The sequence below is a fragment of the Mytilus galloprovincialis genome, chromosome 13 (assembly GCF_965363235.1).
Source record: "Mytilus galloprovincialis chromosome 13, xbMytGall1.hap1.1, whole genome shotgun sequence".
NCBI classification, from domain to species: Eukaryota; Metazoa; Mollusca; class Bivalvia; order Mytilida; family Mytilidae; genus Mytilus; species Mytilus galloprovincialis.
Window position 1 is genome coordinate 15638220 of NC_134850.1, and position 72089 is coordinate 15710308.

The 72089-nt window shown below is 33.1% G+C and overlaps 4 protein-coding genes across 4 annotated transcripts in view; 2 read left to right on the forward strand and 2 right to left on the reverse strand.

The window, feature by feature from the left end:
* The first annotated feature begins 2437 nt into the window (after positions 1-2437).
* On the forward strand, positions 2438-19024 carry LOC143057889 (allantoinase, mitochondrial-like). Its single transcript, XM_076231347.1, has 11 exons — positions 2438-2591; positions 4220-4371; positions 5377-5491; positions 7458-7604; positions 8439-8490; positions 11352-11445; positions 15716-15902; positions 16407-16545; positions 17927-18099; positions 18317-18349; positions 18792-19024. The coding sequence occupies exons 1-11, from the start codon at positions 2448-2450 to the stop codon at positions 18939-18941; spliced, it is 1386 nt and encodes a 461-aa protein (XP_076087462.1). The 5' UTR covers positions 2438-2447; the 3' UTR covers positions 18942-19024.
* A 1140-nt stretch (positions 19025-20164) lies between these two features.
* On the reverse strand, positions 20165-25292 carry LOC143057890 (heat shock 70 kDa protein 12B-like). The gene is made up of 5 exons (XM_076231349.1): positions 25205-25292; positions 23493-23813; positions 22705-22923; positions 21621-21774; positions 20165-21262 (listed from the first exon to the last, which is right to left on the reverse strand). Exons 2-5 carry the CDS (start codon positions 23793-23795, stop codon positions 20211-20213), a joined length of 1728 nt encoding a protein of 575 aa, XP_076087464.1. The 5' UTR covers positions 23796-23813; positions 25205-25292; the 3' UTR covers positions 20165-20210.
* An 11922-nt stretch (positions 25293-37214) lies between these two features.
* On the forward strand, positions 37215-56116 carry LOC143056989 (transmembrane protein 26-like). The gene is made up of 4 exons (XM_076230211.1): positions 37215-37517; positions 44511-44682; positions 53441-53647; positions 54986-56116. The coding sequence occupies exons 1-4, from the start codon at positions 37327-37329 to the stop codon at positions 55547-55549; spliced, it is 1134 nt and encodes a 377-aa protein (XP_076086326.1). The 5' UTR covers positions 37215-37326; the 3' UTR covers positions 55550-56116.
* A 5160-nt stretch (positions 56117-61276) lies between these two features.
* LOC143056058 (uncharacterized) overlaps positions 61277-72089 on the reverse strand; it is an 11012-nt gene continuing 199 nt past the window's right edge. Inside the window, exons 1-8 of the mRNA XM_076229136.1 lie at positions 71683-72089; positions 69472-69757; positions 67989-68153; positions 66636-66809; positions 65021-65173; positions 64446-64557; positions 62176-62297; positions 61277-61902 (exon numbers count right to left, since the gene is read on the reverse strand). The exon at positions 71683-72089 is cut by the window's right edge and continues 199 nt beyond it. Of these exons, the coding sequence (XP_076085251.1) occupies positions 61597-61902; positions 62176-62297; positions 64446-64557; positions 65021-65173; positions 66636-66809; positions 67989-68153; positions 69472-69757; positions 71683-72089 (1725 nt within the window). The 3' untranslated portion in view covers positions 61277-61596. The remainder of the gene's footprint in view (positions 61903-62175; positions 62298-64445; positions 64558-65020; positions 65174-66635; positions 66810-67988; positions 68154-69471; positions 69758-71682) is intronic.

The following is a 72089-nucleotide window of genomic DNA, read 5'->3' on the forward strand; positions in this document are numbered from 1 at the left end:
ATAAGCCAAAATTTACTGAGGATGTAACGAACAATTTGTTAAAAGAATTTTGTCGATATCTTTTTTTGTTACAAAGGAGATGAACTTACTTGATAAACAGTGAATAGGGAGATAACTCTTACAAAGAAAATGGTTCGGCTTAGCAGGGTGAAATTTAAAAGCGCATAAACTATATGATACAATACAAGAAATATCTGAGCGACATATTGTGAAACAAAAATTTCAGAAGTTGGCGAAAAAAAAAATGATAAGACTTAATAAGGGTTTAATAAACAATGTCGTAATCAAATAGCTAAGTATCAAAATGATTGTTCACATAACATTTAGCAAATTTTATAATGAACGCACCGAAACAATATATATCTGGTATGCTCGCAACGCACGCATTGAAGACTTTCTTTATTGATAACAATGAAACTAATTTGTGACAAAGATGAATCATACTGTCCTCGTTCAGATTGATTCCACAAAATCTGACCTGTACTTTTGAATCTCCTTTTTTTTATACAAATTAGACCGTTGGTTTTCCTGTTTGAATGGTTTAACACTAGTAATGTTTTTGTTCCTATATAGCGTGCTGTTCGTTGTAAGCCAAGGCTCCGTGTTTAAGGCCCTCCTTTGATCTATAATGGTTTACTTTAAACAAATTATTACTTTGATGGAAAGTTGTCTTATTTGAACTCATACACCATCTTCTTATATCTATAAATCTTTAAAATGTCCCCTCATAAATAACTGCTTTCCACTTCCTCCAACTGAACGATCTAAATTGATAAATATAGAAAAGATATATACACATTTCTAACGTCAAAAGACATTTACATCTTATTTATTTGTGTTCTTAACAATTTTTGTTAGTACTCATCATGCTCATTGAAGAAATGAATTTATAACAAGCGATACGGATTGTTATTTTGCACTAAGAAATGTTCGCGTATTTATACGATCGATTACTAGTCAAAAACGAAAGTCAAATCTCTGTGGCAACAATACATCGGAATGCCCTCACGGTCATCGATGTAAAAGAGCGTTCACGCGGCGAGCTAGCGCTGATAATGTTCATAGAGATATCGATTTACCAACGGGAAAAGACTTTGATATCCAAAAAGAACTGTTTCCCTTCTCAATATTTTTTTACTATGTTAATAATAAATACATTTTCTGTTTAACAAGATTTTTGATTTTCGTTGTATCTGAAGTTGTCCAATTTATAGTCTGAGGCTACCTCAGTTGGTATCTTCAAAGTTCGGGACATCAGCATTTGTACATTTTAATTTGTTTGGATTACTAGTATTTATTTTTCCATTTAAATATTCATTGTAATTTGGACCTGTATTGGATTGTTTGAATGAATGTTTCTTTTAAGTAATGATATTTTTTGTCTATTTCGATATTACCAACTTCAAGGTGGATAGGCTATAGCAGTGTGACCAGTATATTATAATCTAATAGGTCGGTAGACTATTTGTAACCGCATTTAAATTCCGCCATTGCATCATCACTTCAAATAGAATTAGTCGGTTAAACCATGTGATTGAAAACAATAGACTGAACGTGTTGTTAACACTTTCAACTGACAACTAGGGTCAAGCAACATTTTCGAAATGATAAGTTTATGTAAGCGTTGATTTTGTTTCAGTTACGAAATGTTAGTGATATTGATCCTAAAACATTAAACCGGTCATGATCTAAGTTTGTGAATTATGTTTGCAGTTTTCTTGACATGCATTGTGACGTGTCATCGTATTCATTTTATATTAGAAAACTATAGCAGATATATTAAAAAAGTATCGCATTCATACATTTTTGATATTAAAAAATCATCGCTACTATGATATAAGACAAATATCGCATTTATATACATGTAATAAAATATAGCAGTATCTTTGACTTATAGGTGATTTTGGCTTAGCAAACAATTGAATTCATCTCTATTGCATTCCACGATGGTAAATCGTGCATTTATGTTTCATTTATTCAACAATTCAATTTTCTCGTTTAAATACATCTTGCTTTTTATTACATAAAATAATTCATGGAAATTATACACCAGACGTATGTCGTGTTAAATGTCACCCTGTTTTAAGAAAAGAGTCATTACTTTATGCCGAGAAATTTGCCTTTTTTCGTACAAATGCTAACATTCGTCTGAAATTTCCCACAATGCAACTCGTTGATATAAGACAATATTGCTCGTTGATATAAGAAAAGTTTTTATCGAATCGCTTCTTCCATAGACTGAGAATGGTTATCAGTAAAATTGGCTGTTTTGTTTTAATTTCATGGTTATTCGATCCCGTGTCCATTCCGAAAACATTTTGATGGCCTGTTACTGTTTAAAAATGTATTATAACGGATCTTTAAATTTCTCCTATAATCATTCCTGCAGTGATTCGATCGATAGCTAAAAATAGATTAACACGTTTGCACAGATTGAAAAAGTAATAATGTCAACAAGAAAAGCGTTTGTAAGCAGACGGGTTTTTCTGGAAAATGAAATAATTCCTGCTTGCATAATTGTGGACGATGGAAAAGTTACTAGCATACAACCTGGAGATGGGTCTAAAATATCGAAATCGGACGTGCCTGAGGTATATTATATAAATATATATGTGTGTGCATGTGCTTGTGTTGTAAATGTAACACATATTTCATATTGACAGTTCACTGTTGTAAGTGTGTAGTGTCAGTTTAGATCTCAACAATGTATTTAATATTTAGGTTATGTTTCTATTAATGTGAATTTTATTATTTTGGATGATATTTTTTTTTATCGTTTTATAAATATTTGATTTTAGAATGTCCTATTTAACATTGTCCTTGAATAAGACCAGGTATTATTAAATGTTACGAACCTGTTAAGCGGAAAAAGGTTTATCTCTGGTATTTATTTGTTCTTGTCTTGCATTTATTCTGTCGATCATGAACGTTTGATATCTACTTTATTAGTTTTTATACGCTCGTTTACGTCCACGTAAATATGGTGTACCGTTGTCCGTCTGTCCGTCTGTCCTTCGATAACATGTCGGACATGAACTCGAACATGCTTTAACAAATTTGGATAAATCCTTGGTGAATTATTTATATCTATTGACGTGAGGTTTCATTCGTATTTTATTAATTTTAAATTTTACTTTTCTGAGTTATGGGGTTAAATTCATTAAAAAACGGGGAGTTCCAGTTTTCGGACAATAACTCAAATATGCTTTCACCAACTTGCAAGAAATATTGATGAGTTGCTTATATCTATGGACATGAGCTCCCTTTCGATTTTTATAAATTTTTAGATTTTTCGTTTCCAAGTTCTATGGTTTTATTTATAAAAAAAAGGAATTTTCCAGTTTTCGGAGGATAACTCAAAAATGCTTTCAACAGTTCTCATGGAACTTTGCTGAATTTTTCATATATATTGATTTAGGCTTTCTTTAGAATTTCATAAATTTTATATTTAACATTTCCGAGTTATTGGGTTTTATTCATAAAAAGGGGGGATTTTCCAAGTTTTCGGACAATAACTCGAAATGCATTCAGCAATTCTCATGAAACTTTGATTTTCATAAATTTCAAATGTGACATTGAGAAGTAATTGAATTTTATTCTTCGAAAATGTGACTGGCGTATCATGCGCTCATGGTGCATCTGTTTATTACCTAAATCATACTCAAATGATAGTTTTAAATGATAACAAATAAATGTATACTTTTCCTTGACAAATGCTTGATGATCGTTTTACCTCATAATGAAAATATTCCAAATGAACTTTCATTTTTTAGTAATAGTTATTATTTAGTTTAAAAAAAATCTTGAATAACTTACTTTTAATTCTTAATAGTAGTTGTGCAGAGAAATGAAATCGTAAGACACCTTTATGTACTATCATATATTGGTGTCTATGAAAAACAGATGGGGCCATATACTCCATATAACTTCTTTGGGGTTGTTGTAGTATTCTAACGTATTACCGAACGTGTTACTAATCACTAATTGGATAAAGATAACGAGAACATGAAGTTTTGGTTGAACATTCGTAAACAAAAACAAAATGTCTATGACATTCCCTTTTCAATGCATCTGCGTAAAACACCTTAAAATATTTAGTGTATGCCATGTTCATAATGTTCCGCTTCGTGTCCAGAATATGCATGTAATATGTGTTGCTGGTCAGTAAATAATAAAAACTTTTCATCATCTGTTACTTCAAATAAGGTTTCATTTGTAGATCATCAATGTCGGTGACCAGTTGATAATGCCTGGTGTTGTCGACTGCCATGTCCACGTGAATGAGCCAGGAAGGACGGCGTGGGAGGGTTATTTGACAGCCACAAAGGCAGCAGCGGCAGGAGGTGTTACCACAATTGTAGATATGCCGCTGTACGTATATCGATTTTCATTAACAATAAATTTAAAGCAACGAAAATATAAGTAAACAATATTCATAAAATTGAGAATGGAAATCGGGAATGTGTCATCAACAACGTGAACCCGACCAAAGAGAAGACAACAGCTGAAGCCCACCAATGGGTCTTCCATGTAGAGAGAAACTCCCGCACCTGGAGGCGTGGTTCAGCTGGCCCCTAAACAAAAATGTATACTAGTTCAGTTATAATGGACGTCATACTAAACTCCGAAATATACACAAGAAACTAAACTTAAAAATCATAAAAGACTAACAAAGGCAAGAGGCTCTGTTTCTGCTACTTAGTCGACAGGGTTAAAATTTCGCCTCATTAACCGCAATAGATAATTATATTAAAAAAGAAGATGTGCTATGATTGCCAATGATACCAATCTTCAAAAGAGACCAAATGACACAAACATTGATAATAATATGTTACTTAACGGCCTTCAACAATCAGCAAAACCCACACTGCATACATGTAGTAAGCTATAAAAGGCCCCGAAATGACAAGCGTAAAACAATTCAAACGAGAAAAATTACGGCCTAATTTATGTACAAAATAATAAACGAAAATCAAATATATAACACAGCAACAAACAGAAACTACTGAATAACTGGCTTTTGACTTGGGACATAGACACACAGAATGAGGCGGGTTAAACATGTTAGTAGGCACCCAAATCCTCCTCATAACCATGGGACAATGGTGAAATAATACTTAGTCCATAGGTTTACCTGTTCAAAAGAAGGGCCCAGGCCGGGTTAAACACAGTTCACATGCCAACGCGTAAGGCCAAATAAAAAAGTATGTGTGGTTCCAGTTACATCTGAAAAAAAGTTAGGGTAGGTAGGTAGGGATTTTTTTTTTTTTTACATTATAAGGTATTGTTCAATTGCTCCTCAATTTATATGATCAAAATGAAAGAAGCGAACAAAATTGAATTAAATGGTCGATATATTTAACAACTATTTTGCAGAAACTCTATTCCCTCAACTGTGACATTACCTGCCTTCACAACGAAATTATCCGAGGCTGCTGGGAAGTGTTACGTAGATGTCGGTTTCTGGGGCGGTATTGTTCCAGGAAATCAGGTATGTGTACGTTAATAATATAGGTTTTTAATAATATACGTTCGATGTGAGACAATGCTCCGTGTTGAAGACCGTACTTTGACCTTTAATGGTTTACTTTTATAAATTTTGACTTGGATGGAGAGTTGTTTCATTGGCACTCATACCACATCTTCTTATGTCTATGTTTGTCACTCGAACTCATCAAAATCAAATGTAATGTATAAAAAAACATATATCTGCCAACAGTGGCGTAGCTAGGTCATGTTTACGTGTACGCCCGGAGGTCGGCCAAAAATTCTGAGGGTTGCAATCGGGTCCATTTCATAGCACCTGCTGGTAGTTAAGTAGGTTCTAGGGTGGCGAGATATTGAGAAAGAGGTACCATTGCTTTCATTAAAAACTCAGCAATACCAACATTCTTAAGAATCTAAAACTTTGTTTATGTTTTAATTCATTCATTGTGTTAATTTGGAATCTTATGGTCATTGGTTTAAAAAAAAATGTCAAAAGCAGTTACTTTAAAATATGTTCATTTTCAATGTTATCAAATTAAAGTTACCGTGGCGTAAAGCAATCAATCGACAAAAATACCTTTTCATGTGCAAATGTGTTATTTAATGAAAATAAAAATGTATACTAACTGTTCAGAATTGTTAAGGTGCACTATTAGAATTCGTTTAGGGGTCTGTGAAACCCTGGTCCACGCCTGGGATTGCTTTACGACAAAGCTGGATCCGGCCTTCATCAGTCATTCAGAGGATTAAAAAAAAATGCTATCGATATTTTTTCGTGAATTGGTCAAGTTTTATGACAATCTATGACAATCTATGAAGATTTATAAATTTATCATGTAATAAGAAATCGAGACGATCTGTTAATTGCGGAATAATAAGTCTATCTGTCAATATAATACTAAGAAATGAAAGAAAAAAAATACTTTCAAAATTTTGCTTTAGACAATAATAAAAAAAAAGCTTCTGTCCAAACTTTCATGAAATTCAATAAAAGTTTGACAAAGGATGTGTTAAAACTAACCCCACACTGTATCCAATTATTAACTACTAAAAGAAATTCCTATCATTCGTGAAATACGGGGTAAATACACAATATTTCATCATTATGCTCTGGATACTCATATGGTCTGGAAACATTTTCGGTTTCAGCTTCCATAAAATTGCATGAAGGGTTGAGAAAGTTATTGATATATTTTTTTTTACCCCATACTTAACCTTTTTATTGACGAAGCCGACGTTTTTGAATCGCTATATCGGTCTCGCTTTTGCGACACAAATGTCAAAGGCTCGAAAAAATGCAAACCACATATCGAATTTAAGTTGATAATCAATTGCTATAAAGATAAGCAAAGCGATTAGAATTCACATATTTCAGACTTTGACAGAAAATGACCCAAAATATAATATGATACCATTTGATTAAAAAAATGGAAATAGTTATCAAAGGTACCAGGATTTCGTCTACATAAATTTCGAAATTTCGTTACTTACAGTCGAAACTGCAAGTTATTTAGTTAGATTAAATTTTTTTTTTTTTTTTTTTTATCAAAAGGAAAGTGTACGCCCGGGCGTTTTGACGTAAACGTAGCTACGCGCCTGGCTTTAATGAAACTTTAATATATCTTAAAAAAAGGTTACTAATCTATTTGAATTGAAGTTTTACAGAAAATACTGCTCTTCTATCCTAATATATTAATCCAACTGTACAATTAATTTTCTGATTTTTTGTCACTCAGTGCTCTACAACTTTGTACTTTTTGGGTATTTTAACTTTTTGATTTGATTCAATCGATTTTTGTGGATGAAACACACGTCTGTCACACAAAATTATAAGCCAAGTGAGATTTTAAGTACAAATGCAGAATGCTGGTAACATATATAGTTGGGTATAAATGTTTTCTAATATACATAGTTGTGTAAACATGAATCAATTGAACATTTGTTAAATAGAACTTTACTCACTTTTTCAGAATGAGTTAGTACCAATGCTGAATGCTGGTGTGATGGGATTTAAATGTTTTCTGATACACAGTGGTGTGGACGAATTTCCCCATGTTGATAGATCTGATTTAGAACAAGCATTTCCAATTCTCCAGGGAACATCTGCAGTCGTTTTGGTATGTTACAGTACATTAATAATGTCCACTGAAGGATTAGAGCGTACGCCCCTTTTCGGCTGGAAAACAAGTGTTGTTTTGCATAAAATGGTCACAAGTAATTGAGCCTCTTTACTGTCGGTCGTTTTATTACCACAATCGACCCCCACGAACCCCCGGAGTCATCCCTGGTGTCGCCCCTGTTGTAATGGACCACGTATGCATTTAAAAAAAATACACAGCAAGAAATAGCATGAGGACTTATGTGCTTAAATTAGTGTAACATTAACCCAAGTTAAATCCTGTAGCACGTCAGATTACATATATCTAACCTTACAATGTTTGTTATTTGAGACTTTTGCTTGTGTTCTATTGAACAATTAGTTGGTTGTACCTAGTTGATGCCATGTGTGACTGAGTCCAAATTTGTGTTTTTTTGTCATTGTTCTAACAGGATTATTTGATTGTTTGTTGGTTGCAAAACGTCCAGCAAAAACTATATTCTATACATGTTTAGGACGAAAACCAACACAATATAGAAGGTCCTGTAATACAGGCCGTGAGGGATGTTGCCTTGCAATAAATCAAATATTGACCTCTTGAAGAGTTTTTGCAAGGGTTCGCAATGTGCTATAGAACGTCCTCATTTTAACCAAACGTGTGTGCGTACTTGTACATCCCACACAGCCGAACGGACGCCCCACTTTTACACAAGGGTTTTACCGCCGATCGGATGCAGACCATATTTCTATTCCCTTAGTATAGTCACCCTTTGCATGGTGATGTTGCGTGAGGATATAGCATATACATGTTTTTTAGGATGAATTAAATGTTAGCATATTTTGTATTGAACAGTTCCATGCGGAGGTTGACTGTGGATGTGGCTCAAGCACCTACATAGAAAAAGGTAAAGTTTTCATTGTTTCATTTGCCTGTTTATCATACTAGAATGCTTGTCTTACAGGCAGGCATATCTTTATTATTGTTATTTAAATAACAACGAAACAGAAATGATAATTTACATGATAATTTATCATATTTTGCACGTGTTAAGATAGATTTATCATTAACTGGGGAAGGGTGGGGTTACACGAGTTCATTTTACAAACCCCCTGTAATACAAAGAACCACTATAAATGGATAAAAAGAACAGATAATCCATTGAGTTAGCTACACAGGCATTTGTTTTTTAAATATTCAATATGTATATCTTTTAATTTGAAATTGTTTTATATAAAAAAAAGATGTGGTATGATTGCCAATAAGACAACTCTCCACAAGAGAACAAATGACACAGAAATTAACAACTATAGGTCACCGTACGGCCTTCAACAATGAACAAAGCCCATACGACCGCATAGTCAGCTATACAAAGCCCCGAAATGACAAATATAAAACAATTTAAACGAAAAAGTGAACGGTATAATTAATGCACAAAAAATGAACGAAAACAAATACTATATAGTAAGCAACACATCAACAACCGACAACCACTTAATTACAGGCTCCTGACTGGGGACAGGTACCGTCATACAGAATATGGCGGGGCTAAACATGTTAGCGGGATCACAACCCTCCACCTAACATGGGACATAGGTGTCACAGTATAACATAAGAACGAACTACAGTTGAGATCACTTCTAACCTCTCATCAAATCTGTCAGAACTGTTGTAGGACAGTATGTAGAACTGCTATCCTGACATCATTTAGATAGTACTAGCTAGAACAGTTCTAACCTAGAACTGATTTGGTCAGTTCTACCTAGAACTGATTTAGACATTTCTACCTAGAACTGATTTAGACATTTCTACCTAGAACTGATTTAGACATTTCTACCTAGAACTGATCGTGAAAGTTCTACCATAGAACAGTTTTAGACAGTTCTACGACAAGAACAGTTCTACGCCTAAAACAGTTCTACGAATAGAACAGTTATACAATTAGAACTTATTTGGTAAGCTCTACGGCTAGAATTGGTTTAGTCATTTCTATCCATAGAACAGTTTTAAGAACTCTTTGTCTTAAATAAGAATAAGTCAAAAGAATATAATATGTATTAAAAACGATAATAGTAACACTGAATGGTGACCAGTGAGATGTCCTTACTGCAGTGACGCCATTTAGAACTGTTCTACAATCATGACAGGTTTGGTCAGTTCTACGGCTAGAACAGGTTTAGACGGTTATAATGACAGTCCTACGATTAGAACTGAGTTAGTTAGTTCTGCTGACAGTTCTACGGTAAGAACTGATTTGGTCAGTTCTGTTGACAGTTCTACGACTATAATTGATTTGGACAGTTCTACCTAGAACAGTTTTAGACAGTTCTACCCTAGAACTGATCCTGAGAGTTCTACCTACTGCTGATTTGGTCAGTTCTACCTAGAACAGATTCTGACAGTTCTACTCAGAACAGATCTAGAGTAGTTCTATGGCAGTTTAGAACAGTTCTATGACAGCTTATTCTGACAGTTCTGATGAGAGGTTAGAAGTGATACATCTACATCTACATCTACGACATAGCAAAGTCGTCACTCGAAAAGGGTACTTTGACCCATCACTCAAGTATAAAATTTTACTTTGACGTCTTCCAACATGACAAAAAATTTGTAAATAACATTTAATAAAAATAGTTCCAAATTGTGCTCATAATTTATGTACAGGTGCTGGTTAAAAACATCATCTATCTTTTATTTGTGTTGGTTAGCCACTACAGAGGAGCTTGGTGAGTTTGGTCTTGAATTCCTCACTGCTCTCAATCTCTAATAGCTCGTCTGGTAGTTTATTCCAGTCTCTGATGGTCCGAGGAAAAAAATGCAGTACTTGTAAATATCTTTGTTTGGCCTGATTTGTACATATCTTTTAGTAATCGGCTGATGGAGTCTTCTTGGTTTTTAAAATGTGCGATGGAATTGGAATAGCAACCTGTTCATTGATGGCTTTATGAAAGAGTGTTATGCGTGCTATTTTTCTTTTGGTTTCTAAAGGTGTCGGGTTCAATTTTTCTAGAAGAGTTGTAACTGTTCCAGACTATTGAGTAGTTGCTTTTGATTAAGCGTGCTGCACGGCGCTGGACCATCTCAATCTGGTATATATGTTTTTGTAGGTGAGGGTCCCATGCGCTGCAAGCGTATTCAAGGTGAGGTTGGACAAGGGCAAGATATGCTTGTTTCTTGACTTCCTCTGGACAGGATCCAACATTTCTTCGTATAAAGCCTAGTGCTCTGTTTCCTTTAGTGACAACTTTATTAACTTGTCCCATAACATTGTGTTGGTAAGTTCAGCTCCTAGGTATGGGGTTGATGATACTGATTCTAGGATATGTCCATTGATGTTGTAGTTGTAGTTGTAGTTGACGGCTTGTCTCTTTTTGGTTATTGTAAGGACATAACATTTTGACGGATTGAAAAACATTTGCCAAGTTTTGGTCCACTTTACCATTTTGTCAAGATCTTCTTGTAGATGTTTGCAATCGTCTTTTGTTGATATTGCTAGGTAAAGTAAGCTATCATCTGCGAACAGGCGAATATTTGATGTTATGTTGTTCCCTATGTCATTTATGTATAGGCGGAACAGCAATGGTCCTAAAACTGTTCCCTGTGGTACGCCGGATGTAACTTTAGCAGTACTGATATCCACTTTATAAAAATCAGTTGAAAAAGGCTTTACTCATTAGATGGATACAAATAACATACATCTTAAAAAAAAAAAAGGGCGGACGTTACCGGGTATTTGCACTCTTTTATGCATCTGTATTTTTTTTCCAGAACCTAGAAAATACGAGACCTTTTTAGAATCCCGACCCGACCAAATGGAACTTGAAGCCATCAAACTTGTGTGTGAATTATGCTTAAAATATAGGTAAGTCGATTAGAACTAATACTAAATGTTATTTTTGGAAGAAAAGAGAGAGATTTATTATTTTATTGATATTATTTTATTAAATGTTATTAATTTATTCATGTATGACAGGTGCTAAGCTCAAACAGTTACTTGATTTATAATCAAAAGAGAACTTTTGGCATGGATGGTCTTTACACCAGTTCCTTTATACAATTTCTGTTTATAAATGGCTATTTACCCAATTAAGACCACATTTTTTTATTTGCATGTCCCATTCCAGAATTATGTAGCCAAATGCCCGGCTGTTAACTACCAGAACACATGAGTTCACTCCCGTTTTTGGAAAATGACGCAGTCATTGTTCCATAACTGGCGACCTGAACTTCATTACATTTCTCTGCCTACCGCGCTTGGTTTCGTATTTACTATTTTCTATACAAACTGGAATTTCCTTGTGTTATCATTATGCATGAGAGGTCATTGTGTAGTAATCAGCCAGGAACCAGTTTACAAACTAACTGGTTTCTGCTTGTATTCCACTACACTCAAACAAAGTGTTGTAGTTTGACGGGAACCAGTTTAGAATTTGTAAACTACAAAACGTAATCGGTTATTGTTCATTCCGTTTTGGTGTTTCATACCGACTTTTATGGTTTGAATAAGCTTAAGACCCTTCAAACATTAATGTGATAGGTATATTAAAGACTGTTTTACAAAAGGATGGAACTGTTTTGCTTTCAAAGTCGTACTATAGTGATATCTGTTATGTACGGATTTCCACTTTCACCGGTTAATTTCTTCTTTTACACGTGCTTTTGAAACTTCCTGTTTAAACATCGCAAGTTTTAAAATTGTTTTTTGAGTGAATTTAACTTATTTTAACAATCATGAAGCGTTCCAGAATCATTTTCAAGCAGTTTCTTCTTCTCTTTGATGATGGAAAATAGGTTTTTCTCAAGAAAATACCGCAAACGATCGCAGAGGAATTGAAACGTACAAGTCATGTCGGCACCTGGTTAAATTGGCATCTAGTCAAATCGGCACCTATTTGACGTCAATTCGGCATCCAATAATATTTGTTATAATATTTTCTATTCAATTAATTAATAACTGTTACCAAGTACATAGTGAATATGTTGTTGTGTTCAAAGGTAAACAACGAAGCCCTTACCCAAGCTGTTGTTTTAACAATTAGACAATTATTAAAATAAAATGGAAAACTATGAGTCCCTTTCAATAAATCAAACTTTCATGCCAAATAATAAGCAAATTTAAGGTGTTTTTTTCAGTAAAGTTTAAAAAGCATTAAACAAACAATCCTGTAAAATGCTCAACTGGTTTAAATAATGCATAAACATATCCAATATCTCATGTATTAGTCCAAATAATTATGACGTTTGGCAAGGCTATTTTATTTTTTTTCTGTGATGTCTTCCTATGAAGTTCGTAGGAAGGCGTCCCAGAAAAAAATTAACATAGCCTTGCGGTCATAGAAAGGTGTCCCAGAATAAAATTAAAAAAGCCTTGCCAGACGTAATAATTATTTTGACTACTCATATATATATCATTAAAAATACACCAAAAAAGTCATTAAGTTGAGAAAAATAAATATATACAAAATGTACATGAACACCCAAAAATGTGAAAGTTAGTATTTAACTCTTTTTGCTTAAATACTGAAAAAAATTCTGGCAACCCCTTACTTATTTTTTACTCTTTTTGCTTAAAATACTGTTAAAATTTATATTTAACATGGGTGACGAATTGACTAAATCAGGTGTCGATTTAACCAGGTGCTGATTTGTCCAGGTGCCGGTTTGACTAGAATTCTTTGACAAATGTTTGAAATTACCTGAGTTTCATTAGACCTTTGATAACAGTAACAAAAAGATTATTTACTTAATATTTTGTGGGAGAAGGGGGTTCAGACTATGTGGTATCAGGTCTGTTCGCGCCCAATACACTTTCGCACCCTACACGTTCGCACCTCGCACGTTCGCACCCAAGGTCCGTTTGCACTCTACTCATTCGCGCCCAATTTTAATTCAAATTCAAGTTGAATAATTGAAAAATCATGATTGTTGTTTTAAATTGCTTTGGTGTAAATACTGAATGTATTTATAGCTTGGTATGAGTAAAACATTGAAGATTTTTAAGGAAAAACACAAAAGATAATTGTTTTTAACAGCTTGGTCCCTTTGATCTGAAACAACGAAACAATAAAATATAGGAACCAAAATATAGCAATCCACTATTATAACCAAAACATGATAAAATCTATTCAACACACAGAAAAAAACGGGCATAGGACATTTGAGCGAAAAAGAAAAAAGCACATAGGGTCATTTGAGCGCCGACTTCATAGGACATTTGAGCGCCGGGATATTAACCTTACCTGAGTTTTCAGACAGGACATTTGAGCGAAATTTTCCCTGATAATTTTACACGAATTAAGATTTTTTTTTAAAAGTAAGAAAAAAAAGTAAGATTTAGTTATAAATATTTTTTATTTTATTTCACACCCGAGTAATTCGACCGGTTCTGGCTGGTTTATGTAAGTGAAATCCTAAGTTGATCTCTATTTACCAATCAATTCTGTTCAAGAGAAGGAACAGAATCTCCGGGATTTGCATTCGAAATACTGCCAGCAGGAAATTACGAGGGATTTTTATGTCAGAAGCCTGGGATATAAGTTCCAAGCCCGAACAGACTTGTAAATAATGCCGTTGCCGAGTTTTATGTTTTATGACAGTGCTTTGTTTTTAGTGCTTTGTTTACAATTAAAAGATGTTTTAATCTTTTTGTTGGTAAACTCCTGTTTTATGACTGTGCTTTGTTTTTAGTGCTTTGTTTTTTACAATTAAAATATGTTTTAATCTTTTTGTTGGTAAACTCCTCATTTAATGAACTATATTCGTAAGAAAATGTGGTATGATTGCCAATAAGACAATTCTCTATCCAAGACTTGTTTTCGCTCAAATGTCCTACGCTTATTCTTATTTTCGCTCAAATGTCCTAAAATTTAGGCGCTCAAATGTCCTATACTTTGGCGCTCAAACGTCCTTTTTTTTTCGCTCAAATGTCCTGTCAATGCGCTCAAATGTCCATTGCCGGAAAAAAACATAGTCAGAATCTCACTTCATTTTGAAAGAAGTCAATGAAACAAAGTTATAGCAATACACTAACAAAACATGATTAAGAGTTATTCAACACAAAATAAAACGTTGACAAAATACCACTTTATTTAGAAAGGATTATTATAATTTTTAACAATACGCTATCTAAAACATGATTAAGATTTATTCAACACAAAAAAAAATGCTGTCTCACTTTATTTTGAGACAAGGACAACAATTATACTTATAAGAAAACACTTGCTTACAGAGTTATTAAACACAAAACCAATTAAGATTGGGTGCAAACATGTAGGGTGTGAAAGTGAAAGGGGCGAACATGAGTGGGCGCGAACGGACCCGGATTCAGCCTATGTACCAGTGAGAAATATACAAGCCTTTCTACGGTATTTATTTGTACAATTCAGGTAGTCTTGACCTATTCATTTGTCTTAAAAAAACAGCCAGTTGTCACCTTCACTTTACACACACACACACATATACGAATATCAATTATATGCTTACGAGACATGTTGCATTGTTAAACTAAATATGTGAAAATCAAGACTTGCATAAAAACTATCCCAATATTTGAGACAGTGGCGTCATTTTTCTTCAGAGCTTTCAGCTCTTTGATTAGTGTGTTTGTATTCCCCAATCTAAAGTATGTTTAGTTTAAACATATTTATTTATAGTGGATTGGGGAACAAGTTTTGCAACTTATATTAATCCCTTTCCACTTTTTGGGTGCGAGTACTGCCTTGTAGCGGCATTAGCCTGCTCTTTTTCGAAATCTACAGTATTTTACGTGCAAGAGATATGGCTCTCTCTAAACACGGGCCAGCCATTTATCGTCCCCTTCCGACGGACTATCATCGTCTTCTCAAGACCATACTCGCAAATGGTGTCAAGGGAGAGCCGAAAATTCAGTCCCTGAAATTTTCATCCCGGATCGGGAATCGAACAAGGAACCTTTGTGATAGTAGTTCGATGCACTTTTTTTTTTTTATCTTTATCCCTTTGTGTTAGTAGTTCGATGCACTAACCACTACACCACGGCTCTCTCACGGTTATAGTGAGTTGTGTAGGTTAATGTGGACTGTGTTCCCCTTGCATTCTTCAACTCATAATTTTGTATTCACATTTTTGTTATCGTCATGCTCTTTTCATTACAGAGTAAGATGTCATATCGTGCACTTATCCACAGCCAAAGCCCTTCCAATAATTATTGAAGCTAGGAAAGCAGGTGCTCCTCTCACAGTGGAGACTTGTCACCATTATTTATCACTAGAGGCAGAAACGATACCAGATGGCGCTACACAGTATAAATGTTGCCCACCAATCAGGGGCAAGAGCAACCAGGTAAGCTCTTTTTATCAATAGACGACAGATACTAGATGTAGACATCTGAAGCTTATGAAAAAATGTTATTAGCTACCCCAAGGGCAGAGGGTTTGCGATTGAAGTATACATTTCAGTATTGTGCTTGTACAGATTATTTATTTTCGTTCTTGTACAAGACTAGTTACTGCATTGTTCTGGATAGAATGTTCTTAAGGCACGGTTGTTGATGTTTTCTCTAGTTAAATCCAGGCACGTTTGTTTCAATCCAAGACCAAATATTAATTTCCAACCCTCTCCCAAGAATAAAAATATCAAGTAGTCTACGTAGTTTCAATCACTAGTCTGTCAACACTAATTGACTAGTATTACCTTTTTCTTGTCGAAGGTCGGTGGTTCTTTAGAGCACTCCGTCTACCCCTTCCAATAAACCTTGGTCGACGTGTTAAAATGTGACGTTAAACACAATCCATCAATAATGTGAGATACATATTAATTTTAAAGATATTGTATTTTGTTTTTCAGGATTTATTATGGGAGGCATTAAAGGATGGACACATTGATATGGTTGTGTCAGACCACTCTCCGTGTACTGCTGATCTGAAAGTCTTAGACACAGGTGACTTCCTGTGTGCCTGGGGTGGCATTGCGTCTGTTCAATTAGGTATGTTCCAACAGAAAGTTATCATTTTACAGGCTATCGAAATTGCAGATGCTATAGACAATAGAGATCAAAATCTGATGTTAAATGAAACAATCGAATCCGGGACAAATTTTAATATCATTTAAACACAAATACAATTGCATCTGCCGTAGTGATAGCCAGTCATAGTAAATACAAAGAAATGGAAGCATTTGATGGAATTTTGCCACAGCTTGTGTTTGCAGGTAAACCAAGGATTACAGACACTCAGGAATTTATGTCTGCTTTTTAGACATTTTTGAAATTTATTTGTCTATAATTTGGTTAAAAAATTCAGAACCTTAAGTTTATTCGTACTTGCTTTTGGAAGTGAATCTGTAACCCATTGTATACTTAAGGTAAACAATGAGTTAATTGAAAAAACCTTCTTAAATACCTTCTATTTTTCGCATGGAGGAAAACTGTCCATTCAATGGACTTTATGGGTTAGCATATTTGTTGGGGGGCCTGCTGAAGGACGCCTCCGGGTGCGGGATTTTCTCGCTGCATTAAAGACCCATTGGCGGCCTTCGACTGTTGTCTGCTATATGGTCGGGTTGTTGTCTCTTCGAAACATTCCTCATTTCAATTCTCAATTTTAGCTAAGTGAAGAGTTAATTCGGTTCAATTAGCAGTGATAAAAACAGAAACAAAAGTGAATACATTCTGTCCTTAATAGCAATTGCTCTGCGCTAATAAAATCTATTTATAGATACGGGACCGGTAATTTGTCTGTTCAATCTTTGATTTTGTCATCAACTTTATGAATTAATCAACTTTACGCACATGAAAATCTTAGAAAAGAGTATAATATATTTGATAGATACTATACAGACGACAGTCATACTTTTTTCGTCTGAAGCAGACAAGACTAATTTTATGATCAGTTTTATATGCATTTAAAGTATATAAACTATGTATGACTAAGAAGCGCAGGGGAAAGGGGGGATGATCTCAAATTTAAAAAAAATGTTTGGGGGCAAAACTTTGTTCATTTTTGAAAATAAAAAGCTTCAAAGATTGAAGACACTGATTTAATCTAGACCATTAGATGATACAAAAGTGTTTTTTCTTTGCTTGTGTCTTTCAGAAGCTCTCCCTCTCTTTTGTGTCTACTGCTATGCCACTGGTACTAACATTTTTATCTGAGACAAGTTTCAAGGAATAATGACATGGTTTTTTGAAATGTTAATTCATATTTAAGCTAAAATACCAACTAATAAAATTGAGAAAATGTGCTAAAAAACAACAACCCGACCAAAGAATTTGGATACCATCCAGACATGCTTATTTGTATTAGTGTCAAAAAAATTATACTTTTGAATGGTAAAATTGTGGTTTACTGTTACACTATCTGTTCCAGGTCTATCTTTATTTTGGACAAACTGCCTTCGACATGACATGACCCTAGTAGACTTAGTGCAGTTACTATGCAGAAAAACGGCAGAAATGGCTAATCTAGGACACAGGAAAGGGGCCATAAAGGAGGGATATGATGCTGATTTCGTTGTTTGGGATCCTGATTCAACGTTTAAGGTAAATTTGAATGTTACTTGCTGAACAATGGTTTAAATATTTGGAATATAGTCTGTCTTTTGGAATATAGTTTTTCTTTTTCAATATATCCTTTTTAAAGTCTTGATGTTAGGAGGAAATTCTTCAATTTTCATTCAATGATGAAATTTAGACAATGTAATTTTTCCTAAATCACTGGACAGCTGATTCATTATTTCTTTCTATTTGTTTTTTACAGGTGACTGAGAAGAATATTCATTTCAAGAATAAGGTATTATATTATTAGAGAAAAAACATTTATGAAGAAGCAATATAGATTCCATAACTGCAACAAATGTGTAACGATATTTTTCCAATCGAGACAGTTAAATTTTAATATTCAGAGCGCGTTTTCACTATTTGAACCTTCAATTGAACAACAACACACACACATACACACACACACAACTAAAAATACAGATTTTAAAATCTCATATGTTGGTTTGAACTGACATCAGATTGAAAATATGCGTTTTCAGAGGCTGCACAACAATGGCTAGTTCAATTGTTTGATAAGTGAAGGCAAACATTAGTCTTATTATTTAACCAGAGCTTTGGAAGGCAAACGCATAAATATTTAAGAGTCACAACATCAAAGAATTCCTACATGAAGTTAAAATTATTCAAAAGAAAATTAAATTACAAAACTGACATAGTCCAAAATTAATTTTCAGATAACGCCATATATGGGCAAAGAACTAAAAGGCGTCGTGCAATCGACTATTGTACAAGGAGTGACAGTTTATGATAGAGGAGATTTTTCTGAGGCACCTCGAGGTCACTTTATGCTGAACGAAAAAAATAAAAGCCAATCAGCTCTCTAACCAGGACCTTTTTGGAGGAATTTATTAAAAAATCTCATATTGTGAACGATATTTATTTTGTTATAAATAAATTTTGAAATACACAGTTTGTTATGACTGACACGAAAGTAATGAATCAAAGACTAATTATTTCTGTGTACAAACATCTTTAAAATATATCCGGATTATAGTTCTAAACTAATGACTCATGACCCATGACGGGTGCCACACGAGGAGCAAGATGCGAGTGTTCACTCGAGCCCCTTAGTTAAACTCCGCAATTTTGTTTTGTTTTATTGCACAGTTTCTAGTTTTCTATGTTTGTTCGTCTTGTTAATTTTGTTCTTATTTTCGCGTCCTGTTCTGTTTCTTTAAAAACCAAGTTTCTCTTGAGTTTTGCCATATTTAAAAAAAAGTAGTCTTTATTATAGCAAAGGAATTATTCCCTTAGTTTGTGCCCATAAACTGATTATTTGATCGACTAAATAAACTTATCATTCAAGCAGATGTCATACACATTTTTGTAGGAGTATATATGAGCAAATGCTTACTGGCTCCAAATTTAGAACAGAAACAAAATTATTGATTTGGCCATTATGACAAAAGTGTGTCAAAAATCATATCTGATATTCTTCCTCAGTCATAATAACCTTCCATCTTTACCTAACTGAACAAAGAAATAACACGACGGGTGCCGTATACGGTGCAGGAAATGCTTACCCTTCCGGAGCACCTGATTTCAATCCCGGTTTTTAGTGAAGTTCGTGTTGTTTCTTATTTATTATTTCTAACTTCTTTTTGGTTTTATGAGTCGTTGTTTACTCCTTGGTTTTGATTGTTATTGTCTTATATATCTTTCTGCGAACCGATACATGTACTATGTGGGCTCCAACATAGATATATTCAACTGTAGACCAAATCAAGGCATATTTATACACCACAAGGTTGTACTCGTCTTGAATATGCTTGTTCTATTTTCGGGATCAATTTTCAAGATTTCAAGATTTTATTCATAACACGACATGTAATTATTCACCGATATTTTCATTAAACTTACTTGAAAAATAGTTATTTTTAAGTTTGTTAATTAATTTGGTTTATACTGCATTTAATTTTTAATTTTCATAAATTTTCAAGACCGGTCTCTTCCCTTATAATTTCATTTTTAGACAAATTTTATCCTCTAAGCACATTTTTATTTTGGATAGCATTTACAATAGATTGGAGAAGATCAAAGTCGATGCTGATTTTTTAAAATGATTTAATTGACAGTTTTTGATTTTTTCGGTTTTACAAAAGTTTAATGCGTGTTCTGCATGAGGATCCAAATTTTACCTCTCGAGCAGATACGGTTAATTCCGTCTTACCAAAATTATAATTGACTATCACTGTACGGTTTTCCTCAGAAGGATGTGGTATATCTACTACGACTTCGCCGAACTTGGAGCACCCCTCCTCGTCTACGTATTTTGGGTTTTCTTTGGTGCTTACGTACAGTGTTATCGGCATTGCAGTTTGAAACGGATACATAGTAAAGTATGATCTCTGAATTTCTGAACCTATCACAGCTTGTGTATGTTGATGTATAATAAAGTCAAAAACTTCACATTTTTCTTTTCCTTGCATAATTTCTTTCCGAGATGCGTCATGAACGAATGGATCAAAATCTACGTATGAATCTGTTCCGTAAGAATACCGGATGACACGACTCGCTATGAACTCTGGGTGATGCCCATACAGAACAGCTCCTTTCAGCACCGATATTCCGGCATCTTCGGGAACAATAACTCTTTTCTGTGGAAATGCTTGTTTCAATGCGCTCTGAATAAGCTTGCATTCGGAAAAGCCTCCGACCATTACAATCAAAGGTATGTCAGTCGCCTTCAATTGCGTGTTCATCTCTTTCACTAAAGCTGTGATTTTTTCTATTGGTTTTGCAAACAATGATTTTATAAGGTCGGCATCAATTCTTATTTTGTCTCCTCTGATAAGAATTTTGTTTTTGAACGAGGACTTCTGAATAAGTTCTTCTAACTCACACCTCTTCTGCTTTTTACAAATTGAGTTAATGGTAGAGAGTGGTATACAAAAGTTTACTTTCCCAGTTGAAGAAGAGTCGATTTTTCGTTTTACTGTTTCAAATTCTCGGGTAAGATCCAAATATGATGACGGATCGTCCTTTTTAAGCTTGTTGATCATTGCAAACCCTGAGATTTTGTCAAACAGCCTGATGAAAGCGGCATCAACGGAAGTTCCACCACAATCTTCGCCATTTGCACGACATAGTTCCTTTATACTTCCGTCTTTGTGTTTCTCGTGAACTGTTAAATCCGCAGTGCCTCCTTAAAAATAAAACCAATAATGCATTAAGTTATTATTTTTAATCATGATAATGAAAAAAAAAGTATGCACAAAAGCCAGGGAATCCTCCTTTCAAAAATGCTTCTATTTGTTTAATTAAAAGAAGCAAAAAGATTGAAAAACACTACATGTAGAAGAGGGTCGTGGAAGGAGGACCCTCAATACTAAATTTTACATTTTTTATGACATATGTTTTCTCCATTCTTTATATTTTTGATCTCCATGATTCTCTGTTTTTGCCTTCTGTTTTAAGCCCCCTTTTCCGTAGGATTGGTTAATTATACTCTATTCTGTAAACCCCAACCAGCCCCTGACAGAACCAATGACAAATGTTCTAACCTCCGAGATCAACAATCATGTATATCACCCCATCATCACCGAGGTTTACAGAGTTGTCTTTCCCTGTCAATTTCTCGTTGGGTAAATACTGGCAGTATATAGAAGCAGCTTCTGGTTCAAGAGCAATTAGTAAGTTTCCACCTTGTATATCTGCCTATAAAAAAAGAAATAAAAAAGGATATTTTATTCTTTCAAAGTGCATACGAGAAGCTGAAGAATCTATTAAGATTTCAATTCAATTAAATATTTTACTGCCATCAAAATGGGTTTTGCTCATTATTACAAGCCGTACGGTGGCCTATAATTGTTACCTTCTATGTAATTTTGGTCTCAGCTGGAAAGATGTCTCATTGACATTCAAGAAAAAAACCATGACAGCAATGTTCCAGTACATGAGAAATTATTCAATTATCCTGACCACTCAAATGCCTAAAAGAGACAATTGATGACATGAATCTTTAAACACAGAATATTAAAAGGAGAGGAGGGTTCAATCTTAATGAGACAGCATCCCAACTTTGATGACGTGTATCTTTAAACACAAATCTATGTGACTACAATCAAACGACAATAAAACCAAAAGACATATATCAGGAAACATATAGTCTACATTAATATGCATGCAGGTGTCTATAAAATATGTTAAAATATGTGTTTGTATAAAAAAAAATCGTGAAAGAAACCGGGCTCATAATTTTGTACGCCGTCGCTCGTTTTGAATACAAAAGACTCATCAGTGAGGCTCGATTAAACAAAAGTTAAAAGACCTGTTCAGGTTCGAAAGAAAGGTTTTGGGGAATGACCATTTAACTTCAAGAGGTCCCAATAGGGGTGCAATATTTTTTTCCGAAAAAAATATTAAGGTCAAGCAGATGACAAAAAAAAAAAAAAATTCTGAATCCAGATTTCCCCATACCTTATCGTTTTCAACTATGAAAATAAAACGATTGATGGAGTCGAAAAACTGATTAAAAGGGCGACTCAGATAAAAAAAAACCAACATGCCCCCATCCTCTCTTTGAAGTTAAATGGTTGCTCCCATATATTATTGGAATATCATTATATCTAAATTATATCGACTTACCACTTCAGCACTGGTTCTCATAAATTGTTTTGCTTTATCTGACCATATAGCAGGGACTGTGAGAACCCATTGGATTTCTGACCATTCTATGGATGCCCCTTCTGTTTTCAGCAAGTCAAAAAAATGATCGGAAAGAGCTTTTATAGATTTTCCGAAAACTTCTGTGGCCAACATTTTCTTGCCAACAATATCAGCAATTTCCATCTCACAATTCACATCCTAAATAAGAAAATATTTAAATTTTGAAAATAATCAAGATTTTATTTATTTACCAAAATATAAAGTAACGGCACCGTGATGAAGGCCATACCTTGACCTATAATATATGACACTCATACCACATCTTCCTTTATCTTGATTTGTTATGGATTCTTTAACAGTTATTTAACGTGCTGTCGCAAATATTTCATGTGTCGACAGAAACAAATAAATACAGTAGTTAGGCTGGTGGGATGAATGCGGGATATTCAATTTCACAGCATTTCCGTTGTTGAATGAACTAACCAGTGAAGGTAACTGGTAAATGACGCCAGTACAAATATAAATAGTTCAAGACCGGTGGTATGAATTCTTATATTTATTGCCAAATAATAAGAAATTTAACTGTTATTCATATTAAATGTCAGTAAATCAGGTAAAGCAGATATATAAGTCAAATTGATTCAACTGATTTCCCCGCCAAGATCAACAAAAAAAAAACAAGTAAAGACTCCTCCAATGTGTATCTTTCAATCGTATTTAAACTGAACATGTACAACAAGATACTTAGTATTGATAAATTTATATACCTTATTTTCATAAAGCCTCATTTTGAACTTGTCAAAGTAGTAATAATTTTTATGCTTGTTGTCAAGAACAAGTTCTGCGTACGCATCTTCTGCTTCGTATCCAAATGCCACAGTTTCTTTGTTCTTTCCCAATAAAAGACACGTTGGAGTTTTTAAAGAAAGAAGTTGTTTTTTCCCAGAGTTCCAAGCTTGGTTGGCGTGGATTTTCAGAGGCTCTCGGAAGAAGTCGGATCTGGTCGAAAAAGCGTACCCAGAGTATGTTGTCCCAAAATCAATAGCAACGACCATTAACGGGTTGGCCATCACATCAAAGTTCAATGACTGTAAGAATAATACAATGTTATTAATTTTATGTCGCAATAAACAACTAGAAGTAAACATTAACCCTACTGTGATCGATGTAAAGTAAATCTAAAACAATACATGCATGTCGGCCATTATTCCGATTTTTGGTGGGGTTCGTGTTGCTTAGAATTTTTTGTTGTTTTGTCTTTTCATCGTTCTTCGGTTTTTGACCCGGCATGGCTTTTTATCTGTTTTGTTTAGGGAAGTGAGTTTTGAATGTCCCATTTTATTTTACCGAACGAGTTATTGAGCGAATGGTAAAAGTTTCGTTTGTTATGCCCTACAGTGAACCCGCGCGGTTTTCGCATTAGAAATGATGTTTAAGAACTATACACTTAAATCAGCTTTAATATTTGTGGTCATCAGCGACATCTGCTGAAGAAGGGTTCTGATTATGCTTAAACTTATGTCAGAGATTGCTTTAATATTACCAACTTTTTACTCCGAATATATAATTTTTTGACTGGATACGGTTTACATTTGCTAGAGGTATAGGGGGAGTGTTGAGATCTCATAAACATGTTTAACCCGCCGCAATTTTGCGCCTGTCCTAAGTCAGGAGCCTCTGGTCTTTGATAGTCTTGTTTTATTTTTAATTTTAGTTTCGTTTGTACAATTTGGAGTTTAGTATGGCGTTCATTATCACTGAACTAATATATATATTTGTTTAGGGGCCAGCTGAAGGACGCCTCCGGGTGCGGGAATTTCTCGTTGCATTGAAGACCTGTTGGTGACCTTCTGCTGTTGTCTGTTCTATGGTCGGGAGTTTGTCTCTTTGATACATTCCCCATTTCCATTCTCAACTTTACTTTGTTGTATGACATTATGGTACTCAGTCATGTCAGAGCAAGTAAAAAAAACATGAAATATAGCTTGCAATCGCTGCAATTTGGTGAAAAATTTACTGTATCCGATGATTTTGTTGTGTATAGAAAAATTAAAACAATTAATTTCACCAAACCTGCACCGATTGTACGCTTGAATTTACTTTTTTAAAACATGCAGTGTCTATTATGTAAAGGACATTAAAAAAAAGCTGAAAAAACAATGTTTTTGAAAAATCACAACAGTGTATAAAATTATAAATTCTGATCCTGGTGAGTCAAGTTTTTTATTTTGTTCGATTAGGAAATATTTAACCCGCCTATCAACAAGTCCTTCCACTTCTACTCCCCAAAAAATATGACACTCCTTTTTTCTTTGAGAATCCCCGGGGTTTTAAAGCTTTCGTAAAGAGAAAAATATCTCCACAAACCTAGTAAGCTCGACGTGATTATTCGTGATATCATTATTGTGTTTAACTAAAATATTACAATTATAAGTTTTCATAACATGAATTTATGATTGAAAAATTATAAAATACTTACACTTAGGAACCACCAAACGTTAAATCACTTTCTATCTATAACGGTTTTGTAAACACAATTTGGTGATAAAAAAATCCTTTTGTTTTTGTTCAATGGGTCTTTTAAAAGTTAAGGTCTGATATAACAAGTCTGAATTAAATTTCTTTTGTTTCGTTCGACCATGGAAGTATTATATTAAATTCCCATTTATATTATTGAAGCGTTGAAAAAAAAATAAACAAAAACAAATTATTAGATAATAAATAAATAAACAAGTGAATTAATGGTCTAATTGATAGTTGTCTCATTGTGAATCATACCACATATCATTATTGTTATTGGGTGTGTGAAGGGAAAAAGGGGGGGGGGGTCAATCCTCAGCTACAAAACTTAATATGTAGTTCCAGTAGATACACCCTCCTTTTTAGCTCACCTGGCCCAAAGGGCCAAGTGAGCTTTTCTCAGCACTTGGCGTCCGGCGTCCGGCGTCCGGCGTCCGTCGTCTGTCGTCCGTCGTCCGTCGTCGTCTGGCGTCGTTAACTTTTACAAAAATCTTCTCCTCTGAAACTACTGGGCCAAATTTAAACAAACTTGGCCACAATCATCATTGGGGTATCTAGTTTAAAAAATGTGTCTGGTGACCCGGTCAACCAACCAAGATGGCCGCCATGGCTAAAAATAGAACATAGGGGTAAAATGCAGTTTTTGGCTTATAACTCAAAAACCAAAGCATTTAGAGCAAATCTGACATGGGGTAAAATTGTTCATCAGGTCAAGATCTATCTGCCCTGAAATTTTCAGATGAATCGGACAACCCGTTGTTGGGTTGCTGCCCCTGAATTGGTAATTTTAAGGAAATTTTACTGTTTTTGGTTATTATCTTGAATATTATTATAGATAGAGATAAACTGTAAACAGCAATAATGTTCAGCAAAGTAAGATTTACAAATAAGTCAACCTGACCCAAATGGTCAGTTGACCCCTTTAGGAGTTATTGCCCTTTATAGTCAATTTTTAACCATTTTTCGTAAATCTTAGTTATCTTTTAGAAAAATCTTCTCCTCTGAAACTACTGGGCCAAATTAAACCAAACTTGGCCACAATCATCATTGGGGTATCTAGTTTAAAAATTGTGTCCGGTGACCCGGCCAACCAACCAAGATGGCCACCACGGCTAAAAATAGAACATAGGGGTAAAATGCAGTTTTTGGCTTATAACTCAAAAACTAAAGCATTTAGAGCAAATCTGACATGGGGGTAAAGATGTTTATAGGGTCAAGATCTATCTGCCCTGAAATTTTCAGATGAATCGGACAACCTGATGTTGGGTTGCTGCCCCTGAATTGGTAATTTTAAGGAAATTTTGCTGTTCTTGGTTATTATCTTGAACATTATTATAGATAGAGATAAACTGTAAACAGCAATAATGTTAAGCAAAGTAAGATTAACAAATAAGTCTACATGACTGAAATGGTCAGTTGACCCCTTTAGGAGTTATTGCCCTTTATAGTCAATTTTTAACCATTTTTCGTAAATCTTAGTAATCTTTTACAAAAATCTTCTCCTCTGAAACTACTTGGCCAAATTAATCCAAACTTGGCCACAATCATCTTTTGGGTTAGTAGTTTGAAAAATGTGTCCAGTGACCCGGCCATCCAACCAAGATGGCCGCCATGGCTGAAAATAGAACATGGGGTAAAATGCAGTTTTTGGCTTATAACTCAAAACCCAAACCATTTAGAGCAAATCTGACATGGGGTAAAATTGTTTATCAGGTCAACATTTATCTGCTCTGAAATTTTTAGATGAATCGGACAACCCGTTGTTGGGTTGCTGACCCTGAATTGTTGTAGTTTTAAGGAAATTTTGCTGTTTTTGGTCATTATCTTGAATATTATTATTGATAGAGATAAACTGTAAACAACAATAATGTTCAGCAAAGTAAGATTTACAAATAAGTCAACATGACCGAAATGGTCAATTGACCCCCTTAGGAGTTATTGTTCTTTATAGTAAATTTTTAACAATTTTCATAAAATTTGTAAATTTTTACTAACATTTTCCACTGAAACTAATGGGCCAAGTTCATTATAGATAGAGATAATTTTAAGCAGCAAGAATGTTCAGTAAAGTAAGATGTACAAACACATCACCATCACCAAAACACAATTTTGTCATGAATCCATCTGCTTCCTTTAATATTCACATAGACCAAGGTGAGCGACACAGGCTCTTTAGAGCCTCTAGTTTGAGAAATTATCATGGACGACAAAATTATTTCATGTCTACCTGTGCGAATTTCAAACGCGCAATTTTACACCAGTACTGAAAACCCTCCTTCCTTGATGGGTGCATTTTACATAGACAAATAAAATCGTATAATATAATCTAAATGAGGATGTTAACTTGATGTATGCCTTTTTGTGCTTCTTCATTACATTTGTTGTTTTTATAGTGATTAAGATGAAAACACAATGTTGACTGCTGTACCCCTATTTTTGACATTTTTATCTATTGTGTCTGTTTGTTTTGTTCACGCATCGGTGACAATGTAATGGAATTTGATGCGACTGTCGTACAAGTGAGAGGTTTAGCTAGCTATAAAACCAGGTTCAATCCACCATTTTTTACATTTGAAAATGCCTGTACCAAGTCAGGAATATGACAGTTCTTGTCCATTCGTTTTTGATGCGTTTTGTTATTTGATTTTGCCATGTGATTATGGACTTTCCGAATTGATTTTCCTCTGAGTTCAGTATTTTTGTGATTTTACTTTTCAATGCATATTGTGCCAGTGATAAACGATCATAAAAACTAATTACATCTTAATTTAAATTGAATGAGGTGTCATGAAAAAGAAGTTCCTTCATAATATAGGTTCCAATTGGATGACATATTCTGTAATATCATTTCCACTGGAGCAAAGATCACAGTATTTGTTCATTCGGAATAAAAGATATTTATCTCAACAGGAACAACTGATAGTTTGACATTGTTTATTACGAAGTTTCATGTTGAACTTTTGTTAGGTGGAACAAATAAAAAAAAACACAGCTTAAAAAACTTTTAAAACATTCTTTTTCCGTAAGGTAAACAACTTCAAATAGTAAAATAGGAATAATTTATGTTTCGGGCTAAATTTCAAAGTTTTAAGTCCAAATCTCATTCCCATCCTTTACAAGATGCACAATGAAAGGGGTTAACAAAAAAGAGAATAATAGGAAAAGAGTACAAAATTAAGTGCCAAATATAAAAGAAGATTGACAAAATAAACTAAATATGAGGAAAAATTTGTAAGGGTTCCGCGGAACCCAGTGTCTCGCCTACTCTTGCTGTTAATCACACACTCATCAAAAATGATGAAAAAAATCAATAAAATTATTCCTCTGGATACTATCTTTTGATTGTCAGAAGCTTTTGTCCAAGTTTGGTAAAAATCCAGGCTAGTTTAAGAATCTTAAAAATGTTTTAAATACTTTAACTGCAGACTGTATGTAATGTCAACTGGAAGAAAAACTAAGTCCATATATAAGTAAAATACGGGAAAAATGGAATTTATTTTTACAAAATTTACTTCTGGATACTATCTTCTGATCATAAACAAGCTTCTGGCCAAGTTTCTTACAATTCCAGGATAGTTTAAGAAAGTTATTAAAATTTTAAAAACTTTAACCACAGAGTGAATGTAATGTTTCCTGGCAGAAAAAAACTAAGTCCATTTATAAGTAAAATACGGAAAAAATGGAATTTTATTTTTACAAAATTCACTTCTGGATACTATCTTATGAACATTAACAAGCTTCTGTCCAAGTTTCGTACTATTCAAGGATAGTTTAAGAAAGTTATTAAAATTTCAAAAACTTTAACCACAGAGTGAATATTTGTGGACGCCGCCGACGACGCCGACGGAATGTAGGATCGCTTTGTCTCGCTTTTTCGACTAAAGTCGAAGGCTCGACGAAAATGAAAGTAATCAAATAAAATAAAAAATCCCGAAATGACCATCCATTCAAGACCCTCATTGCTGACAGCCTCACTATGAAGCACTGACCTTAAACGCTCCCGGAATAATGGATGACTTTATAACGAGGTTTTACATCAGTATGTGAAAATAAAATGTTTGATGTTACATTTCAATAGAGAATTAATCAAACAATAATTAGCAGTAAAAAACAGATATCAGCAGTGAAACATGGTAAAAATCTTAACCACTTCGTAAATTAATTTAATATAAATTTTATTTTTTGACTGATCGTTGATTCAGATGAAAAAGTTGAGGAATATTGGAATGATTTTTAGATTCGAACAGATTTTATGATTTTGGGTGCATTCGGTGCGGAATAATTAAAACAAAACCTTTACTGGGCTTCCAATACGATTACTTTTGGCTTCATAAAAGGATGTAATAATAATATAAAATTAGTCTATTTTTTAATTAACTAGAACAGATTTCGCATCGTAATTACTAGTTTTTTTCAGAAAAAAAAACCCCAAACCGATTATCAAAATGAAAACAAAACTTGCTGAGTTAAGACTACAATTTCCATTTTTTCGTACTAAATTTATATGTTGTTTTGAAAATTGCAATGATACTGAATGTCGTTAGTTCCTTGGAGGTGACAATACAATCACAATATCGTACTTATAGTTGTAAAAGTATTAAAGGGGTAAAAATTGGAAGAAAAACAAATAAGAAGTCTAGCAAAAACTAAAGAGGGTGTGCAGTTTGTTTGCTTTACATCATGTGGAGTGCTGACCGCAATTTTCTTGTAGTCTCCGGGACCCGGAAATTAACCAACAAGTTTATTAGACTTTTCCGATTTAGATCTTGCTATACATATGGAATGGACACTGAAAACCGTGTTTTTGCCGCTAGAGGTCTTGCCTAGTTTATATATAGGACTCAGAAGCGCGATGGTTCACGCTGAAGTGCGTTGGTTAACACGCTGAATTGCGATGGTGACCTTGTGACGCTAACTTGTTGTTAGATACGCTGAAGTGCGTTGGTGGGTAAGCTGAAGTGCGATGGTCTGAATTTGACGTCTATAGTACTAACTAAGCAGGACACATTCAAATACACTATTGACTTGTACTTTTCATGGCACAGCTAAGAAATTGCCCACAACACTCATTTATCTATTTATCTGATATCATCAGAGTTTTTAAGAAATAAAAACCATTGAGTAAATTTATGCTTGACGCTTTTTCTGTAAAAAAACCCTTGAGAATTAGATGCTTCTTTGCTGAGCATCAGGAATTTTAGGAGTGCACAAAGTTTGGACCATTCGGGTTTATTTTTGCCTAACCAATTGCAGAAGATGAATTCTGTATATACGCACAATATAATTTTTAAGATTGCGTGTTTTCTTACAAAGCAGGTTTCATCTCAAGAATTAACAAAATTACAGCTGATAATTAGTTTTATTTTATTATTAAGTTGTCCACATAAAATTATGTGATGTATACTTGAAGAAAAGTAAAAATCTATATTAATATCAATACATTTTATTTGTCTTACTAAACGCTTTCGGCATGCATAATAAATGCTTCCGCAAACACTGGTAAGCTCATCTGCAGACCAAGTTCATCTTTTAGTCGCCTTTGCTCCCATGGTTTGTTTGACATTTGTGTAAAAGCCCCACATCTAATGCTTATATATATTGTTTTTTACAGTTTCGTTGACACAGACCATTTTCATATGAATAAAATGTATGCATATATATATATATATCTATCTAAAAATGAGGGTACTTTTTATATGGCCTTTCAAATACCGTTTCGATCCCTAACATCACTGAAGAGACATTTATTGTCGAAATCCGGATCTGGTGTACTAAAAAAAATATTGACACCGTATGTTTGTGGCATAACATCGTGGCCACAAGTTAAATTTGTTTTCTGTTTAGTATTAAATCTATATTAAGATCCATTTTGTTACATTTGTGATCAATTTTATTTGGCAATCGCCAATGGCAGTCAGCAGGGTTAAAGAACATCAGTTGTTCGACGTGTTAGTCAAATGCGTTTTGTTTAAATATACTTTTTCACTTTTTTGGTCTTTTGGAAAATGTTGTTTGTGCTGTATTTAGACCCTTCTACAACGAAGAAAGTGAAGAAGTAATATTTAATATATATATATATTTTTCCAAAGAGGAAGAGCCTTTCCCCCTGAAAAATTTAGCAATGTTTGGATTCAATCTGTTAATTTTGGTTTGAGACTCCCTTTAATGCAAAACATTACAAAAAAACATATAACATTTGCAATTTTGTATCGGATAACATCAACATTTGGTGTTAGATATAAACATTTCTATTTTATAAAAGTATGTTAAATAGTTGAAACCGAAGTCTCAGATAAAGACCTTTTAATTGCAAAGCCAGAATACTTTGAAAACGTTTTGATTTTTAGCCTGTCATTGATAAAAAAAAAAAACAGAAGAAATTGGCGCTACACATTAGTCCTTGGATAGAGTGACACTAAAATACGAAACTAAATTTTAAATAAGTCAACACATTTGTCTTGTATTCTGAATGCGGTTTTCTGACAATGCCTATTCATAACAAGTTTTGTTTGCTTTCGATATTGTCAAAATTGATAACATTGATTGAAATTTATATCATACTCAATTGACGTATCGTTCTTTATATCAATAAGTAATTTGTTTAATTGGTTTGTTATTATTTGGCATTGACAAGCAACGTTTGTTTCACACCCAATAACACATTTCCCAGAACTCCCTCGAGACACGTGACTATATGGTTACTGGACAGGAATATACGTTACAGACAGGATATATTACAATGAATAATGTCATTGAAATCTAAGAAGAATAAGTACATTTCATTGTAATGTATGTCCATTCTATTTATTGAATTAAAATTGATAGGAATATAATTCTTTATACACATATACTGTATTATACGTTTCAACATTAATGAACAAATTCACAACAAAGGGTTGTTGAACCTGTGGCCATGCATTTTGATTGATTGATTGTTGGTTACTTAACGTCCAGTGGCAAATATTTCATGCATATTCAGGACGAGAACAAGTTCACAATAAATACTATAGGTAGGTCTTGAAATAATAGAGGCCATCTGAGATGATGGTCGGGGATATTTCGACTGCCACTGGAAAATTATGGTATATTGGATAGGGACAGAAATTTTGCCTTGCAACAGGCCACCTAAGGACCCCTCAAAGAGTTGTTGCAAGGGTTCTTAACGTGCAAAGAGCGTGGCACTCTCTTTACACGAGGCATCGGATTTAACGTCCCCAATCTGACCGGACGTGACTGCGAACTTGATACATCCCGCACAGCCAAACGGTCGCCCCACTTCGGCAAGCGTTTTACTGCCGGTCGGAAGAAGACCAAATGACCACATTTCTATTCCCCAGTCACCCTTGGGGGTCATTTTGGGGTATTTCCATATGAGCGTAGTCCAGGTGGTAAGACATTGGCATTTTAAGGAATTACAGGGCCGTAACTACATTGAGGCAAATGAGGCAAATGCCTCATGTAAAAAAATTCAAAAAAAAAAAAAAAAGAAATGAAACAAAAGGTTTTTCTCATATCAAATTGTTTTCACGGAAAGTGTCTTGCAAGAAGCAAGTTGTCTTCACTCTCTGGAGTATCCCCTGGATGTTTTTCGTTATTGTTTCTATTTTCCTTTTAGTTTTCATAGTTGATGGTCTATTGTTTCATTTTTTGTTTGTACTTCTGTGTTGGTTCCGGGTTTGTCTTTTGTTCATTTATTGTCCTACTATAGTCTGAGCGTTGATTTTCATTTGTAAACGTGGTTTTGCAATGTTGCATGTCCATCGATGTCCAGAATTGTGCGAGAAAAATATTTTAAGATAAAATTGAGAAAGGAAATGGTGAATATGTCAAAGCGACAACCATCCGACCATAGAGCAAACAACAGCCGAAGGCAACCAATGGGTCTTCAATGTAGCGAGAATTCCCGCACCCGTAGGTGTCCTTCAGTTGGCCCCTAAAATATGCATAATAGTACAGTGATAATGGACGTCATACTAAACTCCGAATTATACACAAGAAACTAAAATTTAAAATCATACAAGACTAACAAAGGCCAGAGGCTCCTGACTTGGGACAGGCGCAAAATTGCGGCGGGGTTAAACATGTTTATGAGATCTCAACCCTCCCCCTATACCTCTAGCCAATGTAGAAAAGTAAAAGAATAACAATACGCACATTAAAATTCAGTTTAAGAGAAGTCCGAGTTCGATGTCAAAAGATGTAACAAAAGAAAATAAATAAAATGACAATAATACATAAATAACAACAGACTACTAGCAGTTAACTGACATGCCAGCTCCAGACCTCAATTAAACTGATTGAAAGATTATGTCTTCATCATATGAATATCAGGTACAATCCCTCCCGTTAGGGGTTTAGTATCATACTATCATAAAATATATGAGAAGAACATAACCCGTGTCATGCCAACAACTGTTCCTGCATGCTCTTCATCTTGATAGTTGCCGAATGGTCTTCAACAATACTTTTAAAGAATTATTAATACCGTAAAAGATCGTAAAACAAGGTGAAGATGGTCCCTAGTGTGGGCTTAAGCAGTACTAGTACTTAAATTATAATACTGCAATGTCACTATATTTAAATCTAGTCATAAAAAATCACCAAAGTCTAATCACAATACAAGAACAGACAGACAGATACTGTATTAATAATTATGAGAATTACGATTTTTGCTTTATCCTACATATCGGTCTTTTAATGTTGTCTCTAATACCTAAAAGTCTAAAATTACAATGAATCTTAGTTTTTGCTTTGGGACCTGATTGTCGAAAAGCGTTATTTTTTTTCTCAGAGCTGAATAATGTATTTAACTTGCCCTGAACTAATTAAACTCACGTCATACAAACCATATGTTTGGACTTATTAGAAATGTTTAGCCATTTGAGTCATCGGTCATTAAGAAAAAAGAGTTTATATATTTAACAATAAAAGCCAGAAAGTAAAAAAAAGAAAAGAATAAATCAACTTTTAACTTGTATTTTGAAATCTGATTGTTTTCATTCAAAATATAAATTCTTCTCACTAAAGTTTCACAAATAGTGCTTTGGCAGTTGAAAGGCCTTAACAAAACAGAAAACACCTTTTGACATCCATGCAGAAACTTTAAACACTCTTTTCTTATCATACCAAAAACAAGATTTGAAAAAATAAAAATCTTATGAAGACATATGACACCTTTTACTGTGATTTGAGCTCTGAAATAAACGTTAAACTTTATACAATCAACGTAGAAAACAGTAGCAGATCAATATATATCGTAAAGAGGTGGTCACTGACTGTCTAGAGGGGGGTCACTGACTGTCTAGAGGGGGTCTGATATCATACAGTCATGCTTCAGTGAATCCCGAAAATAAGAACAAAATTTTCCCCACAAAGGGGAGGCTGGACCTCCCCTCTTAATTCGCCTCTGTAAAAGAATAAACCGAAACTCATTATTTATCCTGGTTTTGGGGTGAGCTTTATTCCAATACAGCTGATTATCGTGAACTTGAAATTCAAAACTTATGTCATTTGCAACAATAACAAATAACGGTTGGTCAGCAAGAATGCAAATCAAATTTGATTGATTACTAACGATTGTAAAATACAAACTATCAGCTCAGTATCTGCAAGAAATTTGAAATAGGATACGAAAACTGTTATTTTAATGAAATTAGCTGTCTTACACTCATACATAGGTCATAAGTAGGTCAATCAAAACGAAACTGAAAATAGAATCTACAATGACCTATAGTCGATGAAAATGTATGTTTCTTATTAAATAAGAAGTAGTAGTAGTTTGAATGATATAACGATCTCATAAATCCATCAAGAAGATGTTTCTCTAGGAAAATAAATACCCCCTCCCCCCCCCCCCCCAAAAAAAAAAGGGAAATTCCATTAACTTATTAGGAGCGAGACTTGGGATCCCGGTCATAAAACTGTACTCCGTACTTGAAACACCAAATCCAGCATCATGATTGGTTGATTTCTGAGTCTGACGGTACGAAAACGGTGATCGAAAGTTTTATGGCGAGACCGGGTGCGTAGGATGCGAAAACGTCTCCTGCTCTGCAATAACACAGACAAATAGATTTAAATCATGTCCGATCAAGAATTCAAGTTTGCTCGTATAAAATCATTAAATATTCAACAAACCGTTTTAGAAATTAAAATATCGACAAGCTTGAATATTCTGAAAGGTTTGTTAAATGCAACTACGGTAATTGTTTTCTAAAGTAAAACATACACGCTATAAAAACATCGTCATCCAATAAAGGAAAGTGTAGGTGAAGAGGTAGAAGATATTAAGTACGTGTTTTTTTGTCAATATCTAATATTAACAAGCAAATATTCTCAACATGTTAAATAAAACAATATCTGTACTATATTGATAGCTTTCTCAGTTTATTATTTATTAATATAAATTGCAATACTTTTCAATACCTTTTGTTTTCTTGAATAAAAAGCCAATAAAATTTGGCACTTGTGCTTAACTTTTCAAAATTTTTAAAACCTTTTAAAATATTATCATAAAATTCTTTTCTTAAAAAGTTATAAAGGGGGCATTTTGCTATAAAATGTTCTTCATCTTCAACTTTATCTAAGGTGTAGTTTTTTTACATAATCTTTGTGATTTATCTATATAGTTTTTTTGCATATCTATCCGTCTCTTCTTTTAGGGGTCGTGCACTAATTCTGATCTTGCGCTTGTCTGTCTTTAAATTCTTTTAATTGCAGATATTTGTCTGTACCCAAAAAAATGTTTAATTGAAAAATAAGTAATAAGTTTACCTCTACCTGATTCAACAGTATTTTCTCTAAATTCTCTCCAATGATTCCGAAAACTTGTTGTAATTTATTCTTAACTATTATAGTACATAAACGGCCAGCACTTACATTTAATTGGGATGCCTAGTTCTGTCATCAATACTAGAAAACCATGTAGTGATATTGTTTGCATGTAACTTTTTATTAATAATATATGCATCATACAATAAACCATCCTAACCTAGGAGCATATTTTAGCATTGTCAATAAAATTGAAAAATATACAGGAAATATTCCTAATTCACATATAACAGCAAAATTACTTTTTCTGTTAACCCCAATGATATACTCCATGAATTTTGTTTGTGACTTTTCAGATATGTCTTTTGAATAAACCTTTTCTAAAATGTAAACTGCCATACATTAAAATAGGTTTAATTGTATGGTCATATAAAGGTGCATTAAAGTTGAGACACTAGGATTTGATGATACTATATCAACAAAAAATGTCAGGAATCCATTTGTATAAAATGATACAATTAATATACAGAAAAATTTGAAGAAAAATCTAATTCAGGGATGAAGAAGTTTATCCTTTTGATTTTGCATAGCAAATCATGAAAAAAATCTTATTCAGGAGTGAAGAAGTTTATCCTTATGATTTTGCAAGCAAATCATGAAAATGTGTTTTATACAATAAATAATAAAAAAGTTTTACTTTATATATATTGAGTCAACATTTTTGGGGTCAGTTCTGTGCAATATAATTTTTGCGTAAAATTTCATTGTAATTTACATAAAACCACAGCAGACTTATTAAAAGATGATTCACATGTCGATTCCATCCTTTCAAGCGGCAGGATTGTTAACTACTCTACGATACAATGATAAAACATTTGTTTTTTTTATTACTGCCATCACCATTCGATATCGTTTTGTAAGTGATGATGATTTTACCAGAATAACATTATATCATTCTGTAAAAACTGGATTTCTGTGGGTGTAATTTAATTAATTAAATGAATGGTGAAGCATCGAATCTGTTGTTGCATCCTTTGTCTGTAAACAAAAATGAAACTGAAACCTTATAACGTACGTGTGGGCATGCGTTGACTTAAATAATCACGTGACTGACAATAGTCTGCCAATCGATAAGCGGGATTTTTCGGAATGCTTACAACTTTTTTTCAAAACATATTTACAAGATTATTTGTACAGTGATAAGTAATTCAGTTAGGAAAAGCAATGACTTATGGATTTAATCAAGTAATTGAATTATCATAAAAATATTCAAAGAAATTTTGTTTTAAACGGGTTCTAAAATCTTTGAAAATGAGGTGCCTGACGATTTGTCGCGCCCTTTTAGTGAGGATTCTATTTTCCATACACGGAATGATAGCAATTTGGAGGCTTTATATGGTCATTGGACAGATCTGGTGCTGGTACCTTTCTGCTGCATTACTTGGACTTTTTATTGAAACCATAGTAACACTGGTTAAGAAGAGAGGAAAAGAATGGAAATGGTAGGTATTTCGCTTTTTTCAATTTAGAATTCCTTGGAAAGTGACGAAAACTTTCTATGGTATTACTTTTTCTCATTGTTGAAGGCCGTTTTTAATTATTATATCCACTTCATTTTGACTTTGGAGGATAGTTGTCTCATAGGCATTCATACCACATCTCCCTATTTTTACAAGGATACAAAATCTTATATGTACAAAATCATATACATGTAACTCATTGGTGGATCGACGTTTACCTGAAATCGTTTAAACAATGTTCGATTTCCTCCTTGACTTTGAAAAATTAAATCGTCAAAAATGTATTTCTCATCAATTCATGGAAATAAAAAAAGGAGGCAGAAGATATCAAGATATTAATTCATGGGAAACTAATTAGGTAATATGACCTTAATTTGATAGTTTGTGTTTTAAATTATTCTTTATACCGCAAGGTGTACATGTATGTGTTAGTGGTATTTGAAGACAAAACAGGACGTTGAAAATATTTTCCAGAAGTGGTTTTGACTTTTTTTAGCATTCAAAAAAATCTTTTGTTGATGTTAAACAAATTTATCCAAAACATCTTTATATATATTATTTTAATTATGAATGCTTTTTTGTATTATTCTAAACGAAGAAAACTCCCAAGAAAATCGCGAACACAATATGATATTAATTAGCATCATAACTTATGAAAATAATCGAAATATTCATTTTTTTTCATGGAAAGTATAAAAGCAATTATAAAAAGATGATTAATTCATTTAAATGTCTCCATGATAACATCTCTGTACATTTATCGACAGGTTGAAGGTATTCATATGGACACAAATTGCACCCTTTAAATAACATATTTTTTGTTATTTTACTTTTTAGATACGGTACTGTAAGGATAAAGCTCAATTATAATAATTATAAAGTATTGTCAGATTTCTTTTAATGTAAAAGACGAGAGGAATAGAAGAAATTGTAGAAATTCTGTTTAAAAAAAGTATATAATAGTCAAAGACCCTAAATTTCATCCAAAACAAAATCACTCTATCAGCCTTAACCCGAATGACCTTCTATTCTTTACTTCTGGTGCATTTTTCTGTAGTTTTGGTCCAGTCAGCTCTATTCTGTAAATTTTATTTGGACCCTCATTTGGATTTATAGGTACAGTTTGTATAGATAGAATCACAACTGTTTTCTTACTAAATGTTCAAAACAAGTCAGCAATTGATTCTGAAAATTGTAACAGCAATTGATTCTGAAAATTGTAAAAAGAAACAACAAAAGTCGGTGAAAGTTGACAATTTCCGTAAAAACAAACGCATAATCGACTGAGCAGTGGTATTTAACAGTAATTCATTGCTCGTAATTATGTTTCAATTTGTGTACACCTCATTTCCTTGAAATTATTACATTACCGGTCACATGTAAATATCCAGGATAATAAAATCCTGGCAGTTCTAATAAAATATCGGAATTAAATATGTTGATAGGCCCTTTATATTCCCAAGTATTAACTTTTGGAATAACAATTAGGAGAAAATACTATAAAAACAAATCTTATCAACAATCAAAACGTAAAAAGTAAAACTGATTGTGTAGTTATACTTTGAAAGTTGAATGTAACGTGGAAACCCTTATTAATGAATCGTTGTTTATTGGACTGAATCATGAGCTTTCAACCATATTCGGGAAAATTTAATTTAGTATAATTCTTATATGATTTGCATATTAGGGAATACGTTGATGTGAGAGGACTTCCGGTAGTTGATCTAGACGTCGGTTATTTTTCGATAGACGACATTGACCGAACTTCTTTTCGTAACCAATGTAAACAAGATGGCGGCGATAATAACACCGACGTATAAAAACTATAATTTCACTGCACGTTAATCGTTGAATAAAATAATACATAAACATATTCATTTGAATGATAATAAGAGTTTTTGCAGTTAAATTTTTATCAGAAAGCAAATTTCATTGAGTATTTTTGCGCTTACCAACAAATATATTCATGCGCCAGGCCTATTCAATGACATAAATATACAATTTACGTGTGATAGAGGTAACGATTTTGAAAAAAATATATTCTCTATCTTCAATTTTATAGAATTATAAGGATTAAACGCCTTGTTAAAGGAATTTATGGGTGTGTAAACTGGACCAAGTCACTCACAAACATATCATAAAGTCCTTTGGACTTTTATTTGTTTGTGAGTGATTTGGATGAGATTATACACCAATAAATTCCTTCAAAAAAGGCGTTTAATCCTTATAATTCTATAAAATTGAAGATAGAGAATATATTTTCTATAATAATGTTCATACCGCATGGATATTACTAATATTAAAGCTCATCCTGTACATGCATAAAATATTTGCTACTGGACGTTAAGCAACCATAAATTAATCATTTTTTTCTTTATGTCTAATAGATTTAAAAATAAACCGTTACCAGGTTACGAAAATTTATGAAAAACAAGAATGAAAGACAAAATGTCACATGAACAAACGCGACAACCACTGAATGAAGGAGCCTGCCTTTGACATAGTGTTCATTTGCATTGTGTATTTGAAAATTGAGTAAAGGAGTTGTACATTTCCAGCAGGGGTATTGGTGTTATTGGTGGTCGAGTGGTCTAAGTAGTTTATTTAGTTCGAACCATGCACATGGGAAGTGAGATCGACTCTGCTCTTATTTGACTAGTATTTCCCGGCATTTGGGCTTTCTGCTCTTATGATAACTATATAAGACCAAAATATTGCCTAGAGTGCATAAAGGTGCGTTTAACACAAAAATCAATCAATCATTTTTTAGCTTAAGAAACTAAGAAAATATCATTGTTCCGTTTTCGATGCAACTTTCGCTATTTTAATCATATAGCATCATTACTGCTTTATTTTCACAGTTTGGCACCTTTAAGTAGAATGGGATAAGCATTAATCTTTTTAGCCAATTATTTTCTCGTCTCTTCTCCATTTTTATTACCTTCATACATTTTTTTAGCTGTAAATGTTTGTTTTATTCCTTAGCCTCAACTTAGAGACAGAAACCTATATGAAAACCACATTTTAGTGTTAATTATTTCTACAAATGATGCAATAATATGACTGAAATCTGGTTAGAAACTTTCATGGTTATATAAAAAAAAAATATTCAACGAATGTAGTGAAGCAAAACTCTTATAATGATAACAGCAAAAACTATGTAATGATTATATTACTTGACAGCTATAAGAAAACATTTAATTTCATGGAGGCTTATTCCAATTTTGTATACATATGTAACAAGGAAGAAGTGTATTGTTATAAATTAGGATTTTTTTTTTTATAGATTTTAGTTACGCTAATGCTTCATGGATGTCTCATTGTGATTTGATTGATATCTATGTGTTTGCTTAATTTTTAGTGGAAAGTATTGCATGCGGATATTATCAATAAACTAATTAGTTGGCTCCACAAAGCAGGTCGCATTGGATACAAGGACGGTAATCTGTCCTTCCGTATTACAAAATGGGTTATTCTTGGCACGATTCAAAAATAAAGTGTCCCTTGCAACAGGCTTATAATTTAATACGCTAGACGCGCGTTTCGTCTACTGTATGACTCATCAGTGACGCTCAGATCCCAAATATGTAGAAAGCCAAACAAGTATAAAGTTGAAGAGCATTGAAGACCCAAAATTCCAAAAAGTTGTGCCAAATAGGGTAATTTATGCCTGGGATAAGAAAATCCTTAATATTTCGAACAATTCATATGTTTGTAAAAACTGCTAATTAATAAAAAATGACTATATTATTGATATTCGTGTCAACTTTGAAGAACTGACTACTGGGCTGGTGATACCCCCGGGGACGAAACGCTCACGAGCAGTGGCATCGATCTAGTGGTGTAAATAGTTTCAAAGGTGCCAGGCTTATAATTTGATATGCCAGACGCTCGTTTTGTCTACATATAACTCACCAGTGACGCTCTGATCCAAAATAGGAAGAACAAGTACAAATGTATATCAAAGTTGAAGAGAATTCTGGTTCAAATAGGTACATATCTGAAGTGACAAATAAAATCTTATTGGAGATACTAGTTAACATTATGCTTATATAAAAAGTTCTTGGAAATTGCAGAATTTGCCATACATCTGAACGAATGGGAAAAACTATTTTCAGAAATAATACGAATGACATTACTTTCGGAACACATATTGATTACTTATAATTGCAATAACTGTAAGCAAAACCAACATGATGCCATTACGGGAACCCCAAGGGATCTGACATCATGACATTACTGTTACTCTATGAATCATTATTCTACCAACATTCATTAATTTTATTACCATAACCGATTAAGGAGGGTCTGGATTTGGGTGAAAAGGGGGAGGGGTATTCAAATCATAATTTTTTTAGGCAAACAATTCTCTTTTCATTTGAGCAACCGTTCTATCCAACACCTCTTGCTTTTGCATTTCGCCGTCCCTTTCATCCAGATAGACAAACTTTGCATTTCTTTTTTTTTTTTATCATCGGCTATATTTTGTATTATAAATGCTAAATGGTGTGCTTGAAATATTTGCAACTTAAAGTTAGACAAGCAACACCTTATCAATCACTATTTTTTATCGTCATGATCTTGTATAAAATATGTGCCACTGGACATCAAGTAAGGAACGATGGTATTTCACTGTAAAATGGTAATCTCAAATCAAGCATGTTTTAAATGTGACAGCAATCCAAATAAACCAAAAGGCATCGATGACAAGGAGATCGACAAACGGTCTTCAAGGTATTATTTATATACACTCCGCCATAAGTTAGGCACTGCCTTATTTCGCTTTATTTTTTCCAAATGAACTTATTTTAAAGAAAAAAGCATGCAATATATTAAAACTGTAAACACTATGTATCATTTGGCTTCTTATCACCAGTACGCATTTTTTTGGATATGAAAAATTGTGATCTTAAAATATGGGTGGTGCTCAACTTATTGCGGAGTTTATAGATAAATGTGCAAGCAATAATTAAGATTGCTAAAAGTTGTCAATCAAAATCATGTATCTTGCACTGACTGATTAGATAGACTCCGAACAATACCTAGCATAACTCTCTAGGGTTTTGATAACCCGACTAACAACATCATTACAATATGATTTTGATTAATCTAACATAAATGAACTCTCTTCCTGTATGATCTTTGACACTTCTTGATTCTACAAATGAGACAACATTATTTTGTTTTTTTTCTAGTTATTTATTTACGATTCACAAAATGACAAAAACATGATTTAAATTTGTTTATTGAAACTGACTTGTAATTAGTTTGATTCGATAACACAGCAGACATACAGGCTATTGTATTTCATTTTTTATCATTTGGAGTCAAAATGTATGTGCAACTTCCGAATCATGGCCGTTGGCTCCCCGAACTTTCCCGAAGTCCTCCGATTGCCGAGTTTGTGAGCTTCGTTCCGTGCTTGGAAGTTAAAATTGTATAGTTACAATTTTGATATTTTTAGTGTTCATTGTTAGATAGATAGATAGATACTTTATTTCTAAAAAACTAAATACAAGTTTACAGAGAAACATACAATATAATTACAGATATAATAGTTGAGGTAAACAAATACAGTATTGCTAAGATATTTCAAAAGTACAAAATTATGATGCATGTTTAGTAACATGTATAATTAACGATTGAACTTACCGTTGTTAACATACTACATGTACATGTACTAACGGGAATTAATAACCGTGCATAGTTTATAGTAAAAAGCGCTGTACACTTCAATTGTCACCCATCTTTAACAATGTTCATACCTCAGATAATTTTAAGGAGAATGTATATGTTGGAAATACAATGATCATGTTTTGAAATTCTATACAAGTTCTTTCTAATTCTAATTAAATAATGAATGTATCTAAGTTACATTTTCTTATTTTTTGAATATCATTTACACTTAAGAGTTGCTCTCAACGTGTCACCATAATGCAGTAATACCGCTTTATAAAAGTATGACATTATTTCAGATCTATTGTCCCTATGACACTATGAGTCGCTCGCACAAAAATCCTATGGGATAAAACCCCCTTATTTAGCACTGATTTTAAACAGTCCTACTAATAATGATAAAATCGAGAATGGAAATCGGGAATATGCCAAAGAGACAACAACCCGACCAAATAGAAGAAAACAGCCATCTTAAGGAAATTCCGTACCCGGCAGGCTGTAGCTGGCCCTAAATAAAAATGTGTACTAGTTCAGTGAAAATGGACGTCATACTAAACTTCAAAACATATAACTAAACTAATTTAAAAACTAAAAACATGAACATTTTAGATAATTTTAATGTTGATGTGACATCAACCATAACTATAAATGTAAATATGGTATGGACGAACGGATGGACATATTTGCAAAGACAAACAGACGGGCACACAAACGAGAAATATGATGCCCACAGAATTTACGTTGTTAGTACATGTCATAATGATAATCATAAGAGAATATATAAACATGGTTGGTATTTGAATATTGATACGAGTTATGATTAAATTTAAAATGTCAACACACTGGATATTTGACTATTTATGTATTGAAGACCTACTGTATTGCCATTTTAGCCAATTGTCTGCCTAGAAATAGGTGGTGCCGGTGGGGATGCCTAGATCTACAGTTTGAAGTAATTTGAATATATCTGTAAGATTTAAAATTTATGAATCCTAAGGGAGGTGAAAATTGTTCATAACAGTAACACAAACGATAGTTTAAGGCAACAGTAGTTCACTTACTATAGTTAAAGTCTCGTGAATCGATTGAGAAAATAAACCAAGGTAATTTCAAACATAAACTGAGGGAACCATATGAAGGACCGATAACTGGTGCTCGAAAGGGTAAGCGGTTCCTATGATGCACGAACCGCATGCCATGTCAATCATAAAACCTACAAAAAATGCATCATATTGCCGTGAAAACAAACTGTAAAAATATATTTTTTTTAATATAAAATCACTTGTTTTGATTTTTCAGGTTTTGTCCAAGTGTATTCTTCTACCTTGCTTCTGTTGTACCTGCTATTTGGTTTTTGGAACTACATAATATGCATAAACGGATAGATAAAAGGAACAATTTTAATGCGTCACTTCCGGTTATACAGGATGCAAATTCAACAGACGAAGATCTTACTGTCGACATCAAAGGGGTAAGCATTCATCTCTGATACTCTTGAATAAGCTGTAATAGAATCTAATTTACATCTTCGGTGCTTAAATTTAGATGTTATAGGAAGATGTGGTGTGAGTGCCAATGAGACAACTCTTCATCCAAATAACAATTTAAAAACTAAACCATTATAGGTCAATGTACGACCTTCAACACGGAGTCTTGGCTTACACCGAACAACAAGCTATAAAGGGCCCCAAAACTACTAGTGTAAAACCATTCAAACAGGAAAACCAACGGTCTAATCTATATAAAAAAAACGAGAAACAAGAAACACGTATAAATAACATAAACAAACGACAACTAATGTACATCAGATTCCTGACTTAGGACAGGTGCAAACATTCGCTGCGAGATTAAACGTTTTAATGGTATCAAACCTTCTTCCCTTTTCTGAAGCAATAGCTTACATCACAACATAGAAAAACACATGATAAAGTATCAATTGGCAGGCATAACTCAATAAAAAAAAACGTAAATTAATACACTATGAACGAATAAATTTGATCTGCGATATCTGAATGCAAATGCACAGTTAATAAAATATTAGGGACAAACATCCAAGGCCAAAAAGCAAACAAACAAGTCCAAACAAAGCCATGGCAAGACACCACTGCGAAATATTTAACCCTTCGAAATAGTCACTTTTGAAAAAAAACCGGTTTTAATAATACAGGTAAATCTTGAAGTTTATACAAATGTAGTAAAAAGAATTGAAAATTAGAAGATATTCCAAATAATCAAAGCTGGTATATAGACAAGATCCATATAAATATAAAATAACAAAAAAGCATTACTCCAAGGGCCTAGGTGGCCAAGTGGTTTAAGTAGTCGAACTACTGTATCATTAGCCTGTCAACACTAAGTTTGCGAGTTCGAATACTGTACGTGGAAGATACGCTCGAATTTATTGACTAGGATTGTCAGTTTTGATACTAAAGGTCGGTGGTTCTCTCCGAGGATTAGCAACTTTATCTGAGTACAAAAAGTGACTGCCACGAAATAGCACAAAAGTTCTAAAAGTTATCAAAGGTACCAGGATATATATATATAATTTGAAAGTGGCTTTAAAAACTAACCAACGAATCAATCAATAAATCAATTAATACCGAATGATATTAATTAAAAAAACATATAGTTCTCGAAAAATGCGCAAACAAATAGAAATTGAGTAAAAACGACTCTTATTTTTTGGGGGCTTTTTGTATTGATGGCTGAATCCATTAAAAGATCTGGTAAGTATTCGATATTTTCCCGTAGCAAATCTGAAATTTCAATAGAATGTATTCAATAATTTAACTGATTCTCTTATCATATTCCATGAAAATAAACTGCCTATTTGGGTTTTCTGGTAAATAGTTTGAGTCATTTTAAGCTTGAAATAATCGCGTAAAGTGCTATAGGAAAATAGCTTTATCTGATATGACTTTGAAACCCCTCCCCTAAAAGAAACAGAAAATTATGAGCTAAATAATGTAGAAAAGGGAAAAGAAAATGGGTTGTGATAGGTTATAAGATAACAGGACTCCATATGAAATTACGAATGCATCCATGTCTGCCAGAATGGTTTTCCAAAAAACAATCCAAACCTTTCACTTGTACGACAGTCGCTTAAAATTCCTAAATTAAAGTACAGCAGTCACCATTGTGTTACATGTATAACGTTTACCACTTTAAACACAAAGAACTATTTCAAAAAAGAAAAACACAAGGGCATATAGACACTCTATTTTACATAAGCAAAAATGAAAGACATTCATATAAAATAGTCCATAGCACAATAACGCAATGGCGGGATGTATGAATACAGAGATACGCAAAACGTGTATTACCAAAATTGACTAAACAGTAAAGTTATAAAAAAATACAAATGCAAATTACAAGCGGCACTTAAATCAGTATTAATTCATTATTTGTATTTTTAGTGTCCTTTTGTGTCTTACTCAATCATAATAAACAGGAGTTAGATGAAGTATCCACTAGTTAGCCAGCTGTGTTTTAAAACGGTCATTTTGATATAAAAGTAAAATAACGAAAACACCGAAGCAAATAAAAATTTCAAACACTTCAAACGAATGGATAACAGCTGTCATATTTGGTACAGACACAACATTAACTTAAAGCTGGTTGTGACAGCTAGCTAAACCTCTCACTTGCATGAGAGTGACATTAAATAAACCGCTTTTTAAAGAATGCGCAATACAATATTATATTATTTTCAGTCGTCTTTCAGCCAATTTTCATTCTAATCACATGCGCTTAATTCAGTCCTGTTTAGACAATTCGCTAGCTATCAATTAAGTCTTTGAACAAACTGTTCAATAGGTTTCATTTACCTGTGTAAAATCAACATCATACTAAATTGTTTGAAAATCTTCAAATCTACTGAACAATACTGATTAGGCTGCAAGCGAATTGTCTAAAGGTTGCAGTCTTGTAATTGACTGCTCCATAGGCTTACATGCAAAACAGCTGATCTTTGAAAATAAAAAAATAAATAAAAAATGCTAAATAGAAATCTTTTTTCATGTTCATATCATGTATGTACTAATAGGAAATTGTGATTTAAACGGAAAAAAGTGGGTCATGCCACGAAGAATAAAAAGTTACGTAATCCTAAAGTCAAAACATTTTTTTTCTACTTTCTGTTTGCTGTTTTTACTAGGCCACACCACTTCCAGTTAACATGATATCCTTCCACTTTCATGGATTGATATCCTCCAAAAGATGCAAGATTTTTTAAAAGTCTATACATATGTTTCAATTCAGCATAAACATATAATCAAACAGAAAAAAATTCAGAAAAAAATTCAGAAAAAAATTCAGAAAAAAATGCATTATTCTGTTCCCTCCATGTTTTGACATGCAACGGAAAGTGGAGTTGTAATACAAGACTGGTACCTAAGCAGTACTCAATTTACCGCCGTGGATGTGTATAAAAATTGGCTGAAAGACTGGACATGACCGAATTACTTATTAATCAGACTTCCAGATGATGTTTTGCTCAAAATTACCCTATAGGACTAAAATTAGTCTCTAGTATATATACATGTATCACCAACGTTGCTAACTTTTTTTGTACTATATGTTATAATATATCACTCTTCTTTAGCTTTATAAACATAGCGATGTTCTAATCATGATATTTCTAGATCGTTTTTGCTTGATGATATCAAAATATTCTCTTTTCAAACTTATCTTATAGGTCCGTTTCGAGCTACGAAATTTTTGAATTTTCCTATTAGAACCGAAAATATAATTTCATGCAAACGCACGATGTAAATATATTACCAATTTATTGCCTATCCATGTTTAAATCAGCAAAAAGGATGGCATAATAGAAGGATTATAACACGCTCGTACGATATAAAATACTGCTAGGGACAATACTTCTACATGCAGAAGAATGGCAATTTTTTATTTTGATAATGACTTTATCAGCCAGAATACCAAACGATCCCGCTCTCAAGGTATTACCGAATGGGTACGTGTTTATTATATGAAATACTACAAGGAGAGCATTGAAATACAAAATGCAAATTCAAAATTGTGAATTTTAGTGAAGAATGGAATGTTGTGTGAAAATTGTAGATTTACGAAAAAACACTTGACCTCCTCGGCATTTAAAAGTATTTTCACAAAAATACTAAACTCCGAGGAAAATTCAAAACGAAAATCCCTAATCAAATGACAAAATCAAATATCAAAAACACCAAACGAATGCACAATAACTGTCATACACAGCTACTTTTGCATAGGTACTATTTCTGTACTAAAAATATGTAGTACTAAAAATTAACTTTTAATATATAGTACTATTTCTTTACTTTAAATTTATTGTAATATTTAGGTACTTGTGTTTTACAGTACTTGATTTGTACTAAAGATTTTGGTACAGAAATATTACAAAATTCCATAATTTTAAGAGATTTGAAATAGAAAAACTTTCAAAATGCTGAAAATGTAACGGAAATAACCAAAAATCTGTAGTACCTAAATTTCCAGTACAAATTAAGTACTGTAAAAAACAGCTATCTAAATATTACAATGATTTTAAAGTAACAAAATAGTACTGAATATTATAAGTAAATTTCCAGTACTACAAATTTTTAGTACAGAAATAGTACCTATGCAAAAGTAGCTGTGTATACCCGACTTGTTGTAGGCATTTTATTGTGTAGAAAGTTGTGGAATAAACCTGATTGTATAGCTAGCTTATCATCTCACTTGTATGACAGTTGCATACAATTTCCATTATATCAACAACGATATGTGAACAAAATAAACAGACAAAATAGGTAAAAATGTCCAAAATAGGTGCACAGCAGTCAACATTGTGTTATTATCTTAATTACCATAAACACAATCAAATATGTTAACAAACATTTACCATGGTACAATAACACAATGATGTGATGTTTAAGTACAGAGCCACGTCATATGTAAAAATGAAACACCAAAATGCATATTGCATAGCATATTAGCAAAAATGAAAACAATAAGGCAAATCTTATCATAGTACAATAACACAATGACTGAAAGTATAAGTACAGAGCAACGTCAAATGGATACAACCAAAAACAGTAAAAGTAGTGATCATAAAGACAAATAAAGGAATAATATAACAGTTATTAAGATGATAAACAACGTCAGTATCCAGAATCTATACTTCAAGACCATCGTGTATTATTTGTGAAGTTGATACGGCATATTTATCAACAAGGTATTGGTACCTTTCAATGAATCTTTTTTTTTTAGAAAAAGGACGAGACGTTCCTTAACATACTCCTGGTTTATCAACTTTCTACTCAGACACTTGTGACGTTTCACAAAGTCTGATTAGTTGCTGTTAACATACTTTTAACACTAAAAATGTGTTTTGCAATGTAATTAGGATGTGTTAATTAAAGTAAGCCGTTGATATGTTTACACTACGAAACATTTATACTCTAAAAAATCAGAAATGTTTACGAAATAATTCACTTTCAACAAAATTGCGAAACAAATTGGGCAAACAATACTTGTGTGTATACATTGATGTTGTTTCATAGTATTCGATAGTTTTAACTAAAACAATAATGCAGTAGACATGATTTTAAACACTAAAAGTGTCATCAGTTATATAGCGTTCAACTCATCAACTCTGATCTGGGCAGAATGGTCCGATAATAAACTCCCTTGTGTTCATGATGGGAAATATTGATGTCAGAGTAATCATACATTTGCTTTTATTTAATTGAAAGCACGTTACATGAAATCAATTCCTTTTATTGACAATAGATGGAATGAATGTTTGATAACGATACTATTTTAACAATGAAAATGTCTTTGGAATGTTAAATAGTATAAATGAATGAACGGAAAATATCACCAGTGTCATTTAAGTACCAATAACGTTCATGTTAAATTTTGAATTTTTAAGCTACTACTTTTTTTCCGAATTTTTAACTTAGTATACTTTTATTGGTTATTTTTAATTTTTTTTTAGCAAATATTTTGAAGTTTTAACTTACTTTTATTGGTACCGATCCAATATCTCCTTAATTTATCATGCCCATTTTATATACATTTTATTGTTTTATCAATGCTAGTTTTTCAAATCTTTTTGTTTTAAAAGTTTTAAACATGGCCCTTTATATTTTATTGTTAATACTTATATATGTATATGGAAATATATTGTAAATCGCTTAGGGTAATTTTAATATTATATAATGCGCTGTTATAAATACTATATAATTATAATAATGTTATGGTATCAGTTACCTAGTATACTAAATAGTATAGTTATTTGCTTTCCCGACGTTATGCTGCTTTTTAGTAAACCTTCTGAAGTGAAGGAAAACAAATTAAGGCAACAGTAGTATACCGGTGTTCAAAAGTCATTAATCGATTGAGAGAAAAAGAATCTGGCTCAAATATATATTCATTAGCAAGACATACAGCTAAAGTTATATTGGTTAGAAAATCTACTTTTTAGAATTACATAAAGTTTTGTACACAGCAAATATATATATAATAACTTGGCCGAATCAGTGATAAGTGTTATTGTAATCTTATAAAATTTATATTACAAAATAATTATATCATGTGTTCACGGTTAATAGGATATTTAGAAGTATATGTTGATCAATTATATGGAATAATGACCCTTTCAAAACCCCTGGATCTGAATGATGTGACCTGACAGGCTGACATAAAGCTTGATTCAAGTCGGTATAGGCAATACAATTACAAACATATGCTATGACGATCTTTCAAATAAACACAACAGTAGTGTGCAGCTCTTTAGTAGTCCTAAATCGACTATGATAGGAAATCAACAGACCAACAGAAACACTGAACTGCAACAAAAGCAAACGCTTGCATACATAGAAACGGACTATTTGATAACAACTATCATATTCCCGACTTAGTACAGGACTTTCAAGAAAAAAATGGTGGATTGAACCTGGTTTTATGGCTGGCCAAACATCAGAACACACGGGACAGAAATATATATAAACAAATGATAAAGTAGTACATAACAATATGTAAACTGCAGAATAACAACGGACATCTACCAAAACCGACAAAAAAAAAGCAGAACATATGGAAAATTATATCAAGGCATACTTATATACAATTTAACATTGTGAGTTGTTCAAGTATGGAACGCCGTAGTTGCCTTATGTGAACATATGTCTATTCGGTATTGTTGATACCAACTTCCCAACCATTTTGTAGAGGAATAAAAATATGAATGAATCAAGCACAAAATGTTTCTCGGAAAATTAAAAAAAAAAACCTTAATCAATAAAGGTTGATAATGAGTCAACTCTCCACAAGAGATCAAAATGACACAGAAATTACCAACTATAGGTTACCGTACGGCCTTCAAAAATAAGCAAAACCCTTACTCCATAGTCGGCTATATAAGGCCCGAATGGACACATTTGATGTTATACAGAATATGTAAGAAATAATTGATGCAAGCTATACTTTATTGGTTGTTTTAACATGTTAAAACAACCAATAAAGTATAGCTTGCATCAATTATTTCGATTCTGATTAGGACAATTAAGGTATTTTTTATGTCCGATGTGTATAAGGGTAAAGCGATTGTATAGGCTCTTCATGAACCTCCCTTTTTTGTTTGTAAAGAAGCAAACAGCTGACACTGTGATTTTTCAGAGGGAGGAGTTTTGGAACAGCCAGCATAAACGGTTGTCGTAAATAGGTCAAATATGTCAGTTTCGGAAAGCAACACATTACAGTCATAATACATGAATTAGTAACAACATGTGCATCATTTAAGAGTTTGGAAGTGTTTTAAGTTTATGAAATATATTAAATGCATGCTAATTTGATGAAATTCATTATTTTGCTGTAGTCAAAATGTACGCTTGTGCAGAAAAAAAAATATTGGATTTAGAGCAAGGGTTTATTCATAAAGCGAAAGAAGCACGTCATATTAGAATTGTCGATATAACATAAAGGGAATTGAGTTCACCTAAACGATCAGTAAATTGATGTTAACAAGAATGAAAGCATAGTTTATTTGAAAAAAATGTGTGTTTTAAATGTTGTGGCTAATTACCAGGTGCATATAAACAGATGTTTAGTACGCAAACTCTGATTACATAACCATGCACAAATTTACGCCACAATCGCGATACAAATGTTTTGTTTTGTTTTTATTTAAAATTTTGCAGACTTTTGCACTGACTAACCCCAGTGTCGGTCAAGGACTCGTTTAATCTTTATTTATTTGTTAAAGCTATGATAATTGCATCTGTTTGTACGAGTTTCATACTTTTCTCTTTTTAAATAGAACTACTATTTTTTGGTACGTATGCAGAATGTGGTTCTTTGAAATTAAGATAATTATTATAAATACAAATATGAACAAATAATTATCGAAATATAAATAGTATATGAGATACAACTGTACATGGTCACAAGGCAACAATCATCTTTTTAAACTTAATTTATAAAATTCGAGTGATTGTAGCCGTTTAATGAATGAACCTTTATAATGAAGGCTCAAAGGTAAACACGGTTACATAAAATCAAAAATTTCATAAAATGTTCGACACCGGGAGTTGGCTAGGGTATAGGATTACGGTCACTCGACATTCGTTATTAAACTTTTATAAAAAATATGATTAAAAGCCATTGGAAGGAATGGATGACACATTTGGTTGCTTATTTGTCAAATCCCGCTTTTTTGTAATTTTTTTACCACTTCCTACTTCTTTCTATCGTTTTTCCAGATTTATTTTACCCCCTGTATCCCACATCCCAACATTCCCCTCCATTTCATATCCCAAAAGTGTGTCATTCTCTTAAGGCAATTCAAACTGTAATTTGGATTTAACTTAAGCAGAACATTGCAACACCTATTCGTTATGTTGTAACTACAATTCCCTTCCCTTTTCACGATTATGACCTACCGAATTCGACTATTTACCAGGTTTGTTATAACAGAAATAACACGATGGGTGCGACGTGTGGAACAGGATCTGCTTACCTGAGATCACCTTCAGTTGTTTGGTTGGGTTCGTGTTGCTAAGCCTTTAGTTTTTTATCTTGTGTCTTGTGTACTCTTATTTGTCTGTTTGTCTTTTTCTTTGTTAGCCATGGCGTTGCAAGTTTATTTTTGATCTATGATTTTGACTGTCCCTCTGGTATCTTTTGCTCCTCGTTTTCAATTACACAATAATTTGACTGAAACATTTTTTCATTTTTTTTATTTTCAGATCGGCAAAATTACTATTCCTTTCGCAATACCATCTGATTTATGGTTGAAGGTAATTGAACAGTTTCTGTTACTTATGCTCATAATCGGAAGATGGCTACTCCCGAAAGGCGCATTGTCACATGACCAGCTTTCTCAATTACTATTGGTCTATGTCGGAACAGCAGCCGATATTGTAGAATTTTTTGAAGCATTCAACGAGGATAAGGTATGTAATTTGAAAGATTATTTGAATTGATATCGTGTGCGCTCAATTAAAAAACGCAACTGACAATTTGTATTCAATTTAGAGATTATCAAATAATGTACAAGTAGTCTAAATAAAGGCAACAGTAGTATACCGTTATTCGAAAGTCATAATTGATTGAGAGGAAACCAATCTGGGTTACATACTAAAACCGAAGGAAACTCATTAACTATAAGAGGAAAACAACGAAACAACAGAACACTGAATTTCAACAAAAAACACATACATAGAAACAAACTATTAAATAATAACTGCCATATTCCTGACTTGGTACAGGACATTTTAAGAAAGAAATGGCGTGTCATCCTCTCAGGGAAGATCAAACTGTAATCAGGATGGACAGTTATCTCATTGGCACTCATACCATATATTTGTATATCTATCTATGAATTAAAAAGGAGTGATGAAAGGAAGGATTTTTCTTGAAAGATTGTATGTTGGATATCAACATAAATTTTGCCTAATATCAGACTAACCACGGACCATCAAAAAGTTGTTACTTAGTTTCTTTTAACGTAATGAGAGCATTGCTATCTATTCCGGATGGACGTATCAACCCATCCGACAAAGCCGACCTGACGTCTGTTTTTAACAATGACATTACGAATGTAAAAAGACTATGATGCCTTATTTCTATACATATGCCAACCATTCTAATGCCCCAGTTACTTGTCAATGTAGGCTTTTTTGTTGTCTGTACGTTTGTTCGTACTAATCATAAGTGGCTTTTATTCTAATACGTTTTTTGTCAGCTTAATATTTTGAGAGAAAAACACAATGCCTTTTACTACCAAACACAGATCGAGATCAAAATTGTGTGGCGTCCCTTTCATCGTTCTTGAGTTACGTTTCTTTTTAAAGGAAAAAAAATATCTTTGTTTGCCATTTCTGCACTCTTAATCTAATTTTACCTTTACCAAATGTTCTGAAACTTGTACCCTATGCTTATTGCTAAATGAGGATGAACAAATCCAGTTTTTACTTCGGTGGCGTCAGTTTTATGTTGTATGTTCAAGTTATGTTCCTGTATAATTGGAAAAGTAAAAAAATGCCGTTTCATCACTTTAACTTTACTTTGCCTCACCCAAATATTATATTCTAAAACCCAATGTTTATTACCACTAAACATATATTAAGTTCGATTCTGGGTGTCATTTAAATCACCGTTCTGATGGTATATGCCCTTGTATTTATTGAAAAAAGATGCCACATTTGCTGTGTACGCACTATATTGTATTGACCCTTTGCACAAAATTAGTAATAAGGGTGATTTTTTTATTTGTTTTACTTTTTTTACAGGTAAAATTTAACCCAATGCTTTGTTATAGTGTACTTGGTATTTGGACATCCAGTTTGATGCAATTTACACTTGTTCTCACAGCAACGAGAGCTCGACGAGACCATGCTGGCGCACCAAATGCCATTCAGTTGCATGATCCGGATTCGGCATGCTGTAATCCGGAAATTTACGGAATATTGATTTCCATATTTATGCAAGATTGCCCATTCTTAGTAGTACGTTTATTACTCATATTCAAATATCAAGTTGTCAGTTACACAAATATGTTTTTTACATCTAAGAACTCATTAGTCATCATTTTACTTTTATATCGAGTTGTTGTCGTCCATTGTGAAACACACAATAAGAAGAGAAACGTTAAAGGTAGTCCGATGGTTCCAAGATGCAGACCTGTTGACGGATTTGTTGAATACGAAACTAAGAACGGTAGAGTGAATCTAAAACCATGTCAAAGTACCCCGGATGTATATGTTTGCAAAACAAATGATAGTTTACAACGCTATAAAACTTTAAAACGGATTGGGAAAAGTGATCCCCAAATGATTAAAAGCAAATCCAAATGATGAAAAGGATTGTTTTTTAAATATAAAAATATCTCAAAACTGTTTCTGATAAGCATTCCTTATTTGAATAAATATTTGTAAGTTCCTAGTGCAGGCGGTATAATGATTTGGCTTACGACAGCAACACAGATGATGATTCGGGTTTGCAGAAAAGACCAGCTAAAGCGGTGGAAGTGTGTGTTCAATATATGGTCAATGAGATCATGTATATATGTGTATAACTATAACTTGTGAATGGCGCAAAATTTTTCATTCACATATATATAATATTCTTTGACATAAATATTCTTATTAAAGTAGATAGGTTGGACTATTCCATGTTGTTAAGTGAGGATCTGACTGGGATTGTCAGGAGAGAGAATAATGGGCCAAATCTACATAAAACTGGACCAAAACAAATATAAAGAATGGCGAAAAATAGGACAAAATAATAACGAAAAGAGTATAACGTGATTCTAAAATGAAAAGAATTATCTGAGAGAATAATGGACACAATATATTTAAAGATTAGATAAGAATGACATAGAAAGTCTATGCTTGTAGTAAAATGTATCAAGTGTAAATGAGAAAAGGGGCCTGCAATCTGAGTGTATTCCTTAGTATTTTGTTTCCTCTATTCTTTATATGTTAGCCCTCCATTTTTCTCTATCTTTATTTTTTTGCCCTGTATTCCACATTTTGATCGAGGCCCTCATCGTTTTTATTTTTTATAATGAATGACTTCAGGGAATTTCACCATAAGCAATGACCAATATGTAATGTAATTTTCATATATATTATAATGCTTGTATTATTGAACTAACACCAGTATTTTTAATGTTTGTTAAAATTCTTAATCTAATGCTGTAAATATTGAAGTTCATTAACAGCAATGATATCAATAACAGATCATAAGAAAGTTTCATTAAATATAAGTATTAATATTTACATGTGTACCTTGTTGTGATCCATGGTTATGTACATACATTGTATTGGTATTAAATCTGTATTTAAAAAAAAAGAAGATTGTTTGATTAATCATAACAGTCTTTGTTGTACGTTTGTCATTTCGGGGCCGATTATATTTGACTATGCGGTATATGTTTTGCTTATTGTTGTTAATTTCTATGTTAGTTGGTCTTCTTTGAAGAGTTGTTTCAAGTGATCAGTTACTGTATGCTGGAGTTTCTTAGTGACAGCATATTTGGGGAATATTGAGATAGACGTTTTCAACAAATGGTCGAATTGCTGTTCGGTGTTAACCAAGGCTCCGTGTTGAAGGTCGTACCTTGACCTATAATGATTTACTTTTGTAAATTGTTACTTGGATGGAGAGTTGTCGCAGTAGCACTCATACCACATCTTCCTATATCTTTTATGGAAACAAACTGTGACCGCTCCTTGCCGCCCTCTCAATATTTTCAAATGAATCGGAGTTCCTTCAAACACGTGTCAAAACAAGAAAATCAAAGAAAACAGGTTATTTTATTTCACATTCAGATACATTGATGATGTTCTTTCCATTAACAATCCGAACTTTATTGATTTGGTTCCATTAATATATCACCAAAACAAGAAATAAATGAAACAACAGACACGGCTCCTTCTGCCTCATTTTAAGACTTATACCTCAAATTTGACATATACAGTCATCTCAATACCATAATCTATGACAAACGAGACGATTTAAATTTTGCAATTATCAATTCCCCACCTGAGTAACAATATTCAATTTCACCTGCATTTGGGATATACATTTCCCCACTTATTCGGTAATCAAGAGCCTGCAGCTTCTACTCAGACTTTTTAAAATGTCAACAGTGTCTGAGAAGAAAGTTGACGAACCAGGGGTATGTCATAGAACGTCACGGTCGTTTAAAAAAAAGTTCATCGGAAGGTACTACAAATGTAAGACCTTGTTGATAACTATTCCGTATTCTAATATGACGTGCTTCTTTAGCTTTGGAAAGAAACCATACTTTATTATCCAATAAAATTAGTTTGCACATGCGTATATTGACTACGGCAGAAAAATGAATTTCGTCAAAATGGTATGCATTTTATGTATTTCCTTAAATCAAAACACTTTCAAACACTAAAATGATACACATTTTGTTACTAATACTTTAACAATGACAACAATGTGTTACAATTCGTAATTGAAAATAGTTGACCTAGATACAGCAACGTCCATGTTGGCTGTTCTAACTTCAAAACCCCTCCCCCTAAAAACACGTTTCATCTGTCCTGTTAAAAAGGCATGTCATTGTATATTAATTTCATTGAAACATATGTTCCGACGATAAAATATAAAATAAAGAATAGGTTACTATTACTGTTGTACTGAAATGACAAAATTGTTTCATATTTCTGATAAAATGGATTGACCCTAGCAGGGAATCGAACCCCATTCTCCTATAAAAACAAATAGGCGTAATTACCAATATACCACCAAGGTTTCCAATCCATTTTACAAATGCAACAAGATTGTCACCCAGTATTAATTTTAATCTCATGTATAAATACAGCATTTGAAATCGTCAGATGCACAAAGGCGTGCCCTTTGATCAACTTTAAAAGGTGTAGCCACCGCAAGTATAAATGGATTTCTGTCAAAGGGCCCCTCCTGCCAAGTCTCGAATGTCAGCACAACTTTATCAAGAAATCCTCTATCAGATATGAACATATTTACCAATGCTACAATATTAACCGGCGGAATATTTACGATTAATTTAGTAAATAAAGACCTACCCGATTCTCCTTGCATTGACGACTGACTTGAAAATGTGCGTGTCAAAAATTGACCTCAAAGGAAAAGACTGTTGAAATATAACTTTTCTGCTATATTGTGACAAAAATATTGTTTTAGTTAATAAATTAATTTATTAATATCTGTTTCAATTTTGAATTTTAGAAATTTATACAACTTTGCCAAATTAAACTGGTATGAACTAGTTGGATAAAAATCGACAGGAAGGTTGATGGAAGAGCCTACACAAATACCGTACACTTTATACACAGCGAACATAGATATTACCGTAATTGTCCTAATCAGAATCGAAATAATTGATGCCAGCTATACTTTATTGTAGTTTTAACATGGGTAGGCATTATATTCGTGTTATTTTAGCCAGAGCGATCATGTTAAAACTACAATAAAGTATAGCTGGCATCAATTATTTCTTAATCAACTTAATTCACAAATAATACACAATAGTCTTGAAGTATAGATTATGGGTACTGACGTTGTTTATTGTCTTAATAACGTGTTATATTATAAATACTACTTTTACTGCTTAGTCTGTTTTTGGTATTATCCATTAGACGGGAATCTTTATCTATTTATCCCGCAACTGTGTTATTGTTAAATAATAATTTTTGTACTCTTGTATTTCATTTTTGCTTATGTGATTTGTCTACATGCCTATTTGTGTATCTTAGATTCATATGATGTACCTCTATACTTATATATATATTATGTTAATTTATTGTACTATAAATTTTAATTTAAAATTTTTGTACTCTTTTCTTCATTTTTGCTAATGTGCTTTGTCTATATGCCTTTTTGTGCTCCTTTGTTACATATTTGTTTGTTTTAGATTTAGATTATCGTGATTTAGATTATAACACAATGATGACTGTTGTACACCTATTTATGACATTTTTACCTATTATATAAAAAGGAAGAAGTGGTATGATTGCAAATAAGACAACTCTCCACAAGAGACCAAATGACGCAGAAATTTACAAATATAGGTCAGTCTCCAACAATGAGCAAAGCCAATAGTCAGCATTAAAGGCTTCGAAATGACAAATGTAAATCAATTCAAACGAGAAAACCAACGGCCTAATTTATGTACAAAAAATGAACGAATACCAAATATGTAATACATCAACAAACGACAACCATTTTATTACAGGCTCCTGACTTGGGGGCAGGTAAATGCTTACAGAATGTGGCGGGGTTAAACATATTAGCGGGATCCCATCCCTTCCCCTAACATGAGACAGTGGTGTAACAGTACAACATAAGAAAGAACTATACAAATTAGTTGAAAAAGGCTTAAATCATCACATGGACACATAGAAATACATCTCATCGTTGTCAATTTAATGGAATTCGGTGCATTTTAGATCAGAGTCGATTGCACGTGCCACGTGCTATTTGCGAACGCACAACCTCTGTGTGTTGAGGATAAAAACATCAAGATTCCCATCATTCCTGATCGAATTCGATAATTGAAGAAATAACAAAAAGTAAAATCACAAAAATACTGAACTCCAAGGAAAATTCAAAACGGAAAATCCCTAATGAAATGACAAAAACAAAAGCTCAAACACATCAAACAAATGGATGTCAACTGTCAATATCCTGAACCATTTGTTTTAAAAATTACCTGAACGTGGTTGCTGACCATTTATTTGGTATCTATATTACAGATGATCACTCAAACGCTTACTGCTATATAAACAACTTACAGTATATGTTACTTTTATCTTTATTCATGACTTTTACGATTCACAACGTGTATGTCGGTATAATACCGCCAAAACATTGTAATAATACCGTCACGTCACGTCCGGTATCATTCGAAAACGGTCGAAAACAAAATTGCGATGAATTTGACAGTTGTTGAAAATTAATCTTGCATTTCAGTACAGAAAAGGTAAATTCTGATTTTTTAAGATGGAACAAGAGTGAAAAATTGGTGGTATAACCCTTTGTCATGAACAACAATTAATGGCTGCCAAGGATGATTAACCGCTCATGCAGTATTCTGGAGTTTTCTGTTCCTTTTGGTTTTGTTTGGATTCGTGCTCAATAAACGTATTTACACTTTTGGTATTTAGCTGAATCTTGCCTCCGAATGACATTAGATCTACTTCGAATCACCTTTTGACGTCAAGCAACAATCACTTTTAAATTGTGACGTCAAATAATTAAAATTATGATGTCAAAGTTTACGGGAACCTGTGTGATTTTACGTAAGGGAGCTACCATTTGATTTTTATGGGGGGGGGGGGGCTAGGATGAAAAATTTTGTCCTGCATTTTTTTTTAGCTGTAATCTCTGTCCTGCCTTTTTATTTTTCACTCTGTTCGGTCCTGCTTTTTTTTTTTTAGTTTATCCTGACTTCCTAAATTGTAGTCCAGACTTTTTTTTGCAAGTGTCACATCCTGCCTTTTTTTTTACTCAAAACTCCTGTCCTGCCTATTTTTTCAAATTTCATCCTAGCCCCCCCCCCCCCCCATAAAAATCAAATGGTAGCTCCCTAATGGCGGACAAATTTGCATACAAGTGTAAATACGTCTATTGCATTTGAAGATTAATGCAACAGTACTTGTACCGATGTTCAAATCTCGTTAGTCAAGATGAAGAAGAAATCAGGGTTACAATAACAAATATAAGTAAAGCGCATGAATTCATGAAAGCGAGACCGATGCGTCTTCAAGGTATACTCGTCTTGCTTTGGATGAATCACCCGCCATGCGAATGTATACTAGACTAGGTTTTTCCTTTTTCCTTTTTGATCTTTCTGTCTTCTGCGAAGGATTTTTAACGCTCTGGGTATTTTGGAAACAAAGCTATCATGCTGATGTTATTAGATGTATTTGTAATGATTTGTGACTTTTGTTTTGCTTAGCGTACACTAGCACCAAGGGATCACACAATAACATTGAATAATATCTACACAGTAATTTCAATTGGTTCAATCTTTCAAAATTTTGTTATGTATGCAACATAAACACACAAGACTGCCTTTATTTTCATATATTGCAATATTCAAAGATACTAGAAAAAACAATCAAAAACACACAGCATATCACAGCTTTTGTAAAATTATACATTTAAATGGTAATAAGGGGAAAAAACACCTACATTTATTATGAAAAATACTGTCAACGCAAAGTCATTGGTAGTAACTCGTTGCTAATATGAAAAACTTATTCAAGTACATCAAGTTAATTTGAAAATTGCGATATTAAAGCCGCAAAGTTGGCAAGAAAGTGGTAAACGCGAAATATAGTATACGCAACAGTCATTTGGGTTTACATGTAAAACTTGTCTAAATTTGCACTGTGTCAATGTTTAGATATTTAGAAATTCCTAACATTGTCGTAGCATAAGTATAGGCATCTGATGACCAAAACGGAAAAAATCCTTCCGGTTCACTTTTAGGATTAAATCCATCAAAATCTATTGGAGTAGGTTGTCCAAAATGAGGTTGTTTTATCATCTCAGCATATTCCGAATCCGAAACAACGCCTTCAAATCCAACGACGAAAGCACCACCACGAGGAAATTTGTCAGGTTTAATTTTTGTGCCGTTGAAAAATTCTAGCCTATTTGCTGGATAGAAAAATGGCAAACTCTGAAAATAAAATTCAAAATATAATTATATGTGTATAAATTATATGTTACTTTGGCTTTTTTAAGTCTTTTTAGTAGTTTTGTTTGTTTATTAGACGTATTCCCTTTATTACGTTAACTTTTCATATTTTCAAAGCAAATCCTTACATCTTTATCTCTGTATAATTAGTATTAATTACTCAAAAAGCAGCTTTTATTGCTGTTCTTCATCTCAAACTCACAACTATTTAATGGGAAATAAACAATAGCTTTGGTGATAAAAAAAAGTACTTACTTTTAAACCTTTACCAGATCCAGAGAAAAACGCATTCCAAGTTTTATAGGATCCACCTAATGTAAAGTCTTTCAGGAAGGCAACAGAGCCATCAACATATTTTTTAACTTTATCAATAGTACCTGCAATATAAAAAAAAACCAACCTCTCTGAACTAAAATAAGATAGCTGAATAAACCAGTCAGATCGTTTCAGTTTTGATGAAGTCTTAAGCTTAGTCAGAGCTAACCAGCACAAGAAGATAGTTGCTCGTTGAAAAAAAATATGTGCACCGTCCCCCTACACTCATAGTCTCGCAGGTTATTTCAAAACCGCTATATCGTGATGCAACTCACTTCATGGGGGAACAAGACGGATGTTGCATGTCGATCAAGATCAACTAACCCTCTCTGGAGCTCATGAGATCTTCACGTTTTTTGGTGGGATAAGTTTTTCTCAGCCTTTAGTTTTCTATGATGTGTTTATTTTTTGTAGAATGTTGCTGGTTTTTGGTCGTTTTTCTTTATTTTTTTGCTGTGGCATTGTCGGTTCGTTTTTGACTTATGAACTTTAATATCTCTTTGGTATCCTCATTTGAATGAGTGCTTACAACTTATATATCACAGTGAACTCGAGGATACTACCACCGAAAGTAAAAGGTGAGGCAAGTTTAAAATTGAGTTGCCTCCCGTTAACCACAAAATAACATCAACTTAATTGAGGTACTTAATTCACTAAAATGTGTAATATTTTAAATCGACCAAGTCTAAATTAATATCTGACAAGCCCGATAAAAAATTCAAAAAAGTATGTCATACGTAACTTACCTGAAGGTGCGGTCGTGTCTTAATAAATATTTAGGACAATGATACTTCAAAGTAAACCAAAGGGAATGTCTTAAAGACAGAGACAATGATATATATACGTCAAATTCTAATATGACGTGCTTCTTTCGCTTGATGAATAAACCCATGCTCTAAATCCAATAATTTGTTTTTGCACATGCGTATATTTTACTACTGCAGAATAACGAATTTTATCAAATTGGCATGCATTTAATATATTTCATGAATAATTACACCTTATGTAAGAATCCTGGATTTTGATTGGTTGATAGCTAGTGTATTTTTCATCAATTTACTGTTATCAAATGAATATCGTTTATTTTTTAACGCTGCCGGGGTATTTGCCAAAGGATATGCCCTTTTCACCCTCTCTGCCGTGGTATTTGCCAAAAAATACTCTATCCGACTGGACGCTTGTAACGTCACGATCATTAATGCGTTTTTGAACGTTAACATTCGGTGTAATTAAACAGATATAGCATGTTCTTGAGGGGTATTTTTCGCAAATACCCCTCCTTAACATGATATATCTGTTTACAAACTCTTAAATGATGCACATGTGGTTACTAATTCATTTATTATGACTGTAATGTGTGGCATTCCGAAATTGACATATTTGACCAAGATACGGCAACCGTTCATGCTGGCTGTTCAAAAACTCCTGCGTCTGAAAAATCACAGTGCCAGCTGTTTGCTTCTTTACAAACAAAAAAGGGAGGTTCATGGAAGAGCCTACACAATCGCTTTACCCTTATACACATCGGACATAGAAATGACCTTAATTGCCTTAATCAGAATCGAAATAATTGATGCAAGCTATATTTTATTGTAGTTTTAACATAGGTAGGCATTATATTCGTGTTATTTTAGCCCTCAATATCGCTCGGGCAAAAATAATCACGAATAAAATGCCTACCCATGTTAAAACTACAATAAAGTATAGCTTGCATCAGTTATTTCTTAAGTAAAAATGAGGAAATATCGAAAAGACCGGGACAATATACTTCAAAGTAAAACGAAGGGAATATCGAAAAGACAGAGACAATGATACTTCAAAGTAAAACGAAAGGAATATAAAAAAACTCAGGGAACAATGGTACTTAATTCAAAGTAGAACAAAAGAAATATCGAAAAGGCTGGGACAATGATACTTCAAAGTAAAACAAAGGGAATGTCGAATAAACAGAGACAATGATACTTAATTCATTGTAAAACAAAGGGAATGTCTAAAAGAAAGGGATATTGATACTTCAAAGTTGAATAAAAGGGAATATCTAAAAGACAGAAACAAATTGAATGCTACTTCAAAGCAAAACAAAAGGAAAATCGAAAAGACAGGAACAATTATACGTCAAAGTAAAAAAAAAAACTCATTTTAAAAATGTATGTCTCAAATAAGTATTAAGCCTTTACACTATTTTTTTTTACCAATATGGAAATATTTACCCGAAGAGCCAACCCACTGTAGTTTTTTAGTGGCTGGATCAAACACAGTAAATGCGTCTATTAATGTATTCATAGCCATAGAAGTTGTAAATAATCGGTCTTCAGCTCTTTTCTGAAATAACAATATAGTTTCTATCATCATTTTGAACTGTTTATTTACAAAAAAAAGTACATCAAGAAATAGAAATAAAAACAAAATCATTACCACAACTGGTTTCCCGATCTGAAATCCTCGGAGGGATACGAATCTCGAATCTCTTTGTTTAGATTATTTAGAAATTTGTAATGAAAATGTACAGGGAGATGACTGTAAAAATCAGCTGAACGTTTTAATCACGCTCTATTGTTTAAAATATGAAATATTTAGACTCCTGATCAAAACAATTAACGGTCATGTACAGTCAATATTTCCATCTTTAATTGGTAAAAACTTCCCCTCAAAACAAAAGACGATAACATTTAAAAAAGTTTGCATGAACTCTTGAAATTTAAGTAGGTTATTTCATATAGTTACATATATATATATACTTAACAATTTCGAAATAAAAATGATAATACAAGGAATTCATACTCACAAGGTCGGATCCATCTAAACCTATATCACCATCTCCAAGAAAATCGTCAAAATAAATTCTTTGCGACTCGTCTATAACTGCAGAATTAACTATATCGTCTAGAACAGGGCCATTAAATACGTCGGTGAATCTGTTTAATACTGTATCCATTATCTAAATAAAAAAAAAAGAAAACATCGAAAAGTAAGAGTCTTTGAAATAATTAATTTTGATGAACTTTTTTCTCGTGGATCAAAGACGCTTCACATCATTTTGACAAGTAATAAAATGCTCAATCCCTAGTTTAAAGTCCGGTGTTGTTTCTTAATGTATTTGAAGCCAGTGTCTACACGAAGGACTCCTTTATATGAATTAAACGCATTCATAGTATAATAAAATTGTACAAAAAACTCTGGACAAGACAGGTCACGTGGTACTAGTGGGATACATACCGCATTGATAGGACATTTTAGCGAAAAAAATCGAACGTTTAAGCGCCAAAGTATAATTCATTTTAACACAAGATTTTGACCCCAATCCCTGTTAGCGAAAAATAAAATCACCAATCCCCCTTTTTAGCACAACATTTTATCCAATAAATAATAAATGAAAAATACTAAATATTTTTAAAATAAAATCAAGAAATCACACAATAAAAAATATTATCATGATCATGTCCATTAATATAAGCATTAAAAGTCTAAAAGGTTAAATAAATGTTAAAAGTCACTTCCAGCTCGGAATATATGTCCTAGAGAACGTACGTGATGGACTCTGAATATACCCCCTATACAATACTGTTCATAAAATTGCAGTAGGAACTGTTCTTTCCCTTTATCTTGTCTAGATTGTGGTGCACATTTGTCTTTAAAACTTCGTATTTTTGAATTTTTTTGTAGTTTGCAATTTGATAATTGTGTCATGAAAAACGTAAATAGATTGTGACAACTATAAAATTGCTTATAATAGTTGGAATGGAACGACTCTGGACCATTATTTGTTTGCTATGAATTACATGGAGCTATTCGTGGTTTAAGTAATGTGAATTTTATTCAACCAGGTAAGCTTTCGCTAAAATAGGCTATCGAAAATACATGTGAACGGATTAATTATGCGCCAAAATGGTCTCTTATGTCTGCGCTAAAATGTCCCCTAGTGGTTTACAATTTTTCGCTTAAATGTCCTGCGCCCTTCCGGAACATCTCTGTATACCCCCCATGATTTTAACGGAGTTCATGTTGCTAGCGTTTAGTTTTATTTGAAGTTTTATGTGTTTTTCTTTAAAATGTTTTCGCTGTTTTGTTTCTGTTTTCATCTCATCCACATAACGTCAACGTGGAAAATTAACTTCCTTCTTTAAAAGTTTCATCAAAGAGCGATGATTGCTATAAATAATTATACAAAGACTTAAAGTTTCTTTAAAGTAAAGATTTAATAAAATTAAAGAATTCTTCAGCACTCTAAAACTTCATAATGTTTTCTTCTATCTATTAAACCAATTGTGCTCAAAAAGTTTTGACTAATTATTTAACAGTATTTTTCAAACACTTAAATTTTTAGAGGGCATGCGAGTCTTTGATATTATTGTAGCGGAACATAATATAAGTTGTCATATACATTTTTTAACTATACTTACTTGGAACGGCAGTGGCTGTGTCTTTTTAAAGCGCCTGAGCATAGCTAATGTTCTTGCTGTAAACCAATAGCATTCAATTTTAGAGGGATAGTATGTCAGTGCAAGGTCACGTCGGTTAGAGAAATTATTGGCGAGTTCGTAGCTAACCATTAAAGTTGTATGGTTGTATATGTTCTGCAAAAAATAGATACATTTAAATTTTGTATAAAAGAAGATGAAGACCACTTTTTACTATAATGTAATAAAAATTGTACGTTTACATCTTTCTTAATATTGGATAATGTTGAAAAAATGCTTGTATGTACATATACAAAATGTAGATAGAAATGGGATGATTAATATACATGTAGCAATGGCGAATTCAAAAATTTTCATAAGAAGGGACATACTTTATGCCTAAAGTGGTCCCGCTCCATTCATACTTCAGTGATTAACCAATAATCAACAAAATTATCCCCACACACGACCCCATGCCCCCAATTCGCCTCTGTATAGTAATATATTTAAATACTTGTCTAGAGCTTTGAAAGTGTTCTAGACACGTGTCTTAATTTGGCAGTCGTTCACTCGCTCTTTAGATGTCTATTTGATTTAGCGTTCTATGTCTGATATCTCATCGACGTTTATCTCGCACATATCTCATTTAAATCACACGTGGAGCTGGAACTGCTTTCTCTTAATTCGAGATCAAAGAACATGTCTAACTTGTAAAACCTTAGAAGATGAAAATCACTTTGTCAAATTGATGGTACTAGTATATTGCGAATAAAACTTTTTAATGACATCGACTTAGGTAATCCTATATTTCCAAATCGGTCCGATACTGAAATCCTTCAAATATAAACCAAGTGAGAAAAAAAAAACAGATTCCCTTATAAACCAGTTTTTATAGCCGAGACCAGTGGGGAGACTCTTAGTTATTTTGCTTATATATATATATTATAATATATGAACCCAACAATGTTAGATCTGTAAATTTGCTTTCGCAAAAAAATTTGCGAAAGCAAATTTACAGATCTAACATTGTTGGGTTGATGTTTAGACGAGTTGTATATACATTATGTACACAGCCATGTATCACCATCATTGATGGCGATCCGATGGATACATCTGTTGTAGAGTTGTCACTGACTCAGACGTACTTATTATAATATATGTATTCAACTAAGTTTTGTTGTTGTTGTTGTTAATTTTTGAATGATATCAAGAAGTACCATTTTACTTATATGACAAAAAAAAAAAGAAGAATTAATAGTTTGCTTTCATTGAATTATGGCTATTCAATGTCCCCTTGGAATCGTCTTTTTCTCTTTTTATTATTATCTTTAAAAAAAACACCAGCATGATACATACTTGAAGATCGGCATCGAATGTTTCTTTTGGTACCAGTTCACTAAGAAGGCTAGCTGTTATACCAAACACGGCATTAGCAGATACCGTGACATCGACATTGTTAATTGTAAAAGGCATGGACACACCCTTGTAAAATTCTTCTTTAGCCTCGTCCACATTCTGTACCTATATTATGGAAATGGCATGCGAGAACATTCAAGACACAAGAAAAAAGTGAAAAATACAAAATAGGTATAAAAATGTATGAAATTAAGGATTATGTAATCTTTGTTGTTTCTATGCCATTCGTCACAACTCGGTCGATTTCGTAGAAGGAGAGTAGCGGATACACACGAGAAGGAGAGTACAAAGAGGAGGCTCAGGCTTCCGGTTTTATATTTGACAAGTATGTTGTTGAGGATATTTTGTAAACAACAAACGTTTGTGTATATCTGGACTTGAGGACCACAAAATCCCCTTTTCTTTCACTACAAAGACCCAATAGATATAATTCCTTTATCGGCATATGCACAAAAAGACACGTCTCTTTTATTCAGTACTTATGCGTTTTGAAACTTTTGTATTTTGAAAAAGAGGGATCATGAAAGATACCAGAGGGACATTGAAACTCTTAAAAATCAAACAAAAATAAACTGACAACACCATGGCTCAAAAAAAGAAAAGACAACAGACACACAACTATTACAGTATGTATACAATACACAAGATAAAATAAATACCAAGCAACACGAACCCTACGAAAACCTGATGGGGATTTCGGGAGCTCCAGAAGTGTATGCAGATCCTGCTTCACATCCTGCACCCATCGTTTTAAAGTTTTAAAGTTTCTAAATACACAGGCCTGGAGGAGGGGTACTAACCCTTAAATCAAGTGTATTAAAAAAAGAAAGGTTACAAAAGAAAAATAACCAGCAATCAGCTACAAATACAAATATAAAATAATGATCCTTGTCGAGTGTTTTAAATATTCATTTATTTTTTATTTTTGCACATATGCTTAACTCCTGTATTTTCAGAACAACTTAAACAATAAATTAACGACTTGTAGGTAAGTTATCGCAGAGCTGGCCAAGAAAGGAGAACAGAAACTTTGGAAGGCGTCGGGAACGGAGGTTCCAAGTAGCATTTAAGTCATCAACGATTTTTTAAAGTTTAATTTATTTTAAAAAAGACATTAGACGTTTCAACACGACAGATCTTAGCCTCCTACACGTACGACACTCAAAACTTAAGTGGGGTATACACATATTATATATACGATCATCATTAGACCTGTCCAATTCGATAGTTTAAGTCATAAACATGCTTAGGTTGTGGCACGAGTTTGTCTCGATGGGATGTATGAATACGCATCCACTTCCTGTCACAATAAGAAATGCATATCATATTTCATGTTGCATTTGTAATATTAGTTTTTCTTGTGACATGTGATTCGCTTGTAAGTTGTAACCAATTTTATCAAAAATTAAAAGATGAATCTTACCCATGTAGGAACTAAAGCTGCTGATTTTGTCAAATTTTCCGTCAGAAAATTTCGAAGATAGAAGTATGTCCGTGGATCGATAGAATTTTGGTTTTTGTCTGATGAGAACGGACGATAGGCATACTTTTTAAGAGCCGTAAAAGCGGATGTTATATTTGTGTTGACATTGTTCCATTCTTTGTATAAATCAATAAATTGGCTCTCTTTGAGTAGACTTCCCAAGCCAATATTAACAAAGGTATCGTCAAAATCTGGTGGAATATGGAATGCTTGCAAAAATATATCCCTAAAAAAGAGGAGCCAATAAATAGTCAATAAATTTTTGGGCTACAGGAGGGTTCAAATTAAAGTTTTGTCAATCAAGGTCAATCAATATAATACAGCTGTTACATGAGAGGGAGCATCTCAAAGTTGTATCCTTACTTATAAATAAAGAAGATGTGGTATGATTGCCAATGATACACGATACCAAATGAAAGAAATTAACAACTGTAGGTCACCGTACGGCCTTCAACAATGAGCAAATTCCATACCGCATCAGCTATAAAAAGCCCCGAAGTTTATAAAAGTGTATGTTTGCGCTCTCAGCAGGAACAAGAAAAGCATGATCATCAAAATACAAAAAAAAAGATTTTATCTTTCTGAAACACAAATTGCATATAACTTTTATTTATCCTGCAATTGGGTGTCATATTATACATATACAGTCCAACAGATATCGCTCTGCTGTATGTATAATATACAGATATCGCTTTAAAACTCCGCCCACTGCCGGACTACGTTTGTGTATTGCTGTTGACGAGTATTGTATGAACCTGAGTGACCTAAGAATGTGTATTGCAGTCGCATTACCAATGACGTACTAGTATTGCTTGACCTTATGTGAAATAACTTAAAATAAATTAATTTACGTTCTATTTGTTTTAAAGCATTTTTTCTTAGCAATAACAATTAAACAGAATATTAACATCATTTAAGAACTGAATGCTTCTTTTTGTAACTGCATTGGGGTGTAAAAGCGTTGACCTAATTACATTTTGTAGGAAGCGCTTCATTCTAAAAATGTGCGCACGATCAACGCTTTTACATCCCTATGAAGTTACAAAAAGAAGCATTCAATACTTATAATTATATCTTTTAGCTGGGCTCATGAAAACACGATTTTTATCATTTTTAAAAATTTAATTCTTTACTGTGGGACCATGTGTTATCATGAATGATAAGTTTTATTGTGTAATGCAATTGCTTAAGGAATATCACGTGATGTGCAGTTAGCCAATCAGGATAACGTTTTATAATGAAACATACATCTAATGTAATTATATTAATTTGCTACGACGCCAATCATCGAGTTCAAAACTTGAATATGAAAAGGTGTATCACAAAATCAACCATGTCAATTTAAGCATGTACAGTGGATGTCGAGTTAAGTTAAAAATCCTTAAGCGAAGGACAACTCATACACTTTTGTTTCAAATCGGACAATGTTTTGATATTTGTTTTTTTACTGTTAAAATTATTTGTTATGTTAGAATACTTGGCTCGAATTAGGAGTAATAACTCGCTAAAGCTCGCATTACACCTGTTTCTCAGCCTCGTACAAACACAGCTGATATTTAAAGACACAATACCGTTATTGTCTATATATCTTATGATTGTCCGGCCTTATACATTTCCAATTGAAAAGGTCATTCTAGTATACTCATAGCAGTTTTCAGTGAGGTTAAGATACAACCTTTTTTGTCCATTTATTATGATGAACATTGAGAGAATGAGTTTATGATAATGAAATATTAAGGAGGTTCGCTATATTTCAAAATAACAAGCTTTTTAAAAGACTGTTCTAAAATGATAGTTATGAATAACGTTCATAAAAGGGAAGAACAAAATTAGGGGTCCGTGAGCTTGTTTTCAAGATATAAGCCATTGATAATTTGGCGGGAAATGATTCTCTCTAGATTTTTCTAACTTTTAACATTGGCCTCTTGTTTGATTTAAAAAAAACTATGAAAAAATTACAAGGATTTTATACGGTTTTCAAATCTGGCTTTTAAAATTTATATGCAATAACATAATGAAAAGAAAAGTGGTGTTAGTGGGCAATTTAATTTTATAAATAAAATTAGAGGATTCCTAAAATCTGGCAAAAGCTAAAAAACAAGAGAAGCAAACATCTTTAAGTCAAAACAAACGTTACGTAATATACTTCACTTTTCCTTCAGAAGTTTTTCAAGTATTTCTGCAACGTCTTTTAATCCAATCAAGTCCAGAAAATCCTCCAAGAGTTTGCTTGGAAACTTGTTAGTAAGATCGAACAAGTCCAAGAGATTTTTTGGAGCACTTTCCCACGTCCGGTTTCTTTCATTATAGACCTGCGACCAAAAGGTCATGATTGAATTATTATATGGTCTATTTCGATCATGATATTGTTCAATTGCCTTAAGTGACAAATGTATTTGTTCGGATTTTGGAACAGGCCCGATTCCATACATCGAAGCTTCAATCAGGCAACTAGAAATCCAAGCGGTAGCGAACATGTTGTTGTCGAACACTTTAAAAAGCTCCCGTATTTCCGCAATTTCCAATTCTCCATGGAAATTAAGTTTAACATGACTCGG

Bases quoted from the DNA above. Each gene is read 5' to 3' on its own strand.
- LOC143057889 (XM_076231347.1), top strand. From the start codon at position 2,448: ATGTCAACAAGAAAAGCGTTTGTAAGCAGACGGGTTTTTCTGGAAAAT. The intron at 5,492-7,457 runs GTATGTGTACGT...TCACTTTTTCAG, and splicing joins GTATTGTTCCAGGAAATCAG to AATGAGTTAGTACCAATGCT. The intron at 8,491-11,351 runs GTAAAGTTTTCA...TTTTTTTTCCAG, and splicing joins AAGCACCTACATAGAAAAAG to AACCTAGAAAATACGAGACC.
- LOC143057890 (XM_076231349.1), bottom strand. From the start codon at position 23,795: ATGGCCAACCCGTTAATGGTCGTTGCTATTGATTTTGGGACAACATAC. The intron at 21,775-22,704 runs GTAAGTCGATAT...CTTTTTTTATAG, and splicing joins TGAGAACCAGTGCTGAAGTG to GCAGATATACAAGGTGGAAA. The intron at 21,263-21,620 runs GTTAGAACATTT...TTTATTTTTAAG, and splicing joins CATGATTGTTGATCTCGGAG to GAGGCACTGCGGATTTAACA.
- LOC143056989 (XM_076230211.1), top strand. From the start codon at position 37,327: ATGAGGTGCCTGACGATTTGTCGCGCCCTTTTAGTGAGGATTCTATTT. The intron at 37,518-44,510 runs GTAGGTATTTCG...TTGATTTTTCAG, and splicing joins AGAGGAAAAGAATGGAAATG to GTTTTGTCCAAGTGTATTCT. The intron at 44,683-53,440 runs GTAAGCATTCAT...TTTTATTTTCAG, and splicing joins TTACTGTCGACATCAAAGGG to ATCGGCAAAATTACTATTCC.